Here is a 72,089-nt window from a genome sequence, read left to right as displayed (position 1 = left end):
TCGTGTGATTGTTTGTTTATGATTTCCATTTTCTTCTACATCATTTTTTTGTTAATGTTTTTCTAAAATACATTGATAGGATGCTAGTGCAGCTCTTAACTGCGACAGTAGGTGGAATAAAATGCTCATCGTCATTGATCCTTCTTTCACTTGCTTTTTTACCAGGTCTGATAGGTCGGTCGCCCAATAGCCGCTCCGCTATGGAGCTACATGTACACCGCCACGTCGAGACTCTCTTTTGAAAGTGAGATCACTACCGGCTTGTTGAAGAAGCCCTTCGGGCTCCCTAAATGCAGCCGTGATCTTATATACGATACCATCAGACGCACCTTGGTACATCCATCCGCCAATCAAGGCTAGTGGAGCGAAGGGAGCAAGAAAGAAGAAACTCCCTGAGCTCCTAGCGCGCCAGAACAACAAAGACAAGGCTTCTTATGCCCAATGGAGAGTCAGGTGTGCGCAACAACTTTCGCGCGAGGCACCATTGCTTGTAGGGGGCAAAATGGAAGACCAAATAAAATGCCATGGCTGTTGCGATATGTTTTTAATATGTTATCTACCTAAAGACAACCTGTGAGTCATGTTTTAGTATGAAAAGTTGAGAGTGAAGATGTATTAGTAATTGTTTACATTCTATAATTAAGGATAGTGGAAGAATATTATAAGTTGTACATAAAAAGTGGGGCATTCCATAAACGTGTAATTTCTTTAGGTTCGTCGGTGCTTTGTCGATTACCTGTTGTAATAGCCTAAAAATTGTTAGGGTTTAGGGTTTAAGCACAAGGTTGCTTAAAGCAATACACCATGCATATCAACCTTGGAATAAACATGTTGCTGCCTCCAGTTAGTATCTATAGGAAAGACTAGGGTTTTAGGTTAGATGGGTTCTATCCAGTGGGGCCCACCACAGCTTGATTCCTTATTCAAGTAAACTTATATTAAAACATATATTAGAGTTATAGAATATACCCAACAATCTCCTCCTATGTTCTACATATAGTCGGCACCAAGAATAGATAAACATTGTTCAAACGCAATATTGTACCAAATAAACAGAATGTTTAAAACTTTAACGGATCATAAAGTAAACTTCAAGAAATAGAACCTTTGAGTTTTAGATCGAATCTAAACCCAAACAACAAGAAATTCCACATGCAGGTGAAAAGTTAAAAGAAAAAAATCCTTGCAATCCTTAATGACTTTACTCATCAAGTAAGTCATCATCATCGAGTTCCATATTTAAACGTTCTCCTCCATCTTCGTCATCCTCTGTAATTTATCAAAAATGAATTTCATAAGAAAAATGAATTCAATTATTTGCATAAAATATAAGAGTATCTAGTTCAACCAGAAGAACTTAGTACAATTCATATAATGGCAAAAAATGAATCAAAATTCAACAATAAGCATTATCATCAAGTTTTTATACAAGAACAAGACCCTATATAATCTCTTTCAGAAGGACCATATCATGTTTCCTTCTGGAATATTATAATCATCATAGCAATCACATATGTTGTATCATTAAGTTTGGAATGACACATCATACTATGAAGGATTGAAAGATAAGCAAACTATCAACAAAACATATCAAAATGATTTTCATATTTCTTTGTGGAATAACAAAATAAGGAAACGTCATACAGAAATTTACTACACCATCAAATTTGGAATGGTTTCACAAACCTCCATACTTTGTAATCTTACCAGATTATCAGAAATATGTAAATTGTCACAAATGCTTATTATGGCTAGATGAGATTCGAATAATTCAAAATAACATAGGATTAGATTAAGACATGCCTGAAAGGTCTTTAATCCCATTTCCCCTGCAGTTTTGAATGTTCGATCTTTGTCCAGTCCCTTTGTAAGAGCATCTGCCATATTATCCTTCGATCGCACATTGATCAAAGTGATGATTCTGTATTCGGTCAGATAATTCAGCATGGCCTATTTCAGCCTGATATGCCTCCTCTTTCCATTAAAGAGTGAGTTATTAACTATCATTTTCGTAGCTTGATTATCACAGAATAAAGATAGAGAGTTTAACTTCAAACTTCTCAATGGAATATCCCTAACCAGATCTTTGATCCACTCTACTTCATCTCCTGCAGAAGCTAGAGCAACAAGTTCCGATTTCATAGATGACAGAACAATACAATTCCGTCTCTTGGATTTCCATGCAACAGTTGCTCCACCCATTGTAAATACATATCCACTGGTACATTTACTGTCTCCCAAATTTGAGCACCACAATGCATCAGAATATATTTCTAAAATTGGAGGATGTCCAGTATAGTGTAAGACATACCTTAGAGTACCCTTAAGGTATCTCATAAGCCTCGTCAGAGCATCCCAATGCTCTTTGTCAAGATTACTAGTGAATCGACTCAGTATGCCTACCGTAAAGGCTATGTCTGGTCTAGTATAACTCATTGCATACATGAGACTACCAATCAGTTTAGAATAATCTAACTGATTCACAGTTTCACCTGTATTAGGTTTCAGCCGTTGGTTATAGTCATAAGGTGTCTCAATTAATTTGCAACTGTATCCCCATTTAGAAAGTAGTTTCTCAATGTAATGAGTTTGGCTAAGACCGATCCCTTGCCAATCAAAACTTAATTTCATACCAATAATGGTGTCTACTACACCAAGATCTTTCATGTCGAATTCTTTAGACAAGGTTGCTACTATCGCAATAAAAGGTCAACAATCCCAAATGGCAACCACCACCCATTCTCCCTCACCTTCCACATACCTTACCATGCCCAACCCTCCTTACTACCCACACCCCAACCCCAACTATACTACCCTCAACCCCATTATACCCTCCAACCACCAATCTTCACGGCCTTTCCCATTGGCTTCCTGACACTAGGGCGACGAATCATGCGACACCTGATCTACAGTCGATCTCTTCATATGCATCGTACAATGGTAATTGTGGTTTGATAGTTGGTGATGGTAACTCTATCCCGATCTCACATAATGGTACCTCTTCTATTTCTTCTCCTACTCATTCTTTATCTCTTTCTGATGTTTTACATGTCCCTTCCCTCACTAGTTCTTTACTTTCCGTTCATAAGTTTGCTTTTGACAACAATGTATTTTTTGAATTTCATGCTTCCCATTTCAATGTGAAGGACCCGACGTCCAATTGAATTTTGCTTATGGGACCTAGCAAGGATGGTCTCTACTATCTACCCTTATTGCCGTTGCTCGGTCCCTCCACCAATCTTATGCAGATCTCCTCCTATGATCAATGGCACCAAAGACTTGGTCACCCTGATGACCGTTCACTTCGTCTCATGCTCCATGATGTCAAGCTTCCTCCAGCTCCTCACTTATGTTTTTCTTGTCAAATAGGTCAATCATGCTGTTTGACCCTTCGTGAATCAAGTAGTCATAGTAGTTCTTCTTTGTTTTTAATATTTTAGTGACATTTGGAGACCCTCTCCCACTATTTCTTTTCTTGGACATCGTTATTTCATTATTTTTGTGGATGATTTTACTAAGTATATTTGGTTTTATCCTCTTAAGGTTAAGTCTGATGCTTTTTCTATTTTTAAATAATTTCAAGCCCTTGTTGAGTGTCAATTTTCTACAAAAATAAAAAATATCCAAACTGATTGGAGAGGGGAGTACAGCTCTCTCCACTCTTATTTTGCATCTCTTGGCATTCACCATCGTATTTCATGCCCTCATACTCATGAGCAACAGGGCACCGTTGAAAGGCGTAATCACCATATTGCTGAGACCGGGCTCACTTTCTTGGCTCCAAGCTCTGTGCCTCATGCTTACTGGGATCATGCCTTTGAAACAACAATTGACCTAATCAATCGGATGCCTACTCCCATTATTGGCAACATCTCCCTCAACCAACTTCTCACATCCCAAACACCTTATTACAGCTTTCTTCAAGTTTTCGGGTGCCTTTGTTTTCTTTTTCTTCGACCATATAATAGTCATAAAATGGGTCCGCGGTCCACTCCCTGTGTCTTCCTTGGGTATAGTCCTCATCACCATGGTTATCGTTGCATGCATCTTGAGTCACCTCGCATTTATGTTGCTCGCCATGTCCGGTTTGATGAACTTCGCTTTTCATTTCAAGAATCCCCCTCCCCTACACCTCCCCTCCTTGGGTTTCCCTACTCTTGACCATTTTCCCTGATCCCCCACTACTCAACGCCCCTCCACCATTCCCACACTCACCCCAAACACCACCCACCCAAACCCCAATTTCTAGTATCAATCCCCTTTCCCACTCTCCAAGTTTGTCCCCCCCCCCTCCTTCTTTAACCCCTTAAACGACCCCCACTTCGGACGCACCTCCTCAGTGACCTCTATCATGACCCTTCCACAGCTCTTCATACCAATATAGCCCACCCCACACTTGACCCAACTACCCCCTCAAAACCTACATGTTAATTCCCACGCCGTGAAGGATCCCCAATGGCAGCTGGCCATGTCTGATGAATTTGTAGATGGCCATGTCGGATGAATTTGCAGCCTTACTATGCAATGGCACCTGGTCTTTATCTGTTCTTTCTATATTTGCTATTGCTTGAGTATCAAGCATGCAATCCCATGGCAACCTATAATCTCTCTTAATCTCTCTCAATATAGTAGATACAATATACTGTAATCTTTCTCATTATAGTAGGTGCACTATAGGTGATTAAGTTTCCAACATGTGTATTCCTCTCATCTATTTGTAGTCTCAATATTGTAATATATGTTAAGGCAATAATATCAATATCATAATCCCATAAGTAGTAAAAGAATGGGGGGCTAGATATCATTCTAGCACAAATGATCCCAAAATCCACAAGGTAGAAAATAGAGATGAAAACAGCTGTTTTTATAAATTTCAAGATGACGATTAATTTTTTTTTTGGTCTAAAGGTCAACAAAGTAGTGGTGTTACAAAAAAAGACTGGAAAGCTACCAAAAACCTTCTCCAAAGTCTGACCTTTCACCTTCGGCAATGCCATCAGCAAAAGGCCTAACCAAGAAAATCTAATCACATACATAGAATGAAAAAAATCCCAAAGCCCCAAAAGAGAGAATTATGTAAATCTGTAGCAAGGGCGGCCAAGCGCAACCCACGAGACAACTGAGAAATGAAGTTAGGAGTTGCTTGCCAATTGTTTGAAGTTTTTCCATTGGCTGCATGATTTGCTAAAGCATCTACTAGCATGTTAGCTTCCCTATAGCAATGGGTGATTCTCCATTGAATAGAATCAAGGTAAGGAGAAATTGACCACCAAATCTACATAAAACACCAAAGGATCTTGCGGGAGAGGATAGCAGTAACTGTAGCTGTAGAGTCACCTACAATCCAGAGCTTGGAAATGCATAACTCCCGAGCTTCCTTTATTCTCACCAAGAAAGCCGCCATTTCTGCCATGAAGTTTGTTCTTACCCCTTGAAAGGTAGCAAAACATCTAATAGGAGTGTCAAAGGGGATCCGAAAAATCCCACCAGCTCTTGCAGACCCTGGATTTCCCAACGAGGAACCATCAATGCTTAATTTCCACCACCCTGTAGATGGCTATTTCCACTTCACCTCTATAATATTTTTTGCTGGTGATTTGGTGATAGCAACTCGCATCTTCCAAGCAAGGATCAGGTTTTGGACAAATTTATCACTTGGGAATGGGTTCTTCTCCAATTTTCATATCTCCGGCTGTTACGCTCCAACCATATCTGGTGACAAATAATAATAATAAGAGACCCCCAAATTTTGGGCAGGGGAACGACCTTAGATTTTCTTCGCCACCTAGAAAAGAGAAGCTCAATAAATGGAAAACCGCACCAACTCTCATTGAAGTAATAAAGGATTTCCCTCCAAATATTACTCGAGAAAGCACAGTCGATAAAAATATGGTTTCCAGATTCACTATCATCACCACAAAGATCACACCTGGACACCAGTGCCCCTGCCCTACGACGCACTTTGTCATCAGTTGGAAGAGCACCATGCACCAAACACCACCCAAATACAGAGGTACGGGGTTGCAAATTTCTTTGCCAAATCGTCCAACCCCACGTAGAAGGAGCAGCCTTGACCCTCAAAGCCTCCCAGGCCGATGCCACCGAAAAAATCCCAGATTTAGTGTGAGCCCAGACACGACAATCACTCCTACTAGTAACAAAGATATCCATGCCTTGGATGATTGAAAAAATATTTTAAAGAGCAAGGACTGTTGTCGCCGAAAAATCCCAAGTTCCTTCCTCCAAAAAATCCGAGACCAACGTAGAGAGGGACTGGGGAATTGAGAAGACAGCATTAAATCCTCAACGTTGTGGTCTCCAATCCATTTATCATACCAGAATTTAATGGAGTTTCCATTTCCAACCACCCAACGTTCTGTCGAGTTTACAAACCCCCAAACCTTGCAAAGCCCTGGAAGGATCGTTGATCAACCTATTGATTTTGTAAGCGAACCATTGGCTTTAACAAATCTCCCCTGCATGAAGGCTGCAAAAACCGTATTATCTGCCAATTTTTTAAGATGATTGTTTGATAAGAAAAATAACTGCAAACGCACAGTATCAGCTGTAGCTAGGGGTCAAACTCAGGGAGGTCGGGTTGCTTAAATCTTTACTCTCAATATAGGCAAAGTGTACTCAACAAGCAATTTATATCTCTAAACTTAAACTAAGAAAAATTCCAAGATCAACTATCAAATTAAGAAACTAAGATAAACTAGGGTAAACAAAATTAAGACAAAAAGTAAGAGAATGAGATGGGTAGATTGAAATTGAGATGGGCTCTTGGGGATGGAATCCACCACAAGTTTAGGGTAAGTCAATGATCAACACATCAAAGCATTGTATATATCATAGTCTAGGTCTATAGGAGATGCGGCAAAAAGGGTTAACATATCCTATGAGTAGTACGTATTTAATACACAATTAGATCTTAAAATCATGAACATGAATAGTGTCACAATGGCTACGGCGGCAATATTGCATATAGTCCAATAGGATGACAGGCACAATGGAGCGGTCAACAATTGTAAGCCCAAACAATGAACATGTCCATTAATACACAAGCATGCAAATCATCAACTAATCCTTCCCTCATGGCTTCATCCCACCCCAAGACTTGAGGGTTAGTTGGCCATGGGAAAATCGATGGAAGGAGAGAGGGTTGATGAAGAGAACATTAAAACTAAATTATAAAAAATAAAATCAAAAGATTAAAGAACTTAGCTTAACTTGAACTTGAACCATTGAAGAAAAAATTTCAACCTTAAACTTGAATCAAAAACTTGAAGTACATCAATGGAAGAAGGGGATGGGCATTAAAAATCCTCAATTATATTAGACCTAGGAATTAAAAAGACAAAATTACATTGAAATTCTAAGCTTAGACAAAGAAACTAGAAAAGAGAGAGAAAGCTAAAAAGACTAAGAAGAATGAATCCCTTTTTTAAGAGGAAGAATAGAGAATGAGAGAATGAGAGAAGAATATTTATTAATGATGGGGCTGATCCTTTTATAGAGGAGGGAGAGGCCAAAATCATTGGAGGGAGGAGGTGAGGTGGCATGAGAAAAAAAAGGAAAAGAAATTGGAGAGAAAGAAAGAAGGAAGAGAAAACTTAAAAAAAAAAAAAAGGAAATATCTCCCCCCTCTCATGTTTTCTTTCATTCCTTTATTGTTTTTTTTTTTTTAAAGCAAGAGAGATGGGAGAGAGAGAAAACGTGGGAGGGAGGAGAGATTTTAGGAAAGAGATTTGGGAAAAGGGAGAGAAAATATGAAAGAAAGAAAAACAGATATTTTGAGAGAGAGAGAGAGAGAGAGATTCACTCCAAATTTCTTTCCATGATTCGATAGCTAGCTTTGACTTGGGCTTTACTCCAAAAATCTTGAATTTTAGATGTCACCAACAAATAGACCTTGGTCAAAAATACACTTTCTGAAAAATCGATGGAAATATGGACTGCACTTTGGTCTTCAAAACTTGGTTCAAGATGGGACTGGTTCTGGCTCATAATGGTCCAGCTCCCTCGATCTTGGCCTGAGATTGGTGTCTTTCATATTTTTAAGCTCGAATTCTCTAATTTCAGGCAAAATAAATCTAATACCTGAAAACTCAGAAAAATACCTCGGGCAGCACTGTTCTAATAATTAAAATACAATAAATAAAGGCAATAAATTCACATATAAATATGCTCATCAATGATCACAAGCTCCAAAGATATCTTATATAATAGGTCAAAGTATAAGTTGAAATTCAAAAAATGCATCAAAATTCAAAATTCAAAAAGTGCGCCGAATTTCAAGATTCAAAAGATGGTGCCAAAACTTTAGAACACCATATGGGGCCTTGAAAACAAAAGGAATTTCGGAGGAATGCCCATGCTCTACCTAGTTCACTTGTAAATCGAAAGAGTATGGGCAAAGTTATGCCTCTCGGAAGTTGGCCCTTGGAAATTTAGTACTTTCTATCAGACTGTATCACCTTTTTCCAGTCTAAGGTGTAGGAATTGTGCTGATATCTCCTCTACATAAGTAGAATATGAAATTTTGTCAAATAGAGGGCATGTTTAGGACTTTTTAGAAGAGGTGCTATAAAGTTTGGGGTGGGGGTGTGCAGTTTCGGTCTGGACACTGGCGTCTTAGGGACCTTTTCTGTATAAATAATTTACCAAAATACCCATATAATCCTAAAAGGCTATCCTTAGGGTTCGAATCCCCAATGGAATTATTATTCAATTCTGATGCATGCTTCGGTTTATTACTACCACAGGTCTAATAACACCACAAAATGTAGGGTACTTCCTAGGTATGGATTATCTTGATGAATACTATTGTCCTTTGCTTAAGGGCTTGGTACAACTAGCTCATTCAACTATAATCCATCATTGATACAACTACATAAGAAAATAATATTATTGCTTGAAGGAAAAATAATGAATCACAGAATCAAAATTCTTCAATTAAGTACATCAATTAAAAATCATCCAAGTAGGGATGGAGTCTCAACATCAAGCAATTAAGAATGCAAATCAGAATTTTAAACAACAACTACCATTGGTTTATCTACACCTAAAGATAAAAAATACTTAGCCGTTCATGGTGCTAAGAGACATGGGGCAGAAATGGTGACCTTCCATGGAGTCAAAACACAAGAGGCTGGACTGATGCAATGTTGATCGATGTTACTCAATGGGGGCGTTGGATGGAGGAGTGCTTGGCAATCTCTACGAGTTGCTATCCAAGAAGAAAAACATTGGAAGAAGATGATGATGGAGAAGATGCTGGTTCGGTAATGGTGCTGTTGTACCGTGAAAATCCCCCCTCCCTCCATCCAATTGTCCTCAGTAGATTTCAAAAATCTATCTCGAAGGAAGGGAAACCTAGAAAGATTAATTGAGGCGTAGAGACCGTGAGGGGTTTTTTTAAAAAGTATAAAAGATTTTGGGGTTGAAAGGGATTGGGTGAGAGAAACGTGAGGGATTAGACAGTTGGAAAGATACTAGAGGAAAGAGAGAAAAAAGTGGAATGGAATTAAGAAAGATGGACCCATGAGGGATTTGTGAGGGAGAGGAGAAAAAGAAGGAAAGAGGGAACATGTGTGAGGGTGATAGGGAAGAGAAATAGAATTAGAGTATTTAAATCTAAAACTCAACCTATATTTTAAATTTGATCAAAATCTTTTTTTTGAAAATATCTCTACATCCTGGTCATGGATGGACCCAATTCGATAATTAAAGTTGCCTCAATTAATGTTTCGGATCATAAAAGTTCAATATCGGATATTTTCTAAAAATTTCTTAATTTTCTGAAACTACGATTATGCCGATAAGTCTTCAGTGAAACTTCTTTCCATCTCACCCTTGATCACATGTGAGTCGATCCATGGGTAAACTAGTGCCTAGATTACATCAAATCCTTTCATTTAGCATCTTTTATGCACATGATCCTGTAATGCTTTTTTTACATTTTGCTCCTCCAAAACTTCTAAAATTACATATGGCCCACAAAATAAAGCTCGACTTTGCTTGCATCATCCTCATGCAAAATGATCAATATACCCCTGAGACCAAATTCGGTGGAGCTAGATGGGGATCACCCCCTGAACTTGAAAATACAAGAGTTCTTCATTGGGCTGGGCTTGTATAGTGTTAAACTCCTCCAAATTGGTTTTCTCAATTTAGATTCCAAAAATACACTTTTTTTCTCCAATACTTCCAATATGCTAAAAATACTCATGTATCCTAAAAATACAGAAAAATACTTGAATAACTCCATTCTAAGCAGATAAAAATACAGAATAAAATAGAATAATTTCACACATGAATATGCTTATCAGACCCATGTTTTCGTTAAACGCAACGTCAAACGCAACGGATCAAGATAACCGTTGATTTCAATCCAAAATCATGTGTGTCGTTCAACATGTGAACCCATAACCTGCTAACACTTTTCCCTTAACCGATCAGAGGAGCAGATGAGGAAGAAAAAAAAAACTCATCAAACGGTCTTCTTCTCGGCCGGTGGTGGGGAAAACCCTTTTTCCGACGTTGTTCTTCCTTCTTTTGTGAGAAATACCCCCATTTCGTCTATTCTCACCGGTGTCAGCGGAAATTCGAGAGCTCTAAACAGCAGGTAATCCCCATTTAAGTCATTTTCACAACTGGCATATGTGTTCTGCAGATCGGGTGGATTATTTTTTGGCAAAAATAGAGCAAAGAAAACTATTAAGATGGAAAATTCCGGGGAAATTTTTATAAAGAAAGTAATGGATTTGAATCTTACGCTATACTCCCTGCTTCCCAAGTCTTGAAATTTGATGTTCTGTATAGGTTTGTGGAGGTTTGTTTAATTATGGTCATGTTTCCAGGTCTGGGTTTTTCACTTACATCCCCAGATTTGATCATATGTGCTAGTTCACCTGATATCACTTGCATTGGATACGAAGACACCCCCAGAATATCTTAAGAACAGAAACCAAAGAAACGGGTTAGCATCCACAGAGATATCTCTAGGGGAAGGCATCACAGGGCTAGAAGCTACAAAAGAACCCTGAATCCCCAACAAGGAAGATTTCATCTTTCTCCGCAGACGGATCCGTCTCCAGCAGGTTTATCGCCAGAGACGGCATAGAGTCATGTGAGCGACCAAATGACGTTTAAGTCCTTTTTATAACCAGAGATAGGAGGTGATACTGGTAACCTTAGGATGTTCATTATAAATATCACCAACGGTTAAGATTTCATTCATAAGACATCAACGGTTAATCTTGATCTGCAGCGTTAGACGCTGCGTTTAACGAAAATATGGGTCGCACAGCGACCAGCCACTCTTCTTTAAAATATAAAATACTATAAGCTGGAACAAAACTCCACACCAAATCCAAAAAAATCTAAAAGCTGGAACGGTCCGTCCATTGTTGAAGGTGGGCCACCAATAAAAACTGACAATTAGATCACCAAACTTACATTAAGAATCCTTAGTTTTTAAAATATAACGGTTGCCAAATGCCTGCATGCAGGATCGAACTACAGACCTTCAGTTTACAAGACTGACGCTCAACCACTGAGCTATAGAGGCACAGGTACTTCAATTAGAAGATCTCAAATTAAACAAGAAAACATTTTTAAATGATTTAACCAAAGAAACTTATAATTAAACCAATTCATGTAGAGCCTACTAAGGGGGATCTTTATCGCCCCCAGTAATGGGGGGCGCTGTGCGCATCGTGCGGTTGGGCACCACCCATGTGTGCACGGTGGGACCCACTGTGCACACATGGGTGGCGCACAGGACCGCCCCTAGTACTGGGGGCGATAATAGATTTCAATGAGAGACCTCACACCCAAGAGAGGAGTGATCTTATAGGAGTAAATCCAGACTCCAAGAAAAGCTTCTCCCATTCTTTTGGGTCGTCAGTGCATTGTCGATTACCTAGAGAAAATTACTTGGATACCCCCTAGACTATGGCCATTTTGTTTATCAATTTTTTTTTTTTTTGGTAGAAAGCCATTTTGTTTATCATCACTAACATTTCAAAAATTACTTGACACCCCCTGAAACATGACAATGTTAGTCTGTTATTACTGTTTAAATGAAAATGTTCATTTTACTCTCACCCTTATCCTATAGTAAACCATCCTTTAGTAAACCATAAAAACGCAAGAACAAGGAAAAAGAGAATGAGGATAAATCACAAAATTAAAGGAAAAAGAAAAGGGAAAAAAAAACCCATTTGAGATTAATCCGTCCTCTTACCTGTAATCAATGCTTGCTTATCAATCTGAGCAGGCAAAGACTCAGAAAACGCCATTGAGGATTACTTTGAGACGAAGAAAAAGATGGAATCCCTAAAAGATACACTCCTTCACGTAACCAAAGAAGGAGAAAGATAGAGAGACGAAAGTCCGAGTTAGAGAAGACAGGCTGCTTACTCACGTATGGCTGCCTCTCTATCTCCATCTTCATATATTGAGGGAGGGAGCACCTAGTGGACCCCCGAACCCTAATGGGCCATGGCCCCACGTCAACTCCAAGTGGGCCTATGGATCGGGTTTTACCCGAATCTGGTAACAATATCTTTTGTTGTAGATGATAAAGCACATCATTATCCACGCCCTGAAATATAAAATTTTACAAGCCAACAAAATTCTCACCAAATCCAAAAAACAAAAGCTGGAACGGTGAGTCCATTATTGAAGGTGGCCACCACTAAAGACTGACCATATATCACCACACTTGCATTAAGAATCTCAAATTAAACGAGACAAACATCAAAAATAATTTGACCGATGAACCTTATAATTAACCACAAATTGCAATTCATGTAGCCCCTACTAAGGGTAGACTTCAATGAGAGACCTTAAACCCAAGAGAGGAGTGATCTTATAGTGAGTAAATCCTGACTCCAAGAAAAGCTTCTCCCATTCTTTCTCTGTCCTTTCTTTTCCAGTGACCAAAGTCATCATTAACATATCAAAGAAGAGCTGGGTTTCTGTTGACTTGTGATCTACCTTCCTATCCTCAACCACCATTTCTATGATGATCACCTTCCCCGAGTTTCCTTCCATGTCCCCTCCAGAGATCGCTTCTTTGCATCCCTTCAATATCTTTATGCATTGCTCATCATTCCAGTCATGCAGAATCCACTATCATTTCAAAGTCCATATGAAGTTAGGAACCAAACATCTTTGCCTTCAAAAGAAAAATAAAAAGAAGAGGGAATTCACTTGCCTTGAGCAGAACTGCATCTGCGTGAGGGATGGATTCAAACATGTCACCTTTAATATAATTTAGGTTCTCATTGCCTTCCAAAGTAGCAACCACATGTGGTAGGTCAAACACTGAACATTTCAAGCTTGGGAAGGTTTCAGCAATGGTCTTAGCCACAGTTCCTGTCCCACCTCCTACATCAATCAATGACTTTAACCCTTCAAACACAACTTTGCACTCTGTAACAACCACACTCATCACCAATCTAGCATCGCTTGCCATTGCTTCGTTGAAGAATTTGTTAAACTCATTGTCTTCACCTGCATAGTCCCACAAGTTCCTCCCATGTGCGGTCTCAAATGGATTAAGACCATCTCCCTGGAACCATGCACTAAGGAAATTCCAAGGAGTCAACAATATCGGATCAAGCATTGCTCGCAAGAAGGGTGACATACTCTTGGCATTATCCTTAAGGAGAATCCTAGAAGAAGGTGTGAGCACATATCCTTCTTCTTCTTCTTCCTGATATTTGCAGACTTCTCGAGTTGCAAAGAAACCAGAGTGCACCAATAAGCGCATGAGGCGAAACAGACAAGCAGTCTTGGTCTTTGGGATGGCAAGCTTCATGACCAGTTCAGAGAGGGTGATGGGTTGGGGATGGTTGTGAACAATGTCTGGTATACCTAGCTGAACTGCACATCCAAGGGACATAGAGTTTATGAAGCCAAATATATGGTTCCATATATGAGCTTGAGCATGGAACAACTCCTCCCCACTCTCTTTCTCAATGAGATCCATTTATTTTCTCACTATTTCAAGAAATCTCTCTGCTCTTACTCAAATCTAGGTTATGTTGAGAGGTGAGACTGATGCTATATACATCTATAGGAGTTCAAAGTGGAAAAAGGGTATGTGATTTTTTCTTTCCCATTATAGCTAAGTTTAATATTAAAATAATGACAATGGATGGGCAATGAGATATGTTCCTACTTTTCCACTAATGTAGGGAAACGGGGGTACAGCGTCATATGCTCATGGTCCACCTAATTTCAAATCTAATCCATCCCAACCTTGTGTTTAAAACTTTGAACTTATTTAATATATGTCATTCCCTAGAAATATTAAAACATAGTTCCAATAACAGGATTGGGATCAGGTTAGATAAGTTTAGCTATTAGGAAAAAAATCCTGTGTGGTATCCTAATCTGGCGGTGCATTGCAGTACGGGCTTAAGAGCTGGACACGTGGAAGATGCCACATCCAATTGTGCCGAGCTCAAGAAGAAAGCAAAGAAAGAAAAAACTACTTTGCATCAAGTTCGCACCGTTGGATGAAGCTTCTTCCATAAGTCGAGCTCTCAAGGTCGCACTGGAGTGCACCACCAAATACCCGCACTGCAGAGGATTTTAATCTGTTTAATTAAGCTTGGTATATATACATGTTGGGGTACAATGTCTTGTATTCTGGCGCTTGTATAACTAGATTGATTCCGAAGGGCCATTAAGAGACCCAGAGGAATAGGTGGGTCTCGCGTATTTATCTTCGTTACTATGGTTAACGAATTGGCAGGTCCATGGTTGGGGTTCGGGGCGGTAGGCCCCAAGAATAACTAATTTAGGGTTATATCGGTATTCCGGTAAATTACTTATGGGAAAGATCCCGATGACGCCAGTGTCTGGGCCGAAACTACATGGCCCCACTGTAGCACCACCTTCTAAAAAGTCCTAAATATATCCCACTATTTGACAAAATTTCCTATTCTGCCACCCTCCTTCATCCAAAACTGCACTCGGTGTCGAAAGGAACCCTCTCTCATTACTTATAGGGTTTCGCTATAAATTTATAGTGATGTTTCTTACTCTTTAATTAATCAGAGAGAGGCATGAAGTCAAGCGACTATAGCCCTATTCTTCATTGATGGTAAAGTGTGGACGTAGGTAATATTACTGAACCACAAAAATCCTTGTGATTGTTTGTTTATGATTTCCATTTTCTTCTACATCATTTTCTGTTAACATTTTTCTAAAAGTCATTAATAGGATACTAGTGCAGCTCTTAACTGTGACAACAGGTGGAATAAAATGCTCATGGCTGTTGCGATATGTTTTTACTATGTTATCTACCTAAAGACAGCCTGCGAGTCACGTTTTAGTATGAAAAGTTGAGAGTGAAGATGTATTAGTAATTGGTTACATTCTATAATTAAGGATAGTGGAAGAATATTATAAGTTCTAAATAAAAAGTGGGGCGTTCCATAAACGTGTAATTTCTTTCGGTTCGTCGGTGCTTTGTCGATTACCTATTGTAATAGCCTAAAAATTGTGAGGGTTTAGGGTTTAAGCACAAGGTTGCTTAAAGCAATACACCATGCATATCAAGTTTGGAATAAACAGGTTGCTGCCTCCAGTTAGTATTTATAGGAAAGACTAGGGTTTTAGGTTAGATGGGTTTTATCCAGTGGGGCCCACCATAGCCTGATTCCTTATTCAAGTAAACTTATATTAGAACATATATTAGAGTTATAGAATATAACCAACAATCTCCTCCTATGTTCTACATATAGTCAGCACCAAGAATAGATAAACATTGTTCAAACGCAATATTGTACCAAATAAACAGAATATTTAAAACTTTAACGGATCATAAAGTAAACTTCAAGAAATAGAACCTTTGAGTTTTAGATCGAATCTAAACCTAAACAACAAGAAGTTCCACACGCAGGTGAAAAATTAAAAAGAAAAAGATCCTTGCAATCCTTAATGACTTTATTCTTCAAGTATTTAATCATCATTGAGATCCAGATTTAAACGTTCTCCTCCATCTTCGTCATTCTCTGTAATTTATCAAATATGAATTTCATAAGACAAATGAATTCAATCATTTGCATAAAGATTTAAGAGTATGTAGTTTAACAAGAAGAACGTAGTGCAATTCATATAATGGCAGAAAATGAATCAAAATTCAACAATAAGCATTATCTTTGTCAAGTTTCTATACAAGAACAAGACCCTATATAGTCTCTTTCAGAAGGACCATATCATGTTACCTTTTGGAATATTATAATTGTCATAGCAATCATAGATGTTGTATCATTAAGTTTGGAATGACACATCATATTATGAAGGACTGAAAGACAAGCATAATATCAACAAAACATATCAAAATAATTTTCATATTTCTTTGTGGAATAACAAAATAAGGAAACGTCATATAGAAATTTACTACACCATCAGAATTGGAATGGTTTCACAAACCTCCATACTTAGTAATCTTACCAGATTATCAGAAATATGTAAATTGTCACAAATGCTTATTATGGCTAGATGATAGATGAGATTCGAATAATTCAAAATAACATAGGATTAGATTAAGACCTGCCTGAAAGGTCTTTAATCCCATTTCTCCCGCAGTTTTGAATGTTCGATCTTTGTTCAGTCCCTTTGTAGGAGCATCTTCCATATTATCCTTCGATTGCACATCGATCAAAATAATGATTTCATATTCAGTCAGATAATTCAGCATGGCCTGTTTCAGCCTGATATGCCTCCTCTTTCCATTAAAGAGTGAGTTATTAACTATCTCTTTCGTAGTTTGATTATCACAGAATATAGATAGAGAGTTTAACTTCAAACTTCTCAATGGAATATCCATAATCAGGTCTTTGATCCACTCTACTTCATCTCTTGCAGAAGCTAGAACAACAAGTTCCGATTCCATAGAAAATAAAGCAATACAAGTCTATCTCTTGGATTTTCATGCAACAGTTCCTCCACCCATTGTAAATACATATCCACCGGTAGATTTACTGTCTCCCAAATTTGAACATCACGATGCATCAGAATATCCTTCCAAAATTGAAGGATATCCAGTATAGTGTAAGGCATACGTTAGAGTACCCTTAAGATATCTCATGAGCCTCGTCAGAGCATCCCAATGCTCTTTGTCAAGATTACTAGTGAATCGACTCAGTATGCCTATTGTAAAGGCTATATCTGGTCTAGTACAGTTCATTGCATACATGAGACTACCAATCAGTTTAGAATAATCCAACTAATTCACAGTTTCAACTGTATTAGGTTTCAACCGTTGGTTATAGTCATAAGGTGTCTCAATCAGTTTGCAATCACTGTATCCCCATTTTTTTTTCAACAGTATAAATATAAGCCTACTGTATCCCCATTTAGAAAGTAGTTTCTCAATGTAATGAGTTTGGCTAAGAGCGATCCCTTGCCTATCAAAACTTATTTTCATACCAAGAATGGTGTCTACTACACCAAGATCTTTCATGTCGAATTCTTTAAACAATGTTGTTTTAATGTCACTCACTACAGAATGATCAAAACCAAGAATCAACATGTCATTTACATACAAGCAAATAATCGTAATCTTATTTGACACAAACTGAAAGTAAAGGCATTTATCCGAGATACTGGTATGAAAACCAAAGTTCTTTACTGTTTTGTCAAACTTTTCATGCCATAATTTAGGTGCTTGTTTTAGACCATATAGAGATTTGTTCAACTTATAAACTCTCCTTTCAAAACCTTCCATGACAAACCCTTCAGGTTGGTTTATATAGATTTCTCCATTAGGTATCCATTAAGGAAGTCATTTTCACATTCATTTGACACACAACATAGTGGTCAATAGATGCCAAAGCAAAATGAATCCTTATCGTAGCCAAGTGACAAACCGGTAAATAGATATCAAAATAATCTATCCCACTAACTTGAATATAGGTTTTAGCTACTAAGCGTGCTTTATACCGGGCTATAGATCCATCATGATAAATTTCTTCTTCAAACCCCATTTGCAGTCTATCATTTTAACCCTTTTAGGCAAATCAACAAACTGTCAGGTCTTATTATGTATTAAAGAGCTCATTTCTTCATCAATAGCTTCTTTCCATAATAGTGAGTCCCTAGATCTCATCATTTCCTTAAAGTTGGATGGATCAGCCTCTAAATGGTAAGTCACAAAGTCCTCACCAAAATTCTTGGGTACTCGATCCCTAGTAGAAACACGTCTAGACTCTGATTCAGGGAGCATTGTGGGATGAGTGTCAGAAACAATTGGTTCAGATTCCAAAGGTGATTCTATAACCATTCCTGTAAGACCTGGTAAGGTCATGCCTTTGTTTTTGAGAAATTTATCCTCAAAAAACACAGCATCCCTAGATTCTATCACAATATTGGTTGAGAGATCCAAAAATTGGTCTGCAGTACTGTCTTCTGCACATCCTAGATACACATAAGTGTTGGTTTTGGTTTCCACCTTAGGTCTCCTAAGGTCTTGTATCCTTACATAAGCTATACAGCCCCAAATTTTAATAGTGTCAAATCTAAAGGGATGGTTATGCCAAATTTCATAAGGAGTAGAAATCAACTTAGAGTGTAGTAACCTATTCAGAATGTGATTGGCAATCAACACTGCTTCTCCCTAATAACAAACAGGCATGCCAGCTGTCAATAACATGGAGTTTAACATTTCTATCAACGTCATGTTCTTATGTATAGCTATGTCGTTTGATTGAGGCGAGTAAGGAGTAGTAGTTTCAAGTATTATGCCCTGAGATGCACAAAATTCATTGAACTCTGACAATTTATATTCTCCTCCTCTATCACTTCTAAGTCTTTTAATGTTTAAGTTCAATTGATTTTCTACTAGGTTCTTGAAAATTTTAAATTTTTCAAAAGCTTCATCTTTCGATTTTAACAGATAAATATGCCAATACCTAGAGAAATCGTCTATAAAAGTGATTAAATACTTCCAACCACCTCTAGTAGTAAAACTTTTAAAATCACAAAGGTCAGAATATATTAATTCAAGAAGTTGTGTACTCCTAGAAATCAAACAGAAATGTTTTATAGTAATTTTGGTTTGAGCACATACTTCACATCTGTCAAATTTAATCGAAGTGTCTAATGGCAAATTATGAGTTTTAGCTAGTTTGAGAAATTTTTTATAATTCACATGTCCTAATCTGCAATGTAATATTTTAGGATCAAGCAAATTTGAACCAACTTAATTAATTACCTCATTTGCTAAACTTAATCTATACATGCCATTGACTAAATAAGCACAACCAAAATAATAAGAGCTAACAAACAAAGTTACTCTACCACCATGAAAAGAAACACACATGCCAGCATCACATAATAGGCTAAGTGAAATTAAAGTTTTTCCAAAATCGAAAACTACTTTAACATCTTTCAAAATTAAAGTCTTACCTGAAGACAACCAGATTTGCAGTTCTTTTTTTTTTTTTTTTTAATCAACCAAAGACAAAAGCTTTAATTAAAGCTTTGACTAAGAAAAAAAGACTTTTGACCAAAACCTAAACTTCCGCTTTTTTTTTTTTTTAATCAATCAAATACAAAAGCTTTGACTAAGAAAAAATAAAAAGCTTTCGGCCAAAACCGAAACCTGCAAACTTTCGTTTTTATTTTTTTTCAAACGTTCAAATCAAGATTTTGACAAAAAAAAATTGTTTTTCTTTCCACCAGAACCGTGAATGGAGATAAGAACCGAAGCCGATCTTTCAAAAGCCAAAACCGTGAACGACAGATCACCAAAGCCAATTATCCAAATCCGATCTCTCAAACAAAATTGTGAATGATGAACGCCAAAGTCGATCACCCAAAAAACCAAAGCAGTGATTCCAAAGGTTACGCACGTTCGAGGAAAGAAAAATAAAAAATTTATTGCTTTAAGATTGTTAGGGTTTAGGCTTTAAGCACAAGGTTTCTTAAAGCAATACACCCTACATATCAACTTTGGAATAAACAAGTTGCTGCCTCCAGCTAGTAGTTATAGGAAAGACTACGATTTTAGGTTAGATGGGTTCTATCCAGTGGGGCTCACCACAGCCTGATTCCTTATTCAAGTAAACTTATATTAGAACATATATTAGGTATATAGAATATACCCAACAAAAATATGATTAAAGATGCCTTTTCAATTTGCTAAATTTAATTATACTACAAGTCTTAGTCAATTGGATTTGCTAAATTAAATTTTACTGCATGTCTTAGTCAATTAGGTTTGCTAAATCTAACTATAGTAACTATACATTTTCAAGTCCATTATTTAAGGAATAAGGATCTGATTAGGTGAATCATCCAATTCGAATCAGAATCAGTGGCACCCGATCCAACTCCAGTCAATCTCTGCGACCATCTTTTTAATTTCTTGGTTACATGTTTGGCTTTCGTGTTTTAGTCAGTAATGGCAGAAAATCAATAATGTAGGAATAAATTCCTCATTCACTCAAATAACATTAAGATCTTGCCTATGCGTTCCTGAATCACAAACATAAAGTAGAAATTATGCATACCGTTCAACATTGTATGGAAAAAATCCACCGCTTGATTGGTACTCGCCATCATCTCTGAATCACAATAACGAATGGAGTTTCTAGGTTTTTCCCTCTTTTTTTACGTCAATGTTTCTTAATGATGGTGCTGATATGAAACCGTTAGAGACTATCAAATCACGTTGAATTGTTTCATTGATATTGTTCTTCTCTCAATAAGAGAGGCCATATATAGATTATAGTAGAAGAGGAGTCCTATCTAATTACAGAAAGTTTAGAGATAAGAAGAGATGGAGAGCAGTTACACAAAATAAAATTCCTCGTCATCTATTTGGTTAGGAATTAAGAAAATGTGGGCATTTGTTTCGGAGCATGAATCCTGGATCATAGGAGATGGATCTCAGATAGTATGATAATTGGCTTGGTGGAGGCTCTGTTGCAGTTGGATCTGGCCTCCACATCTCGTTCTTAAAGTCTTTTGACACCCGCCTTGCTAGCTTTATTATTTACTCAAACTGGTGTTTTCCTTCAGTTGCTTCACCCTTTTGCACAGATTTTTACTGAAGCGTCAGCCATAACTCTTCCATCGACCCAAGTGAATGATATAAGAGTTTGGAGATTTTAACTGAAGCGTCAGCCATAACTCTTCCATCGACCCAAGTGAATGATATAAGAGTTTGGACTTTATCTAAGCTGGGAAATTTCATGGTGAAATCAGCCTGGGAAGGCCTTAGAACGGCTGCAAACAGAATATCATGGCAGTCCATGATTTGGGCTAAATTTTAACAACCACGACAGTCTATGTTTGGTTGGCGTCTAATGCATGCAAAATTACCGACTGACGATATGGTTATTCAAAGAGGTGTACCCTTAGTCTCACATTGCTGCCTATGCCTGCATGCTTTAGAATCTCAATGGCATATTTTTCGCGACTGCCCTTTCTCTTTACAGTTGTGGCAAGGTTTTCTTTCTATGTTCCAGAAGGTGTGTCCAAACAAAGATTCGATTATAGATTTGCACACTTGGTGGAAGGATAAAGTTGCATTGATTGCTCTTTCAAATGTGTGGCTAGCAGGGTTCATCTTAGTTCCTTTCCATGTCTACCAAGAGCTGAACTTGAGGTGTTTTGAAGGTCAAGGTAACCTCTCTAGTACTATTATGCGGATCATCAAATCCGACCTCAAGGATGCTTCATCTTTCATGCATTGCAAAATTAGATCTTTTCAAGATTTGGTGATAGCACGTCAAATTGGAGCCTCTTTCCTGAAAGCACAACCCAACTGTATTATTGAAATCCTGTGGAGGAAGCTAGAAATTATTTGGACAAAACTCAACATTGATGGTTGTTCCTTGGGAAACCCTGATCACTCAAGTACTGCAGGGGTCCTTCGGAACTCCCAGGGTCATCCAACGGGTAGCTTTTCTCACTGTTTGGGGATCCCTACAAACTTTCTTGGTGAGTTTTCAGCTTTTTTTATTGGTGTTCAAATGGAAAGAGGAAAAAATCTACAATTTCTTTGGATTGAGTGTGATTCTAAAGCTGTGGTTACATCTATCAATAACGGTAATATTCCATGGAAGTTCAAACAAAATTGGTATGGTGTAGCTAGATACTTCAGGTTATAACATGGAAAATTACCCATAGTTACAGAGAGGCTAACACAGTTGTAGACCTTCTGGCCAAGAGGATTGCTATTACTCAGGTTTCTTAGTGCTGGGTAGAATCTCCTACTTTTGTTCATCATGAGATTGAATGGGACCTGCAGGAAAAGAGTCGCTTCTGATTTGTTCAGAGTTGATCTTCTCTTTTATGGTTTGGATTAGTTAGTTGCTTTAGGGTTCTTACTGATGGCCATGCCGAAGGTGGGGCCCTAGGGTATTTTTTCTAATCATTGTTCTACTCCTCGAAGGCTCCATACCGAAGAGGAGATGGTGTTTTTTTTTTTTGGCTTTTGATTTCCCATGTTGGGGATTTACTGATCTTGTACATATTTTTCCCTTATTAATACATACCTTGCTGATCTTTAGCAAAAAAACAAAGAGTGAGAGAAGAAGACTTGTGGATACCGTATGTGATGATATGTGTATCCCACTTTGAGTGGTATAATGATATCGTCTAATACACCCCCTTAAGTGGAAGGACGTTGGAAATAGACCTTCAACTTATCACGCATAAACTGGAACTAGGCAGTAGGTAGGGCCTCCATTAGGACGTTGACAAGCTGATCATGTACTGCAAACTCTTAATAGTTGCTTCTTGGAGACCTTATCACAGACAAAGTGAAATTTAATCTCCACATGCTTGGCCCCATTGTTATCACACCATATTATAGAAGGGGCACGCATAGGGAACCCAAGCTCGTGAAAAAGAGACTCAAGCCAAATACTTTTGGCAGCAGGATTGGCTAAAGCTTTATACTCAGTTTCGGTGGAGAATGGGCTACTGTCTTCTATTTCTTGAAGGCCCAAGAGATAAGATTGGTTCCCAAAAACATTGCATAACCCCCAATGGACTTTTTATCAGTAGTATCCCCAGCCAAGTCGACATCTGAAAAGGCTTGAACCATGAGAGTGGAAGACCGCCCAATAAGGAGCCCATAAAAGCAATATGCTTAAGATATCGTAGAATCCACTTGATAAGGGCCCAATGGGCTTTAGTGAGGGACTGCATAAATTGACATATCTGATCCACAGCAAATGACACATCAGGGCGTGTGAGGGTAATGTATTGAAGAGCCCCAACGATGGAACGGTATTTAGTGGGGTCGGCCATTGGAGCAACCCCTGAATCAGAAGTAGGGATCGTAGTGGCCATTGGTGTAAGAACACTCTTGCAGTCTATCATACCAGATCGGTCCAATAAGTCATGTGTATAACATGATTGAGAGAGTAAGAGGCCCTTGGAGTGTGGGAGAGCCTCAACCCCTAAGAAGAAGTGCAAAGGACCCGAGTCCTTAATGGAGCATTATACTGCAAGGTTGGATAACGATGAGAGAGCACAAGGTCTCTTGAGTTGGAGTTGATAGAATTATCAGGCACAGTTTCATTCGATTTATTTCAAGCAACAAAAAAACAAGTGAAACTTGTTTCTTCAAACCTGTTTCTTGGCCCATTAATTTATTTTCTATTTCAAGAAACAGTAGAAATGAAACAAGTTTATCAAAAACTATTTGGGGTGTTTTTCCGTTCCTTAGAGCAGAAAAATGCCAAAAAATTAGTTTATTGGAGTGTTATCAAACGGGCACTAAGGCCACATATGATATAGAGTCTGAATCCCAATAGGAATCCTACATTCAATACTGCCAAGCGAAGATATGACCTCTTTGTGAGTTGTTGGTTTTTTCCCAATTACATGTGAAATACAAAATCAAACTAAGTGGTAGAGGGAAGGCTAGTGGTAGGAGCGCCTTAGATTTGGTTTTGAAGGAGCACTCTCCATATTTAGTGTGCTTGGCGGAGCCAAAATTTGATTTGAATAAATTCCCGGGATTTTCTTCAATTGAAGGAGATATGCTGTTGATTTCATTCCCAACTTGAGATCTGATTCGGTTCCTAATTTATGGGTTATTTGGAAGCTTCAAATTCAGCGACCTATGATTGTTGTTCAGTCTGATCAACATATCACGATTTCAGTTATTTGGAAGGGGCAGAACTTGTGGGTTTCATTTGTGCATGCTAGTTGCTTTCAAGCAAGGAGATGGGAGCTTTGGCTTGATCTTGCTGCAGTTTCTCTTAGCCTAAATGCTTGGTTAGTTGTTGGTGACTTCAGTGTGACTTTAACTTCCAAAGAAAAAAGAAGTCCTGGTAGGTTTAATTTGGGCTCCGCGGCGGATTTTCAAGCTTTGGTTGACTCTTGTTCTTTGATCGCCGTGCCTTTTCAAGGGCAGTTGATATGGATCACAATGGGTCCCTCGATGCCACCTCAGCAGCCAATGTGCCATCAGATCCCATGCGTTGTTCACTGGGAGCTCCTGTGCGTCGATCCGTTAGGCAAACTCAACGCCCTGTAGCTTTATGTGATTATGTGTAATAAAATAAGACATGTACCACTCAACCAGTTGAGATGTGAAGTGTTAGGGGACCACAGTTTGTTAGTAAACGTAGTTTCAGTTTTTTCCTCTCACAAGGTATATAAGTGTAATGATTACCTTTGATATGAAAAAAAAAAATAATTAACTCCACTCCTCTCTGCTCTCTTCTCTTTCTCTTCTTCTTCTGCTTCTTCGTCTCCTTCTCCTTCCTCTTCTTCTTCTCCCTATCTTCATCCTCAATTCTCTCTTCCTTCGCTATTAGTTGCTATCATTGGTCTGACCTGTTCCCGGTCTTTCCAATATGGCTGAAGGGACATACTACGTCAACTGGATGAATCTGTCAGGGCACTCTAGGAGCGCGCCACCACTCATGATGAAGTTCTTCAAGAATTGCGCACGACCTTTGCTGGCCAGTAGACGACGATCACTGATATCTCCACTCAGCTGGTTCTTCTTACCGGTCAGTTGGACTAGGTCTTTCACCTCGCTCCAGCTACACCTGATCTCCGTCTTGGTATTCTTCCCATTCCCGGTGCACCAGTCATTACCGATCCAGCTCCTGCTCCTCAGATCCAAGGACGTACCGTTCGCTTGGAGTTTCCACGTTTTGCAGGTATAGATCCAATAGGATGGATATTTAAGGCCGAGCGCTTTGATTATCATCGTACTCCAGATGACCAGCGTTTGCTGATCTCTTCCTTTCACATGGACGATGAAGCTTTACAATGGTTTCAATGGATATATCGATCAGCTCAATTCACTACTTGGACGCAGTTCACCAGAGCTTTGGAGATTCGTTTTGGTCCCACTGAATTCGATGATCCCCAGGCTTCTTTGGTGAAATTGCCTCAGATTACCACCGTCTCAGAATACCAATCTCGCTTTGAGACTTTGGCCAACCGCACGACGGCAATTCCTGCATCCTTATTGGTGAGCTGCTTTATCTCTGGTTTACGGCCAGATATTCGCAAAGAGGTCATGGCCTTCCGGCCTACTACCATGTCCCACACCGTGAGTCTCGCTCGCCTGTAGGAGGCCAAACTACTCAAGCTTCGCCGTCCTCTATTTCGTTTGTCGTCTGACCATCGCCCTCAGGCTGCTCGTGGCTCTGCTGCACTTCCAGTACCGGCTGTTCCTCTCGCTTTGGCTCTTGCCGCTCCCCTGGCTCTTCCCCCCGGTAACCTTGCGCTTTCCAATTAAGTGCTTATCGCCCGGCCGAGATGCAGCAACGACGTGATAGAGGACTCTGCTACAATTACGACGAGTGATTCACGATCGGCCATCGTTGCAAAAATCGTATGCTGTTTCTTCTTGAACCAGATGAGGGACCCCCCTCCGCTGATCCTACAGAAGACTTTGTGGCCATCGAAATACATGACACTGCTGTGCAGGAAGTTGCGCCTTCTCCGGAGCTCTCATACAACTCCCTTATTGGCGGCAATAGCCCCTCTACTCTCCGGTTTACAGGGTATTTGGTTGGTTCTCCTATCCAAATCTTGGTGGACTGCAGTAGTACGCATAATTTTATACAGAGTCGTGTAGCACGTCACCTGAACCTGCCAATTGAAGCGGCCCCGCGCGTCAACGTCATGGTTGGTAACGGCACTCGCCTGTAGTGCGAAGGCATGATCAAGCAATTACAGGTATCAGTTCCCCCTCGCTCCTTTGAGATTGGCACCTATGTGCTGCCTCTATTTGGAGCTGATTTAGTACTTGGAGTGCAATGGTTAGCCACGTTGGGTCTTGCGGTCTTTGACTATAGTATCCCTGCACTGGAGTTCCATAATGGCTCTGAGCAGGTTTGCTTGACGGGGGACACCACCTTAGCTCCACCCCCACTTCAATATCATAATATGCGCAGAGTATTCGATACTAACTCCTTAGCTGCTATTTTTTGTTTGGAAACTCAACCCTTATCACTTCCACCAGCCGTTTGTGATAATGCCGCACTCAACTCTCTGTTACAACACCACGCCACTGTCTTCGACATTCCCCACTCCCTACCACCACCACGTCCACAGGACCATGCTATCCTCCTACTCCCCGACACCCAACTAGTAAATGTGCACCCTTATCGGTATCCTCACTTCCAAAAAAGTGAGATTGAGAAATTAGTGGCCGAAATGCTTGCAGATGGTGTGATCAGGCCCAGTACTAGTCCCTTCTCTTCACCCGTGTTCTTGGTCAAGAAGAAAGATGGCACGTGGCAGTTTTGTGTTGATTATCGGGCACTTAATGCAGTGACGGTTAAGGACCATTTTCCTATACCTACAGTGGATGAATTATTGGATGAGCTCCATGGAGCAACCTATTTTTCAAAGCTGGATTTTTTATCAGGGTATCACCAGATTCACATCTGAGCAGGGGATAAACATAAGACCGCTTTTCGCACCCATGACGGTCACTTTGAATTTTTGGTGATGCCCTTTGGCCTCACCAATGCTCCACCCACATTCCAGGCCATGATGAACAACATTTTTAAACCATTTTTGTGCCGCTTCGTATTGGTTTTCTTTGATGATTTGTTAGTTTACAGCTCTTCTTGGGACAGTCATCTCCAACATTTACATGCTGTCTTATCCACACTAGCTGCTCACAATCTATACGCTATGCAATCCAAATGTGCATTTGGGCAGCGGCAAATTGAATACCTTGGGCATATTGTTTCGGAACAGGGAGTCCAAATGGACCCATCAAAGATTGATGTTGTGATGCATTGGACTCCCCCTACGTCCCTTAAAGAGCTCAGAGGCTTCTTAGGACTCACGGGGTACTATCGACGCTTTGTGCGTGGTTATGCTCAAATAGCGGCGCCGATGACTGATCTGCTGAAATGCGACGCCTTTGTATGGGGTAATACAGCTCAACAGGCCTTTGAAGCTCTGTGGTTTGCCATGACTACTGCACTAGTTTTGCGTCTTCCTGATTTTAGCTTACCCTTTATGGTTGAACTTCTGGTGTGGGTATTGGTGCCATTCTCAGTCAAGAACACCACCCTGTGGCATTTTTTAGTAAGAAGTTATCACCCCAAATGCAATCGGCCTCGACATATGTTCGCGAAATGTACGCCATCACCCAGGTTGTAATGAAGTGGCAGCAATATCTCTTGGGACGGCGATTCACCATTAAAACCGATCAGCGTAGCTTGAATGAGCTCTCCAGCCAAGTGATTCAGACTCCGAAGCAACAACATTGGTTGTCCAAGCTCCTGGGTTTCATTTTTGACATTGTCTATTAGTCGGGCAAAGAAAATACGGTGGCGGATGCATTGTCTCGAGCCCCTGCTGTGCCAGCCACTCTGTTGGCTTTTACTTATCCCAAGCTGGGATTTTTAGATCAACTGCGTATGGAGGTGGCCACTCACCCAAAGCTCCGTGCTGCCACCGAGGCACTTGCCCAAGACCCAGCTACATTTCCCCATTATTCCCATCGTCAAGGGCTTTTATACTACAAGCAGCGCCTTGTCCTCCCTTCGGATTCCAGCCTTTGTCAATTATTTTTACAGGAACTTCACTCATCTCCTATTGGGGGGCATGCTGGGTTCCATCGCACCTATAGCCGAGTAGCAGGGAGTTTATACTGGAAAAGAATGAGGACTTATATCAAGCACTACATTGCTTCTTGTGCCATCTGTCAACAAATGAAGGTGCTTACCACGTCACCTGCAGGCCTACTACAGCCCTTGCCAATACCCGAGCAGATCTGGGAGGATTTGTCCATGGATTTTATCACTGGATTACCATCTTCGATAGGGAAGACAGCGATACTCATAGTGGTTGATCGTCTTTCCCAATTCGCACATTTCTGTGCCCTTCCCCCTAATTTCACAAGCACCAAAGTGGCTAAGCTGTTCACTATCCACATTACTAAGCTTCATGGCATCCCACGTTCCATTATAAGTGATCGGGATCCTCTATTTTTGAGCAACTTTTGGAAGGAACTATTCAGACTTCAGGGTACTACTTTAGCCATGAGCATGGCCTATCACCCTCAATCCGGCCAGACGGAGGTGGTCAATCGTTGTTTGGAGATGTATCTTCGGTGTTTTGTATCGGATACTCCAAATCAGTGGGTTAAATTCCTTCATTGGGCCGAGTTCTGGTACAACACGGCCTTCCACTCGACGACAGGTTTGACACCTTTTGAAGCAGTTTATGGTCTCCCACCTCCAACATTACACCACTACCTTCCCGATGGTTCTGTGAATGAGGCTGTCGATCACGAGTTACGCTCCAGGGATAAAACACTGCGTACTCTGCAACTGAACTTGGCCCGCGCACAGGCTCGCATGAAAGCCCAAGTTGATAAAGGACGAACATATCGTGAGTTCTTGGTTGGTGATTGGGTATTGGTCAAGCTCCGCCCTTATCGGCAACAATCCCTTGCCCACAGATCTCATCAGAAGTTGGGGCATCGATATTTTGGACCTTTCAAGATTCTGGCGAGGGTTGGTAAGGTAGCATATAAGCTGGAGTTACCATCAACAGCTCACCTGTACCCAGTCTTCCATGTTTCGCTTCTTAAAAATTACATGGGCCCTCCTCCGGTGTTGCCCGCTACCATTCCAGCATTGTTCACTCAGCCAGATGCTCAGCCCACCCCTAAGGCCATCCTGAATTTTCACACCTTGCTGCGCCGTGGTCGATCCGTACGTCAAGCACTAGTCCAGTTGGAGGACTTGCCTTTAGAGGACACTTCATGGGAGGATATCTCTCTACTTCATAGATTGTTTCCCTAGTTGAACCTTGAGGAAAAGGTTCTTGCCGGAGAGGATAGCAATGATATGGATCACAATGGGCCCCTCGATGCCACCTCAGCAGCCAACGTGACATCAGATCCCATATGTTCTTCACTGGGAGCTCCTGTGCGTCGATCCGTTAGGCAAACTCAGCACCCTACAGCTTTACATGATTATGTGTAATAAAATAAGACCTGTACCACTCAACCAGTTGAGATGTGAAGTGTTAGGGGACCACAGTTTGTTAGTAAACGTAGTTTCAGTTTTTTCCTCTCACAGGGTATATAAGTGTAATGATCACCTTTGATATGAAAAAAAAAGAATTAACTCCACTCCTCTCTGCTCTCTTCTCTTTCTCTTCTTCTTCTGTTTCTTCGTCTCCTTCTCCTTCCTCTTCTTCTTCTCCCTATCTTCTTCCTCAATTCTCTCTTCCTTCGCTATTAGTTGCTATCAGCGGTCGTTTACCTAGACAAACAATAGGAGAGTGGGTAATGTGGCTGCCAAACTTGATAGAAGTTTTTGCTCTGAAAGTTGGCTTTCTTTCTTTCATGGTTGCTCTCAAATAGTCCTCCAGCGAATAGGTTCAGATCATGAACCTTTGTTGATCCAATCTGATGCTATTCCTAAACCATCTAACTGCCCTTTTCGTTTCCACAAATTCTGGATGGAGCATGTGGATTTTCTTAATGTAGTTTCCAGCTCTTGGGAAGAAGTGGTGAGAGGTAACCCTATTGCCTGCTTAAACCAAAAGCTTAAACGACTTAAACTGATTATTCGGTTGTGGGTAAGATCGGCTTTTTCAAACTTCGAGATAGCTCTAGCGGAGGCCAAGAAGAATTTAGATGACATTCATATTTGTATTGAACAAGAGGGTATGGATGATCGGTTATTAGGTTTAGAAGCGGATGCCAAATCAGTCTATTTAAAGGCCTTAGATGATCATGAGAAGCTTTGTACAGGGAAGCCTCGAATCAGGTAGATGAAGCTTGGAGATAGAAACTCAAAAATTTTTCACCTCTATACCAAGATTAAGAGGGGAAAATGCTCTATCAGATCTCTTAAAAAAACACGATGGCTCATTGCTTACAAACCAATCTCAGATTGCTTCCCATGTGGTGAGTTTTTATGAAAATTTCCATAATGCTATTCCTTTAATGGCTCATAATGAGATTCTTGGTTTTATTCCAACAGTGATTGATGATGTGGACATTTTGGGGTTGGATGCTATTCCTTCTAATGAGGAGATCAAGGGTGTTGTCTGGGATTTAGACCTTGGTAGTTCCCCCGGCCCTGATGGGTTTTCTAGAGCTTTCTTCAGGCATTGTTGGGATGTTGTCTCTCATGATTTTTGCAGGGCCATCAGATTTTTCTTTTATTCCGGTTCCCTCCCTAGAAGAGTGAACAGTTGTTTTATTACTCTGATTCCTAAAGTGGAGGGTGCTCAGTATCTAGATAAATATAGACTGATTTATATGGGCAAACTTTTTTGTAAAACTATCTCTAAGGTTCTTGCATCGAGATTGGTGGTCAAACTTCCTAGATCGGTGTCTGATGAGGAAGGTGCTTTTCAGAAAGGCAAGATTATTACTGAAATTATTAGTCTTGCTTCGGAGCTTGCTAATCTTATGTTCTCAGCAACAAAGGGTGGTGGTATGGGCATTAAGTTGGATATCCAGAAGGCTTATGATACGCTTTCCTGGGATTTTCTTTTTGCGGTTCTCTAGTACTTCGGTTTCTCTGACCGATGGATTGGTTGGATCCATCAACTTCTGTGCTCCTCAGGAATCTCAAATTTTCTTAATGGTGGTCCAGTTGGTTATTTTAGTGTTGAAAGGGAGTTGTGCCAAGGAGATCCAATCTCCCCTATGCTTTTCGTCCTTGCAGAAGAAGTGTTGTGTAGAGGTCTAAACTCTCTTCTGGCTTGGAATTTGTTCAAAGCTCTTCCTGGTGCAAGAGGTGTAAATGTTCCCAGTCATCTTCTTTTTGCTGATGATGTGTTTATCTTTATGAATGCATTAGTCAGGTGCATTTCAAATTTGAAGTCATTTCTTACAAAGTATCAAGAGTTCACGGGCTAGCGGGTTAACCTAAAAAAGAGCAAGATATTCATCGGCAATGTTCTTGTTAGTAGAAGGCAAAGCATTTCTGATCTTTCGGGAATTGCTCAATGCTTCTTTCCTAATCGCTATTTGGGTGTAGAAATTTTCAAAGGTCGTGTAAAGCGGGATCACCTTCTTCCAATATTGGACAAGGTTAGAAGTAGACTCATGGACTGGAAAGGAAAACTTCTTTCAACAGCAGGGGGTGTGGAACTGGCGAAGTCTGTCATATCCGTCATTCCAGTTCATAACTGCTCAGTTTACTAGTGGCCTGATTCGACTATGAAGACTTTGGAGCATTAGTTTCAGAATTTTATTTGGGTGGGTGATCTTGAGGCTTCAAAGAAGGTTATAGTGAAGTGGGACTTAGTATCTTGTCCTAAGAATGAAGGAGGGCTGGGGATTCAAAGGTTAAGGGATATTAATAAGGCTTTGATCTGCAAACTTACCTGGCAGATAAAGCATGGAGATTTGGTGATGGAGTGCTTTTTCTGAGCAAGGTTTATTAACCCTGATGGGTCTTTAAAATCCAACTATAAAGCCTCTTCTATCTAGCCAGGGGTCAAAAGGGTGTGGGATTTTGTTTATACTCATGAAAGATGGATTGTCGGAAATGGTCCAAAAATTCAGTTTTGGTCTGATATTTGGCTTGGATCTTTGTCAATTTTGCAGCAATCTAACTTGAATCCCTCTTTTTTTAAGGGGTTTAAGAGCTATGTTTCTGATTTTATTTCCCATTCGGGTTGGTCTTTTCCAGAGGTGGAGTCAATATTTTGTATTGAAATCTTTGTTACTCCCCAAGATGTGATTCTCCCCTCTCCACCGAGGGAGGACTCCTATTTTTGGTCCCGTTCCCCATTTGGTATATTTTCTGTCAAATCTGCTTGGGATGCATCAAGAAAAGTCATCCTCATGTAGTTTGGTCCTCGGTTATTTGGCAAAAAGGCCTTCAACCTCGACAATCGGTGTTTGGCTAGAAACTCCTCCATGGTAAGATTCCAATTGATGATAAAATCTTGGCCAAGGGTGTTTCTTTTCCTTCCAGATGTGATCTTTGTTTCTCGGCTGAAGAATCATTATTCCATGTTTTTATTGGCCGTGATTTTCCTCGGTCAATTTGGTCTCATTTTTCTTCAGCCTTTGGCTTGGGGTGGATTCAACATAGTTCTTTTTGGATATTTTTCGTTGGTGGAAGCGGAAAGCTACTATTATTTCCTTAAAGGAGGCATGGATAGCAGGGTTGATCTTGATCCCTTATTTTATTTGGCTGGAGAGGAATCGTAGGTGCTTTGATTCAAAGTATAGATCCCAAGCTCAGATTTCAGATTTGGTGTTTAAAGAGTTCAGTGCTCTCTCCTCTTTTTATGCTCTGTATTTCTTCACATACTGACCTTTCTCAGGCGAGACATTTGAACCTCCATTATCTCCCCCGAAAGTCACAAAGATTACTGGAGGTTTTTTGGGTTGCGCCTCCATCTCAATGGATGAAGCTCAACATTGATGGCTGTTCGCTTGGTAATCCAGGTAGCGCAGGTGCTGGAGGAGTTCTTCGAGACGACCAGGCTACTGTGGTTTTTTCCTTTAGACAATTCTTGGGTATCAAAAATAACTTTGAGGCTGAGTTTTATGGTCTTATTTTAGGCATGGATCATGCTCGTAGGATGAATATTTCTTCCCTTTGGATCGAGTGTGATTCAAATGTTGTGGCTATCTCTGTTTCTCAAGGAAGCATCCCCTAGTTCCTGCGACAATGTTGGTTGGGTTTACAATCTTATCTTCAATCTATTGATTGGAAGATTTCCCATTGTTTCAGAGAAAGTAACCCTCTGGTGGATTTCTTAGCAAAGTTAACAAAATGAAGCAGGGTGTCTCTTCTATGATGGTGTCTTTTCCATCTTTTATTAAAGATGAACTTCTTATGGATGCGCAATGTAGGCCGAGATATCGGTTTCATTAGTTTTTTCTGGTTGTAGTGTTTGTTTGATTGTGCCTTTTAGTCCCTCATGTTGATGGCCATGCCAAAGGTGGGAGGGTCTATTCTGGCTTCTTGTTTGAGTTCTGGGCTGTAGTCCTTCTCTTTCTTGTAATTATTTTCTTTCTTTAATACAAATTCATCCTTTTAGTGAAGAAAAAAAATCAAACTAAGTGTTTTGGCTTTCTCCCAATTATAATATTTAAAAGGGCTCATGTTCTCTGTGCTGCAACGCAGACTGCACCCAGACACATGGACCTGACACTCAGAAGGGCAGGGTGGTCATTGCACCCACCCTCATGTGTCTGGGGGTAGCCTGCGCCCTCGGCACAGAGAACATTCTCCCTATTTTTTTTTGCTAAAGATTAGTAGGATTATATTAAAAAATAAGAAAGAATACAAGAAGAAAACATCTAGGCAGACCCAGACGAGTACAAAAACACCTCACTAACACCAAGGCTAGCGACAGCAAGCAAAACAGCCTAGGAAACTAAGCAAATCTGAACCCGGGCCTACTCAAAGCATCGTCTGACAGTAATGCCTGGATCGAAGGGGGAAACTCCAAAAACCAAGGCGAGGAAGATGCCCTTTTCGCAGCCAACTTCACCAGAAAGTCCACCACTAGATTCACTTCTCTGAAACAATGGGTTACCTTCCAAGAAATGGAGCGGAGAAATGGTAGCAGACCCATCCACTGTTGAATGATGAACCAAGGGATAGACCTGGCGCGAAGCGCTTCCACCACAGCCATAGAGTCACACTCCACCCAAAGCTGAGTGACCCCAAGCTCTTTAGCTCTCATCAAACCAAGGAAAATGACCCTGAACTCAGCCTCATAGTTGGTCAAGGTCCCAAGAAAAATGTTAAACGTAGAAATAGGGATGGCCCGATCATCTCTAAGAACTCCACCCGCTCCAGCCCTTCCCGGGTTCCCTAACAAACATCCGTCCACATTGAGTTTCACCCAGCCAGGGGAAGGGCAGCGCCACCTTACTTCAACCATCACCCTAGGAGGATTGGGGAGGGCGGGAATGCTCAGTCTTCTAGCACAGCATAGGTCAAGAATCGAGGAGACCGGATTGGTAAAGGACCAAGAGAGCTCCTGCAGGGAAACAAGGAAACCAAACCAAACCTTCTCCACGTCCGAGGCAAACCCATCAAACCTTCTGTTATTTTGTTCCAGCCAAATACTATACACCAATATGATCAGGCCCACTACCCAGGCGTCCTTCATAGGAACCACTCTAGCTTTTCTTTTCCCCCAAAGCAGAAACTCTTCCATTGAAACCGGGCTTGGCCATTGAACATTGAAAATATCCATGAACCTCTGCCATAAACAAAGAGAGTAAGGGCATTCCAAAAACAAATGTGTATCCGACTCCTCATGTGATGCACACATCTCACAGTGGGACACCAGACTCACCCCTCTTCTAGCCAATGCCACATCAGTAAGCGTTTTACCAAGAACTAGCCGCCAAGCAAAGCAAGAGTGTCTTGGAAGGAGGGATTTGTTCCACACTATGGCCGCCCAATGGGTGGTGGGGGATTTCCTTCTAAGCACCTCCCACACTGACTTCACAGAGACCCTACTAGAAGGGGTGTAGCCCCAGAAGCAAGAGTCCAAAGATGGCGAGTTGGGAAGAGTAATAGACTTAATAGACTCAAAGATGTCACCAAGGAACCGAGACCGAACCTGAGGGAGGGACCAAGAACTACTTTCAATGAAATCAGACACACTAGCTATTTTGTCCATAAATAAGCCCGATCCAAGCCTCAAAGCACTGGCAATTGACTCATTACCCAGCCAGGAATCAATCCAAAACCGAACCGACTTGCCATTACCAATAACCCATCTTTTATTTTGCTCGATTAGGTCCCACACCTTGCGGATACCTGGCAGGATCGAAGAGGAAGGCGAGGGGAACTTTAAAGACCCATCAGAGTGAATCAATCTGGCTCTCAAGAAGTTGCACAACACCGAGTTCTCATATTTAATGGACCAAGCCAACTTACACAAAAGAGCCTTATTAATGTCATGAAGCCTGCGAATGCCCAAACCGCCTTCCCCCTTAGGCTTGCAAACCACATCCCACTAACAGTCATGACCTTTTGAGCCTCAATGTCTCTTTCCCAAATGAAGTTTCTCATCCATCTCTCCATCAATGTCACAAGGGAAGAGGGCCACTAATAGATGGGGAAGTTATGAACAGGCACACTTAACATCACTGATCGCACCATCCCTACATGACCTGCAAAGGAGAGGAGCTTGCCTTTCCAGCCTGAAAGCTGACTTTTGAACTTATCTACCAAGGGCATTAGTTTGTCTCTAGTGATTCTTCCTTTAAAAATTTCAATCCCCAGGTACCTCGTAGGGAGCTTGCACAAAGGGATGTTAAGCAAGTCCAAAATCCACCGTCTTCTCAAAGGAATGATCGCACCACAAAATAACTTACTTTTCTCCAGGTTGAATTTTTGCCCCGAGAAACTTTGATATTTTTCCAGGAAGGCCTTCAACTCACGAACATAACTGATAGAACCATTTAGAAAGATAAACACATCATCAGCAAAAAGTAAGTGTCCAGGGGTGGGGACACCTCTAGGACCACTAAAGGGAAGGATCTTGTTCTCCTCCACAAGCCTTTTCAGACCCCTATAGAAAACTTCCTCCGTAATAATAAACAGTAAGGGAGAGAGAGGGTTTCCTTTCCGCAGCCCCCTTTCCACCCCAAAAAACCCAACAGGTACCCCATTCACCATCACTGAAATTCTTGTAGAGGTCAGCATAGTATGCAGCCACTATAGCCATCTATCACTAAAACCAAACCTCTGCAACACCAGGAAGAGAAAGTCCCAAGAGAGAGAGTCATAAGCCTTCTATACATCTAACTTGAGCCCTATACCACCACCCCTCATCGCCTTATGCATCAAATTACTCATCTCCGAAGCTAAGTAGATATTTGAAAACATAACCTTGCCTTTCTGGAATGCCCCCTGTTCCTCAAAAACCAGAAGGGGAAGAAGCGCCCCCAACCTGTTAGCCAGAATCTTTGAAATAATTTTGCAGAAGAGGTTACCTATACAGATAAGGCAAAATTTGCCCAACGAGATCGCACCCTCCACCTTGGGAATCAAGGAGATGAAGAAATTATTCGTCCCTTTAGGCATGATCCCTTCCCTGAAAAAGTTAGCCACAGCCCTCCCCACATCAGTCCCCACGATCTCCCAACATCGCCTAAAAAACAACCCTGGAACCCATCCGGCCTAGGTGAACTGTCGAGGTCGAGGTCCCACACAGCACCCTTAACTTCATCAATCCCAGGGACCAGCTCCAAAGCCTTCCTATCTTCCGCCCCCAAGACATTGGGGATCAAATCAAGAAGGTCCAGGTGCTCGGCCAAGGGGACCGCCTTGTGGAAATCTTCAAAAAAACTGCATATATACTCTGCCAAATCAGCCGGATTAACCACCACCGTTGTATCACCTTTTTTAAGGCATTTAATCTGATTTTATTTTTTTCCCTCCTTATCACCGTAGAAAGATGGAAAAACTTAGAGTTGCAACCACCCTCTTTGAGCCATTTATTTCTGGATTTTTCCCTCCAGAGCTTCTCACATTCTTTCAAAGCAAGCAGGTATCTAGTTTTTGCATCTGCTTCCTGCCCAAATAAGAACTCATTGACCCGACATGCCTCCATAGTTTCCCACACCTCCTCAACCTTAAACTTAGCCTCCTTCACCGCCTGAATCAAATTCGGGAAAGCCTCTTGGGACTGCTATCTTAGAACCAACTTCAACCTCTTGAGTTTCTACCTCAAAATGAAGATTGGGGAGCCCATGACCGGCTGCCTCCAAGACTGTTGCACCTCCTCCAAAAAATTAGGATTCTCCATCCAAAACAAATGGAATCTAAATGGGGCATTGGTCGACTTACTCCAAGACTCATGGCCAATAAGGAGGGGGGAATGATCCGAAGCCACCCGGGCCAAGGCATGTTGAGAGCAACCTTGAAACATTTCAATCCACTTAGAGTTACCAAAACTTCGATCCAAAATTGCCTCCACACGACCCCTCACCCTATTTTTCGACCAAGTAATTTTTTTACCAAAGGAGGGCACTGAGATGAGGTTGCAAGAGTCGACCCAAGGACCAAACTCTAAGGCCGAGCCTACAGAGAAAACCCGTGGGCCTCTCTTCTCTTTTGACAGCAGCGTTATTAAAATCCCCTGTCACAAGCCAAGGAACCGAACCCAAATTAAGGTTGATCAAATCTAACAACAACTTCTGCCTATCCACGCGCAAACATCTAGCATGACTGGCTGAGATATATAGTAAATTACCTCTCCACAACACTGACATAGAGATGTGCTGGTCCGAACTGGCGATCACAAAAGGCCTAGCCATCTCCATTTTCCAGATGATCCACAAATTTGGGGTGGCTCCCGAACGCAAGTTGTGAATAAAGTCTACCGAGTAACCCAGTTTATTGAAAAATAAAGCTGGAATTTATTAATCTCTACCTTAGGTTCAGCCAAACAAATTAAATCCGGTCTCGAGTCTGAGATAATAGACGACAGCGCCAAGCGAGCTGCATTTTTCCTACTACCTCTTATATTCCAGAAGAGGACTTTCATTGAGCACTGAAACATTTTGCCCCCAAACGCTCTGGGCATTTGTGACCCTGCAGATCCACTTGTGAACCCAGTCTTCCTTTGTGCAGCTTCGACTGTAGCGCACCCGTCATCTCTACATGCAGGGCTGCATTGTCAATGGCAGCTACTTCCTTCGCATGCACCACCACTATTTCGTTAACAATGGACGTCTCTGCCAATTCCCCCACCACATGCAACGTATCCACGGGGAGAACCACCACCAATTCCCCTCCACTATGGTGCCACGGTTCTGCTCCTAGGGGGAGGAGGTTTTTGAACTACTAGCATTCCTTCCACCACAAGCTGAAACAGCACCAGGCCCCCCGACCCTCGCCCCGGCCCCACCAAATTGGCTATTGTTCACTGTAAAATGATCTGCATGGCCCGATCCGTGACCCGGACTAGAGACCACCACGTCACGGTGCATAATATCCACTCTACCCGAATTGCGTGGATGTGTTTCCATTCTTGCATCGCCCTAATCAGAGGCAGCCATCTTATGGTCACTACTCCTTTGATCTCTTCTATCTTCATTAACCATATAGGCAGCTCCACCAATGGAAAGGCGTGGATTCCCTTCCAAAATAACACCAACAAGTTGAGCCAAATCTGGCAACGTATCACCCTCCTAGTTTCTTTCCATAAACAGGTCACCACTGTTTCCAGCTGAAGCATCACCACCGTTCCCCAGAGGGCTCCCTCCGACCACCTCCACACACGAACCAACGGTTTCAGGAATCCTAGAAGGAATGGAGGAGGGAGACCTAGAACTCTCCTTGCTAGCTGAGCGAGGCCTGTTCGACGAGCCCAAATTTCTGTTCTCCAGAGCAATAGTAACATTTGAATCCTTCGCCACTATTTTCTTTCTCGCCTCCACCGCTAAATGCTCGTTGCAGTTACTGAAGGCATACCCTACTCTCCTACAAAAACCACAGTGTAGACACTGATTTTTGGTCACCCCTAATTGGCGATGATGACAACGGGACATGGACGATGGACGACGCACTCTCCCTCTTTTTAGACCCAAGATACCTGACCCATAAGACCAAAAACCACGCTGAACATAAAATGGCCCATTTTAACCCCAAAAATAAGGAAAAATGGCACTGCGCTCCCACGGCGCCGTGGACTCTTCCCACGACGCCGTGGACGCCTTCCCACGGCACCGTGGGCGCCTTCACATGGCACTGTGGGGGTGTGTACCGGATTTCCACGGTGCCATGAGGGGGTGTGACATCAGCCTGCTGACGTCACCCACGGCGCCGTGGAGGACTTATCCGGCCAGGAGAGAGAAGGGGTCCCTCCCTATAAATAGGAGGGTCCCCTCCCACATTTCCCAAGGAGGATTGGGTGGAGAGACCCTCCCCAAGTGATTCCTAGCCTATTTTCCTCCCTTTTCACCCTCATGTCTCCTCCTTCTCTCATGAGAGTGTGAGTGCTTGAAATTTTCTTATGGCGGACAGATCCTTCGATTGTCCCTCTGAGTATAGAGCACTTTGGTTCCTTGGCGTTGTTATCCCGTTTGTGCACGGATAACCATCAAAACTCCTTTATTACAGACGTTATTATGTCTGTTTACCCCTCTCCAAATCACTTGAAAGAGCCGTTACTCTGCCGAGAAAGAATCGGCGTCAGTCCATTCGTCTATCTCCCCTGAGCCAGGGGAATACAACCATACAGGTATAATTACTGCATTTTTGTTGATTCAATGTAGTCCTTTCATATTTCATCATTTTAGTCCATATTTTGCACATATGTAATGTAGTTTATTATGCTTTAGTTCAATTCATAGCATCTGAATGTAGTTCATAATATCCCCCATCCTCGCAATAAAAGAGAGAGAACATTCGTCCTTATGTAGCATCTAACACAGAGAGACCGGCAGCGGTCGGGCGAGGTGGCTGTCTAACACCTTTCCACACTCGTAACCTAACCCCTTACCCGAACCTTTGGTTGGACCATATGGAGTCACGTAGCCCGATTCCGCTCACCACGGGTAGGGCTACACTTAATGGGTCCTAGGCCCTAACCCTAGGTGGCGACTTCTCATTATATTAGCATATTTTAATGCATGATCCCAATCCCCTATTTATCAATATTATACAGTGACAATATTATCCATATCCATATACACACACACATATATCTCCCAAAACCCTATGTCGCCATATACAATAAGGGCTGAGGAACCCTCGTCTCGAGGGACCACGGTACTTACACACAGTGAAGGAGATTATCCTCATACACCATAATCTGTTTGAACCAAAACAACTCCAAAGAGCCGACATGTTCACATCCCACCATGATCTCATCCAGCCTGTCGGCAAATTCATCCATGTCTATAAGGACCAGAGCAAACATCCCTACAATGTCCTCACTGGTTCGCTTGTCAAGCGCCACCGGCGTGCCCAACACTTTGGACAGAGAAAGAAGGATGTCTGGGTGCCAATACTCAAACAGAAGGTCTGGGAAGCAAACCCAAACAAGCTTTCTAGCTTGATGAGCTCCATTGACATTGAAATCCAGACGCCATCTCTGGAACCTAATCAATTGATTCTCCACTCTAACAAGACTTCGCCTCCATGTCAGGCTCATGTCAGCCTCCAGTTCAAACCGAAAAATAACGTACCCCTTACCAATCGAAATCAAGTCCACAGACCCTTTCAACCTCTAAAAGTCCCTGATTGCTTTTCGCAAAGTAGCGAAGGGAACCTGTTGCAGGTTTAAACGCCCAATCAACGCATACCTGAAACGCTGGACTTGAGACTCGTAAGTACCCTGAGGGATTTTTACCCTTGCAAATCCACCCTCATGGATCGGCACAGGGAGAGTTTCTACATCTGGTAGGATGCTCTTACCCACCGCCTCCATAAAGGACTTCCCCCTGGTGGGGCTGAGGTGCCTCGACCCAAATCCTTCAAAGCCTCCATCTCCTTTGGGACCCCTCCACCATCCCCCGAGTGGGGAGGGTCATCATCCTCTTCAACATCTGCGAATGAGTCCTTCTCGGCCTAAAAGACAGCAGCAATCCTTCCACTCCCCATCCTCTATCGCACTCTGACATTCTCCCTATTTAAAATAGGAGAAATATTTTTTAAATGATCGTGCATGGTACACGACCATGCATATAGTTGTCGGATGGGGTGATGGGGTGCATTGTAGGGAACATGGATCATCTACACGTAGGGTCCAAGTGAATGTACATCTCAGAGTCAATTACATGTTTATTTTGTTTCCATAAATACTCCTCCTCCCCTTGTAAACGGCAAAAATAGGATAGGTGGTTGGCTTTCACATATACATGCGCCTGCACGTACGTGCAGAGGAACCAAACTCCATCGTATATCCTTATCTCCCATCCAACAGTTGTGTGACTTCCCCACCAAACCTTTTGCCTTTAAAGCATATATAGCTAGCAAAAGAAACTTCTAGCAATGTTTTTCTTTACCTTCGCCAAAAAAAAAAAAAAAAAAAGAGTGCTACTGCTATTGCAATCTTTTGTTGTAAATGTTAAAGCACACTATTAAACAGAAGCAAAAACAACTAATAGCTTCTATCACCGATTGTAATCGTATCCATGCCATCAAACAAGTAACAGCTTCAAAGATATTTTAGCTATCAAAAAAACTAACAGCACTAAATGTAATGTTTTCACCATATGTGGGCTAGCATCCAGTCATTGTACGGGTATGGACTAGTGGATGGGTGTTGGCTGATGGGCATGGTAGGATGAAATCCTATGCGGGGGTTAGTCTCCCTAGCGGGAAAAGGCTTCAGTGTGCTTATTCTATTAAGTGCAAAGAATGATTTTGTGTGTGAGCCTACTTGCAGTTATGTCTTATTATGGGAGAGACATAATTTTTTTAAATTATAGGGTTGGTCCCTGCTCCCAGTCTATATAATGGTAGCAATTCCCATTAGTTGTTAACCCTAACAATTATATAGAGAAGGGAGTAGACAAGACTTTCAAGAAATTCTTCAACAAGCAATATGGATCCGGGTATGATTCCTATCAAATCTTCATTACTATAGATTGTTTGTGTTTAATGATTCATCATGTTCATCCTGTAAAATATTAGAACACTAAAATCATATCCATTTATTCAAATATAAAATACTACAAGCCAACAGAACTCCCCACAAATCCAACAACAAAAGTTGGACCAACAATTCATGTGGCTCACTAAGGATAGACTTCAATGAGAGACCTTAAACCTACGAGAGGAGTGATCTTATAGTGAGTCCGTAAATCCAGACTCCAAGAAAAGCTTCTCCCATTCTTTCTCTGTCCTTTCTTTTCCAGTGACCAAAATCATCATTAACATATCAAATAAGAGCTGGGTTTCTGTTGACTTGTGTTCTACCTTCCTATCCCCCACCACCATGGCTATGATGATCACCTTCCCCGAGTTTCCTTTCATGTCCCCTCTAGAGATCGCTTCTTTGCATCCCTTCAATATCTTTATGCATTGCTCATCATTCCAGTCATGTAGAATCCACTGTGGTCATGTCAAAGCCCATATGAAGTTAGGAACCAAACATCTTTGCTTTGCCTTCAAAAGAAAAATAATAATAATGAAAAGAAGAGGGAATTCACTTGCCTTGAGCAGAACTGCATCTGCACTAGGGATGGACCCAAACATGTCACCTGCAATATACTTTAGGTTCTCATTGCCTTTCAAAGTAGCAACCACATGCGGTAGGTCAAACACTATACATTTCAAGCTTGGGAATGTTTCAGCAATGGTCTTAGCCACAGTTCCAGTCCCACCTCCAACATCAATCAATGACTTTAACCCTTCAAACACAACCTTACACTCTGTAACAACCACACTCATCACCAATCTAGCATCGCTTGCCATAACTTCATTGAAGAATTTGTTGAACTCATTGTCTTCGCCTGCATTGTCCCACATGTTCCTCCCATGTGCGGTCTCAAATGCAGTATTTAGACCACCTCCCTGGAACCATGCACTGAGGAAATTCCAAGGTGTCAACCATCTCGGATCAAGCATTAGTCGCAAGAAGGGTGAGACACTCTTGGAATTATCCTTAAGGAGAAGCCTAGACGAGGGTGTGAGCAGATATCCTTCTTCTTCTTCTTCCTGATATTTGCAAACTTGTCGACATGCAAAGAAGCCAGAGTGCACCAATAAGCGCATGAGGCGAAACAGACAATCAGTCTTGGTCTTTGGGATGGCAAGCTTCATGACCAGTTCAGAGAGGGTGATGGGTTGGTGATGGTTGTGAACAATGTCTGGTATACCCAGCTGAACTGCACATCCAAGTGAATAAGAGTTTACGAAGCCAAATATATGGTTCCATATATGAGCTTGAGCATGGAACAACTCCTCCCCACTCTCTTTCTCAATGAGAGGGGTTCAGGCGCTCAGCAGCACAACTAACGGAAATCCAATCCATCCCAACCTTGTGCTTAAGAGGCTGTAGGCCTCAAGCTCTGGAGGAATAGGTGGGCCTCGTGCATTTTTTTTTTTTTTAATCTTCGTTACTGGAGGCGATGAATTGGCAATGTCCATGGCGGGGGGTCGGAGTGGCAAGCTCTGAGGAATTTTTTGTTTTTTAAGACGATATGGGTATTTTGATAAATTATTTGTAGGAAAAAATTCCCAGGACGCCAATGCCCAGGCCTAAACTACACGCCCCCCCCCCCCCCCCCTCCCTCCCCACACCCCACCCGAAACACTATAGCACCTCTTCTAAAAAGTCCTAAACATCCCCCTATTTGACACAGTTCCCTATTCTACACCCTCCTTCTCCCAAAACCGCACAAGGGTTTCGGAGGGAACCCTCGATCTCGTATTACTTATATAGCTGTTTACTATAAATTTGTAGTGAATCTTCTTTCTCTATAATCAATCTTAGAGAGGTATGAGGACGAGCAACTGTAGCTCTATTCTCTATTGATAGTAAAGCAAATCTCGTCTCACTGTGGATATAGACAATCTTATCGAACCACGTAAATTTTTGTATTCATTATGTGATTGTTTGTTTGGGATTTTCATTTTTTTCTGTATCGTTTTATTTTTACATTTTTCTACAATATACTTGTAATATAGCAGTACAATTCTTAGATCATTTTTATTGTACATTATTCTTTCATTATTAATATACTCTTTTGCCGACCTTTAACACAAAAAAGCAGTACAGCTCTTAGATGTATCAGAAGGTGGTAGACACTCACCATATTTAGTGCATTACGTACTAAGGTCATTGTAGCCAATGGAATAAAATGCTCATGGTTGTTGCAAATGCCAATATATTTCACCCCGCATATAAGTTGCATGAGTCTCCAAGAATTAACCAGATATCTTTTTTTTTTTTAATGAAAGTGTAATCACACAAACCACACATCAATCCCAAAAGGTTAACCGATTTTTAGGACCGCAAAATTGTGGATATACCCAATATTAATATGTTATCTACCTAATGGCAACCTGCGAGTCATGTTTTGGTATGACAAGTTGAGGGTGAAGACGAATTAATAATTGTTTACATTAAAAGGATAGTGGAAGGGTTATAAATAAAAAGAGGGGCATTCCATAAACGTGCAAATTCTTTTGGGTCATTAGTCATTAGTGCATTGTCGATTACCTAGTACAGCCTAAAAATATAATTAAAGGTGTTTTTCTAGGTTTGCTAAATTTAATTATACTACAGGTCTTTGTCAATTGGATATGGTAAATTCGGTTATACTGCATGTCTTAGTCAAGATTTGCTAAATCTAACTATACTATAGTAACTGTAAATTCTTATCAAAAAAAAAATGGTAACTGTACATTGGCATGTCCATGATTTGAGGAATCAGAATCCGATCAGGTGATGACACGTGGCAGCACAAGACCGTCTTAAACTTAGACTACCTCAATAACTAAGCCTACTCTACGGATCTGAACAACCTCGGTAGAAAAACAGACAGGGATGACCCGACCTTGAGGGTTGGAAAATTATCGTATCCATTTATCTGTCCTTTCATTTCCTCCATTTCATCTAATAGGGGGAGTGGACCCCACCCGGGCAGTGTGTTCATGCAGGGGGTAGGATGGTCATTTCTCCCCCCCCCATGAGAAGAAATGGAGAGGCAGATAAATGGAGACGATAAAGATCCCTTGAGGGTCGGCCCACAACACACATAGTTCTTCATAAAATAGATAAGAACAAGGCAGGACAGGCCAAGACTAGCAAGGAAGCAGTAAAGTACGATCCGACCTTACAAGTCGGTCATCAAGCAGGGATCCCAGGATTCACAGAGGCCGATCCCTAAGGTCAGTCCAAGGAATCATTCAAGATGCCAACTCACCAAGTATGAGAGTTGAGGCATCAAGCTGACCAGAGAGAATTTGGATCGTCTACGGCCTGTCTGCCAGTAGCAGCCGTAGCAGCCTCCTAATGAGGCGCGGTGTAGTGACCGCCTTGCCCGAGCAGGGGTAAGGTGGTCATTGCGCCACGCCTCATTAGTAGGCTGCTACGGCCAGTAGGCCATAGACGATCCTTCAAACCATTCAAGTCGACCCACACAGGTCGGCAGTAGAGCCATTCAGTCCAAGTCATCGATAGACCAACTTGACTATCGACTTAACTACTACCTAATCTCGCACTGGGATATTCGAGCCGCCAACGCAGAAAATCTAATCACTTGTCTGACAAGTAAGCAGCCCAGCACCATGTTCTAACTAAAGAAGGACTCTTTCTTAAAAGGAAGTCTTTTCCAAAAGGCTAAAAGGTCGTAGAACGTACGCACAAATATTTTGACGGTACGTTCTTCAACTGAAAACAGTTTATTTAGTCCCATTCAATCTCAGTCATTGAACTGCTAATCTAACATCGGCTGCAACCATTAACTCTCTCTCCTCTGCGTCTCTCCATCCCCCAATCCACCCTCTTCCTCTCCCCTCCACCGCGAACCAACAGCCCCCTTCCCCTACCTTCTCTCTCCCTCTCCTCACCTCATCAATCGAGTTTTTTCCCTATTTCTATCGGTTTTGATTGAATCTACTTTATTATTATTATTTTTTTGGCTTCCTCTAGCTGCGAGTTTCTTCGCTGTTATGAGATTTTGGTTTTCTCTTATTCTGTGAAGGGATATGATTTCTGAGTGAGAGCTCTGTGCTCTATGATCTATGTTTGGGTCTTAAGGAGATGATTACAGATGGAATAGATCATATTCGAAAATTATGGCTAGCTACTTTTGTGAAGCCTATTTCAGGAGATTCTTACTCAATCCGAGATGCAGTCTTTGTGATTATTGTAGTTCGGTCACATTTGCAATAGTTTCTAAAAGAACATTAACACTGAACCCAAATACCCTTTCTCTACCCCAACGTCTTTCCTCCAAGTAGAGGATATTTCTGCATAGTTGAGTGAGTTGGTAAAGACTTCTACATGATTTGTGACTTCTGGATTTTCCAGCGAAGAGGCGAGCTTCATCGATGACTCCATTGATGATGAAAACGATGAGATGGAAAATTTACTGCCAGACTCATTCAATCTTGGCATTGATGAGGAGTCTAGTCTGGAGGCGCAAATGCAAGAGTGGGTCAGATTCATGGATGATCAAAATGAATCAACGTTATCAGTATGCACTTGCAAAACGGAGTCCATGGAATGGCTTAGGCACTGATCGTGAGGCACTGATGATGAACCTCAACTTGTCCAAGACCCAAGTAATGGTTGGAGCCTGCAACCAAAAAGCATCCCTCGTCGCATCCAATAGCCACATTAAAACTTACTTTAATGGAGCTGTGAGGAGTGGGGGGTGACAGAGCGGGAGGAATTGGGATGGACTGGAGAGAGAGAGAGAGAGGGCCGGGAAAGATTGAATCGTAGCAGCGGCAAAAGTGGCCATGAACCCTTCATCGTAAAAACCAGGAACCGATGACCAAAGAAAATCAATTGATGGCTCAGATTAATTTTATGCCAAATGTATGGTTAATATGATAAAGACGAGAAAATAAGTTCGGAAGACGTCCGTCCTGATACCACACACCCTTTCCAAAAAGGAATCCACACCCAATCTCGTACCTAAATTGGAACACCTGCCAAATTGAGATTCTCCATAACTGCCTCAACCTCCACTCCAGCCTATAAATATCCAGGTTTGACCTAGGTAAAGGGATGGGATCGCTCTTTGCTCTAGAAATTCATTTGCTGTGAAGGAAACTGACCTAGGCATTGGAGAGTCCCCATCTGTCGAAACCGGCACTCCCTTGTCTGTTTGTTCTTTCATGCAAGTCATCCTCGGAAGAGTCGTCGGACGATTTCTTGCGCAACATGCTTTTTATTTATTTAGTCAATAAAATGACATAAAATCAATAAAACTTACCTCAGCCAATCCTCCCCAAGTTTATTGAAGCAATACCTCCTAAAAAATATAGATTATGGAAAATTTTTGTTTCTTCTTCCCGATTTTAGTTTATAGGCTTTCAATCGATTCTAGACAAGTTCAACCGATACCAACGATCAGAATTGTGGCAGTACATATGGAGAAATGGTGCCCATTGTCGCCTCACACGTTTTCAATAGTTGTAACTAGTTTTAAAGGTTTAACACACATCATCCATCTTGTAAGCTAGGAAGCTTATTTGGATATAAAATGGAAACTTTGCGCCAATTTCTTTAGGATGTGTCTGGTCGCAAATAAAGGGAAGTGAAATCAGTTTTGAAACGATGAAAGAGAAGTCTGTAATCAAGATTGTATAACCCACCCCCATGTTTAGTAATTATGCTTTTTAGATATAATATTTATGGGGTGCTGTTCTCCGTGTCGCAGCGTAAGCTACATCCAGGCACATGGGGGTGGGTGCAATGACCACCCTGCCCCCCTGAGTGGCTGGCCCATGTGCCTGGGCGAAGCCTGCGGCACAGGGAACATTCTCCCAATATTTATTTTACTTTTCAAATCAAAGGGATTTGATTGCAAAGTAAAGTTAATAATGATATATAGAATATTTTGGAGTTAGTTATATAGTCACATGAGATAATGATTATAACAAATTTCACGTTAATATTGATTTGATTTCTCTTCCCTTGCAACTGAATGAAGCCTTTTGGATAATCCAATGCTACTACATTCAATTTCTGTCTCAAATACAAAATACCCTTAGTTCAAGGCTCTTGGTATCAGCCCTCAAGATTGATCAAACTTGTAACTTTGGAATCCTATATCATTTTTTTTGGGGTAAAACTATAATCATTGGATCATGAACCATTTCTAGTAGAGTTCATGCAACAATGACATCTTTGTTACTTGTAAAATGAAAAAAGTAAAGTCTTAGGCTGTGTTTGGTAATGCTTTTGTTTCAGAACTATTGGTTTTTATTTTTATCATTTTTTTTCCTATTCTGAAAACACGTCTTTTTACCACTAAAATGGTATTTGGTAAACTTGTTCCAAAAACATTTTCAGAACAGAAAAACATCTGTTGAACCGTTTGGTAAAACCTGATCTGGAAAGATGATCCCATGCCCAAGCCCATCTTACCTGGTAATTTCGTTGTGACAAATTATTGTATGCCCAATTCAATGATAGAATTTCAGCCTCAAGTAAGCATGGGAAATTATTGAAAAGTGAATTCAAACTTCAAATTTTCATCAATTACAAAATTGTCATTTCAGTCTTAAGGAATCTTACATTTTAGTAATTTTTATTTTGAACTTAATTTTAACCTATTTTCCTTGTCAGTTTTAAGCTGAAATTTGGCCAATGAAATAGGCATGAGATCTTCTATAACATAGACCATCCATGTTTTTTAATTTCATAATTTTTTAATTGGATTTCAAAATTGTAGTCATATTGTTCACCTCACTCGCACCAGACACACCGCCCTTGCGCCTTGACATAGGGGCATGCAAAGTGACCGCTAGTCATTTCTAGGGTTTCAGGGGGTGCAACGGTCATTTTGCATATCCCTGTGTCAGAGCACAGGGGCGGCATGCGCTACCACAATATTGATTTCGTGATTTTATTGACAAGGTGCTATGACTATCTAATTACGGACTTCAGGTTTGCACATGCAAATGCATGTGTGGACAAGAATATATGTGTGTGTTTGTGAAAAAGATATAGTGTATGTATGATATGAGAGAGAGAGGAATAGGCGTAAGAGAAAATGGAGGGAGGTGAGAAATGTGTAAAACACATGATCAAAACCTCCATTTTAAACCAAAGTTCTATAATTTTAATAAGGAATTTGTTAAAAACCATACATCTTTCCCAATGTATTTAATGATCACTGCTAGACAATGTCTGTTTTTATAGTTTAGGAGGCTTGGAACCTCCCCTTTTTTTGGTAAATATCATAAACGTATATATTAAAATTGTAATGAAAATGTTACAATAAGAAGGAGTACAAAATCAGTATGTTTGGCCCTTAACTTCCCACAATGGGAGAATAATCAGGGCATTAAACGCCTTCCACTGCAAAAGCAGGCTAAAATCTATAGTGAGGCCTGCCCAACACTTCCCATTCGACTGCCTAGGCTATGAATGAGGGGGCAGCAGTCCAGGAGAAGGACTCTTGAAGCGTTGTTGCTTTCTTGTGTAGTGCATCCACTGCTGTATTTACCTCCCAATAACAATGAGTTATGCGCCATTGAATGGAGCCAAGGTAGTGTGAGACTGACCACCAATTCTGCAGGAAGTACCATGGGAATGTCTTTGAGAGAACAATCGAGACCACTGAAGTAGAGTCGCATTCTACCCACAGGCTGCTGATTTGTAATTCTTTCGGTACCTTGATACCATCAAAAAAGGCCGACAATTCTGCTTTAAAGTTTGATCCCACGCCTTGGAAAGTGGTGAAGCATCTGAGGGGAGAGCCAAGATGACATCGGAAAATACCCCCTGCACCGGCAGCACCCGGATTTCCCAGTAAAGAGCCAATCTATATTCAGCTCTGCCCAGCTAGGGGGTGGATGCTGCCATTTCACCTCTATTACTGAATTTGGTTTCGGTCTAGTAATAGCTACTTGGAATTTTCTGGCCATTACTAGATCAACAACCGATTTCACTTGTATTCCACCAAGGCGAGAGCAATCAGAGACCTCTTTTAGGCACCGCCTCACCACTTGCATCGGGGTTCCTCTAAGATTGTTAAATCTTCTTTTGTTGCACTCTAACCATATTTGTTGATAGTCAATGATCAGAAGGACCCCCAAACTCTACTTAAAGGGACAATCTTCGCTTTCCTTCGCCTCCAGGAGAAGAGAAGCTCCATCGATGGAAACCCATTCCAACCCTCATTAAAGTAATATAGAATTTCTCTCCATACTTGGCGCGCGAAATGGCAATCTATGAAGATGTGGGAGCACGTTTCACATTCAGCTTGGCAGAGTTCGCATCGAGAGACAACAGGAACAGCTCGATGCCTCACTTTCTCGTCTGTTGGTAGTGCTCCATGCATCAAATGCCACCCGAACAAAGAACTACGAGGATGGAGGTCTCGCTGCCATACCGCCCAGAGCCACTCTGGAGGTGTAACCTTTAGTCTAAGACCTTCCCAAGTTGTCTTCACTGAAAAGGCTCCTGAGGTTGAGAGGGTCCAAACCTCAACATCCTCCCTATCAGTTGCCGAGATGCCAAGACCCTGAATTGTTGTGACTACAGCCTGAAGCACCGGGGATGAAATCAAAGGGAAATCCCAATGCTCACCCTCTAAAAAATCCAAAACGGTGGCAGACAGGTTATGTGGGATTCGACTTGACTTCAGTAGATCTTCAACACTCTGCTCTCCTACCCATCTGTCTTACCAAAATCGAATAGAGGTTCCATCTCCAATGACCCATCGTTCTGCAGACTGAACAAAGTCCCATACTCTTCGAATGCCTGGAAGAACAAAAAAGGTTCCAACAAATCACTTTGGGGTACCATCTTTTTTCAAAAACCTCCCTCGCAAAAAATTAGCAAAGGTTGATTTCCCAGTTTTAATTGACCATGCTAACTTGGCAATCAACGCCAAGTTTAGATCCCGCAGTCGTCGTATCCCTAGGCCCCCTTCCTTCTTAGGTTTGCAGAGTTTGTCCCAACGGACCATTATGGCCTTAGAATTATATGCTTCCCCCATCCAGATGAAATTGCGAATCCATCATTTCATGAGGTCTATAGAAGATGCTGGCCACAGATAAACAGAAAAATTATGAATAGGGATACTGCACATCACTGATCTTACCAGCTCTACTCGACCTGCCATAGATAGAAGACGCCCTTTCCAAGCCGACAATTTTTTCTTGAATTTATCTATCAATGGCAGTAACACATCTCTTTTCACCCTCCCATTCATTTGCTCCACTCCCAAATAACGGGTAGACAGCTTGCAGAAAGGAATTTGAAGGGCTACAGTCAGGCGTTGCTTTTGGGCTACTGTAATTTTACCCAAAAACACTTTGCTTTTTGCGAGGTTGATCACCTGGCCTGAATAGGCCCCATAGTCATCTAGGAATTGTTTAACCCGCTTCACACTTTTCAAACCTGCCTTCATAAAAATAAACAGATCATCCGCATAAAGTAGATGAGTAGGGGTGTCTACCTAACGTGGGCCTAGAAGGGCTGAAATCCCTCCCCCTCTGTGCAGCAATGTAAGTCCTCTACAAAAAACCTCTTCAGCAAGGATGAACAAGATGGGTGAAAGTGGGTCTCCTTGCCTCAACCCCCTTTTCACCCCAAAAAGACTCACAGACCCTCCATTGATTAAGACTGAGATCTTAGTTGTGCACAAATCTGTTGCACCCATGAAATCCACAACTGAGAGAAGCCAAAAGCCCCTAGCACATCGAATAAGAAACCCCAATCAAGGGAGTCGAAGGCCTTTTGGATGTCTAGCTTCATGCCCAAACCTCCCCCCAGCATTTCATCGACATGACATTGGTTAACTCCGACGCCATCCCAATGCTTTCAAAAATGACTTTCCCCTTTTGGAATGCCCCTTGCTCAGGGGAGATCAATTTATGCAAAATTGTAGCCAATCGAGTTGCCATAATTTTTGGGATCAGTTTAAAGAAGAAATTCCCCAAACAGATTGGGCAAAATTGCCTAACTTTATTTCAGAACCAGACTTAGAAAATTGTTGTTTAGGCCCTTCGTGACTACTCCTTCCCTAAAAGAAATTTGGATTCTTCTACAAACATCCGAACCAACAGTATCCCAGCATACCCTGAAGAAAGTACCTGGGTACCCATCCGGCTTCGAGGCACTCGAGGGGTCTAAGTCAAAAACCGCGGCTTTAATCTCTTCATGAGATGGGATCCTTGCAAGCATCGCATTGTCATCATTAGTCACCAACCTCGGTACTACAGATAGCAAACTTGCATGCCTGGTAGACATCCTTTGCTTGAAAAAAGTTTCAAAGTACGAAGCCATACAGTCTCCAATAGCACCTGGATCAGAAAGTACCTCTCCATCGTCCGTTTTTAGTTCCCGGATAGTATTTTTGGCCCTTCTGATCTTGGTGAGCATGTTGAAATATTTGGAGCATCTGTCCCACTGCTTAACCCACTTATCTCTGGCCTTTTCACCCCATAACTTCTCTTGCAGAAGAACAGCCTGGTCATAATCTCTTCTAGCTTGCAGTTCATTTTCAAATAATTCTTCTGTGAAACCTTCAGAGTCCAATAAAATTTGAACAGACATCAGATTTGCCCGCGTGCGAGAAACTTCCCGCTCTATATGCGGGAACTCCCTACGTGCCCAATTTTGAAGCGGGCTTTTTAGGAGTTTGAGCTTTGCAGCAACCACAAACCTAGGGGTACCCCGAATAGGCTCAGCCCATGAATCAAGCACAATATTTCTAAAGCTCTCATGTTCAGCCCAAAAGCATTGCATTCGGAAAGGAGCATTAGTAAGGCGTACCTCTTTCTCACATGAAATAACTAATGGGGAGTGATCTGACGACCCCTTAACAAGCACCCACTGCACACAACCATCATACCGATACCACCACTCATCATTGCAGAAACTACGGTCAAGCATAGCCCGCACATTTCCCACTCTTCTCTTATTCGACCAAGTAAACTTGACGCCAGTGGAGGGAATCGGCAGAAGTGAAGCCGAGTCTACCATTGCTACAAAATCCTCTGCCGAGCCCAAATTAAAACGACCCAGGCCCCATTTCTCAGAAGCATACATGTACGCATTAAAGTCGCCAATAACCAGCTAAGGACAAGAAACTCCCGCAAGGGATGCCAAATCACACCAGAGCTGGCGACTGGCTGCACAGAAGCAATTGGCATGAACCACCGAGATGATGCTTTTAATTCCTTGAATCTCCACCTGTAGTGAGATGTGCTGATCTGAGTCCAAAATTATTGTGGGCCGTGACAAGCCAAGCCTCCATAAAAACCAGATATTAGGTGCCCCCGCATCGCGACTATTGCTAATAACTTCTGCATCCAGCCCATGGCCTTGAAAAAAATTGTAGTGGGCAGTGATCCACTCCAATTTCGGGTTCAGCTAAGCATAAGAAGTCTGGGTTATGCTCCTTCATGAGAAACCGCAGGTGGGCACGCGCGGGTTGGTTTCCAATTCCTCTGACGTTCCAGAATATACACTTCATGGTAACCGATCAGAAGGGGAGTCGAGGCGCGCTTCAACTGCGCCCTCGCGTTGTGCGCTGAGCATATCATGATCGACCAAGTTGACCTCTGTGATGCCTTGCCCATGGCGATGCGAACCCAATATGATATTAGATTTTTGGATGTGTTTCTCGCGCCCTTGCCGATGTCGTGTCACCTTAACAAACGGAGCATCACTATCGTGACAATTACCCAGTGCTAAGTAACCCTCATGATGGACTACCGCTGCTCTACCATTGTCTTTGCTGGTCACAGAGATTGGGGAAAGAACTACTTCAAGAACCCCTTCAGACTCAGGATTTCAGTTAGGCTGAGGCATGGCCGAAGAGACAAATTGAAGTTCGCCTACCTCCCTAGTTCCATGGCCGTTGCCAGCTGTAGCAAGATCTCCCATCTGTGAAGAGTCCTCATGAGCCACGGCTTCAACCCCCCCTCAAGCATCGCGCCACCTTCAGTCCCTGCTAAGGAACCGTGAGGGAGTGAATCACATACACATGAGATAGAATTTGAGTGGGACTTATCAGCACCCACGTGTACCTGATCTCCCAGAACCGCCTCCTCCAAACCAGGCTGGTTTGGGAGTGTGATTGGCCCTGGGCCCACAGAATGATCACCATCCAAATTTGAAAAGCCCACGTCTCTTCCAGCCATCGTCGCCCCTGCCGGAGGATCTCACCGCCAGTGCCACTCCCTTGCTTTTGGTGACTGGTTATCGACATAGTTGGCCTCTAGGATTGGAGCTTCAGTGGTCTCAACCCTCTCTTTCCAGGGGCAGGCATGAATCCTATGCCCATATCCGCGGCAGCCAGCACATCGAGATGGAGGGTCTTCGAACACCACTTCTTGTTTGAACACAAAGAGTTCCTGCAAATCCTCCTGCTCTCTTTCAACATAAACTTCCTCCACCCACGGAATCGAATCGTCGATGTCGACACACACCCTCACATAGTGCCATATTACGTGTCCTTGGTCCGTCTATCAATGGCAATCGGCTGCCCCACCGCCTTTGCAATTGACAAAATTATTTCATCGTGCCAGTACTCTTGAGGCAAATTAGGGAAACGTATCCAGGTTAGCCTGTGAGTGATCGATTGTTCTTGGACCCTGAAATCCTTTCTCCACTGCTGAAACCGCAAGGTTTGTACATCCACTCGTAGCGGCCCACGCCTCCAAACAATAGTCATGTCCTCCGTGTTGCTGAAGCGAAAAAGCACAAACCCTTGCCAATGGACTTTAGATGAACCTTCTCCTTCAGCACTCAAGCCATAGTGGCCTCACGAAGCTTAATCATCGAAGTATACTTGAAGTTTACCCTCCCCAATAAAGAGAATTTCATCTTCTCCAATTGTGCTACGTACGCCGCCTGCGGGATCTTGATTCTCGTTAGATTGCCGTCCCTTACTGGCGATGGCAGACTAGCAACCTCCGGCAACCTAGGTTTTACAACCGCCGCAAAAGTCCTCCGAGGCACCACCACATGAGGCTGTTGAACCAAAGCCGGGAACCCCAGAAATCATCCCAGATCATCCACTTCATGAGAAACCCTAGTTGCCGTTGCAATCATTCTTAACAACTGTCTAACCCAAAAATCTGAATTTCATGGTAAAGAGGCCTTTCCCAAGATCATTAGTCTCCACGTGGAACCTCCCCAAGTTACAAACAAAGCAATTGAAGCATTTTGTAGATATTTTACCAGTCATTAAAAGAAAAAAGAATGAAGTAGCAACTAAGGCCTAAACCTAATGGACCCTGTTTTAATTTGTGACACAATAACAGAAGTCTATAGTCTATACAAGTAAGGATGGATGTTTGGTATTTTGTATCATGGATCTTTTCTTTTGGTAGAGTAAAACAATATTTTGACAAAAAATTGTATAGAAGCAGAAGTCCGTGGGCTTCTAAAAGGATTAATTAAAGCTATTAATATTTTTAGATGGACTAACATATAGATTTGAAATGTGTCTCAGAAGCTACAGGACACAATCAAGGAACCTCTCCCTATGGCCATCACATTCTCATTATATTTTTGAACAGCTGAATGTGTACTCTCAAACAATTTCTTTTTGTAATGATGAGGATTTTTGGGTTTGTTCATTGTTTAAGAAGCTTGCCTTAAAAGAAAGCGAACTTCAAAGGGGGCTTACTACTCATGGATCTATAAACGATATTTTATCTTGTTTTAATGTTATATTTGTCTTTTATCATTAAAAAAAAAAAAAAACACAGGCCTAAACCAGAATAATTACTTCTACTTACACTTGCAGATTTCTCTTCAGATATATGAGCAAAGCAATCACACGCAACGCTTGAGCTACATTACAAATCAGTCCGAACAGGAAATTAAGAAAACACTACCTAGATAGTGGTGCATGGCAAGCACCGGTGCACTTGTGATGATTTGATCAAGTGACCAAACCTCAGGCATGCCTTCAAGCAGACAATACCAAACCGCTAGACCAAAGCCCAGGTGTGCAGGAAGTATCTCCCTTAAACACTCCTTCATGCTTCTCTGTGGCCTAACTTGGTCAGTAAATCAAGCAGATGAACCAATTAACATAGCTTTTGTTTGATAAGTTAATTATGTTTTTTCCAATCTGAATGGCAAGTTAATCTGGACATTGTCCAATGATGGAAATTTTACAACCAAATCTGCCCGGAATGAAGTTCGACAACAGGCACCAGTGGTTCTTTATGCAAAGTTGATTTGGAACTGTTTCCTGTCTACTAAGATAGCTTTTTTCACCTGGCAAATCCTCAAGGGCAGAATTTTCACTGATGATTCTTTAATGTTGTTAGGTATTCCTCTGGCTTCCTGATGCTTTTATTATAGGAGTCCAAGGATGGATACGACAAATCACTGCTTGGTAGAGGGAGGTACAGCATCCAAGGTATGGCTTTATTTTTCGAAGTTGTATGATATAGATTTCATTCACTCACAGGAGATTAGAGCCCGTATGTTAGCTTGACAGAGTTCAGCTAGTTTTAAATGTGGGAATTTTTATTACTGGCATTCTTCCTTCTCTAATTATTTGGGAGCTTTGGCGGGAAAGGAACAATAGAAGACATGATGAAGCTTATTGTAATGCAAGTACGATAATAGAGAAGATAAAAGATTGGGTGAGAGGTATTCCTCACCTGGCCAAATTTAAAGTTTACCCCACACAGAGAAAGGTTAATTCTTGATTGCTTTGGTTTACAGCTTTCTCCTCGAAGTGGAAACCCCCCATTCCAGTTTTTTGGTGCCCTCCTTTTGGCACGATCAAGCTTAATGTTGATGATGCTTGCAAAGGTAACCCCAGATTGGGGGTGGAGGTGGTACAATTAGAGGATGGACTGAAAATATGTGTTGATCTTGGGTTGTGAGATTTGGTAGTTAACTCAGATTAGGCGATGATAGTTAGAATGGTCAATCAGAGTAATTGCAATCTCTAGAAAGAGTGGTAATGGTTTCAGGAGATCATGAAGTTATGTGATTCTACTAGGTCTTGTGTCACATTTGCTTTCAAGGAAAGTAACAGAACAACCCTATGAAACAAATGCCAACAAGATTTTCCAATTTGAAGAAGAGCCACCAAAGGAGCTTTGATAGATTCTTTGAGAGGATAAAACCTATCTTCCGATTCTTAGAAAGTAGTTTGTTTGGTTTTGCACTCTTTTCTTTTGCCTCTTCTCTTGTAGGGGTTGGCTTTTTTGGAGTGTTTTTGAGATATGTTTCTCCGTTGGGTTGGAGTAAGGTGGCTATGTCCCCCCCCCCCCTACCTTTTTAAGTTTGATTCCTTTTCAATTAATAAAATTCTAGAGGCTTCCCCAAGTCCCAGATAATATTCAGGGTAATATAAAAATAAAAAAAATAAAAAAACATATCTTCTATTTATGACCTCCTAAACACTCTAGTTAGTAATGTGTTATTAATCCCAGATCCCTAATTTTTTAGGACCAAACGGTTTAAGATTTCAATTTCCATGTCACCATATTAATTTGCTTTGGCACCTCAAGGTAGCCCTTCTTTCCTATTTTCTTTCCTATTTTATCATCTGAAAACTTCACTCACACAACTTCGTTTGTTATATTTTTTGTGGCAACAAAGAAATGCAAAATTGAAATAAAAGGGATAAAATACACTGACTTTTACTTGAGATGCCAACAAAAAATAATACAATGACCAAATGTTCTCTATGCCGGGGGCACAGCCTACACCCAAAAACATGGGGGTGGGCAAAATGACCACCCTACCCCCCTAAATGGCAAGCCCATGTGTTTGAGCGCAACTACACTGCAGCACAAAGAACATCAGCCCAATACAAATATATGGAACAGGAATCCTATGTTAGGCAACCAGAATGTCCCAAAAGGCTGCAAACTTTGCTCATTGATCTCTTTGCCATGCTTTCTAAGTTGTAAGCTCCATACCAAGAGTCTAGCTATTGGTCCAGTTCCAATTATATTCACTTGATAGTTGGTTTTCAACAAATTAAAAGGGGAAAGAAGGGGAGGATTTAGCTGAAAATTCATCCAGTTTAACCTCTACAACCAGCTAGCATGACAAAAGTTTTCTATACCATGGTTCAGCCTAAATAGATGTACAATATAAAAGATCTACCTCATTTGACAAAATATTATCTTCCAAATCCAATTTAACAATGGAGCAACATCTTCAGATTAGTATTTAACTATTGTGGATGATCAAATTTTTATATTTAAGAATTCATTATATACAATGATCTTGGTAAATGAAATTAGTATCTTGAACTTGAAAATTGAAATATGAATGTGTATTTCATATTTTGATTTCATTTATTGGTGAACATGGTTTGTGGCCTTAAGAATAATGCATAATTATGAAAATCAATATTGTTTTTCCTATATAAGTTCTTTTAGTGGCAATAATCAAAACAAGATAAGAAGTTATGGAAGATAAGAAATCAAAGTAACCCACTCACTGATCATTGAGCTCATTGATCAAGCTCAGGGACTAAAAACTAAGATCAGATTTGGCACAGGTAGATTCCGATTCCAGCTAATCCAGATCAGACTGATCTAAAGAACTATTCCATACCGATCCAGACCAATTCTGATTCAGAAAACTACTGAAAATACCAAAATTTCCATTCTGCACTTACAACCATCAAGATTGCTATTAACCACATACGCCAACCACTAAAAGAAGGGAAAGTTCTAGAGAATAAAGCCCTAAACCCAAAAACGGTTCACTATACAATATTAGAAAGTAATTCACTAAGGAAACAACAGAGAGAGCAGCATTTCATGCACGCTCACCCCTAATCCGACGAGCAAGCTGGATATCTTTGGGCATAATCGTAACCCTTTTCGCATGAATCGCACAGAGGTTGGTATCTTCAAAGAGCCCGACCAGATAAGCCTCCGCAGCTTCTTGAAGCGCTGAAACAGCAGAGCTTTGGAAACGAAGATCAGTCTTGAAATCCTGAGCAATCTCCCGAACCAAACGTTGGAATGGGAGCTTTCGGATGAGAAGCTCGGTACTCTTCTGGTACTTCCTAATCTCTCTCAAAGCCACCGTTCCTGGCCTGAATCGATGAGGTTTCTTCACGCCTCCAGTCGCCGGAGCAGATTTCCGAGCCGCCTTTGTAGCCAATTGCTTCCTCGGAGCCTTTCCTCCGGTAGATTTCCTGGCAGTCTGTTTCGTACGCGCCATTAGAGATTGCAGAAGCTCAGAGTTATCGAAATGAGAGGGAAATTTTTTGAAAAGCTTGGACGAATTTTGGAAACCACGATTTGGACGGCTATTTATAGGAGTTCAAAATTGTGGCGGGATGTACGAAGGAATCTTGATCGTTGGTGTTTTTTATTCTTTACGGTTCAGATTTGTTTCGAAAATTAAACACGGATCGCCAGCTCGGATTACCAAAGTTCATTTTTATTACAGGGGAAAATATTATAATATAACTTTCCACCCCTACCGGCTACTGGTGCTCCTCCTCGGAAAAAATTTTGCTGCTATGGCTGTAGCAGGAATGTTTCTACTACAAGGCTAGCAGTCAAGGAAATGGAATAATTCACTTTTCCTTTGGATTTATAAATATCTTTAGTATTTTCAAAAATATCCCTTAAGATTCTTTTTTTATTGCTACTAGCGGCAAAATTTTCTACCAAAAAATAAAACAGCAAGATTTCGTCCCTCCTCCTGGTGAAGGAGGAAAATACTTTTTTTTTGTTTTTTGATAGAAATGAAAGAGGAGAACCAATCCTTTAACCTATGGAACCGTATTCTCTAATCTCTACAATGGTTTCAAAAGTCAGAATCAGATTTTTTTCGGAACGGAATTGGCTCTACAATTTACAGTGATTCTCGCTAATTTCATCAATTTTAAGTCGATTTTGATTGATCGCAGCCTATTCTGGCCGATTCATATATGGGGAGAAGACTCAGAATTATCAAATTTTTTTTTCCTTTTGATAATAAGAAGCAATAGTATAGTTAATTGATCAGAAGTACGTCATCATCTTGAGATAGAAAATCACACTGATCTATCACGGTTATAAAAGCAAAATATTGCAAAACAAGAAAAATGTTGATGATATCAATTTAGGACCCATTCTTAAATGGATGCATATAAAAAAAATGAATAAATAATTCCAACATGGTTTTTTGCCCATTTATTTTATAAGGTTGATCGAGGTTTTGTGGTCTATGCATTCCACATAATGAGACATCATACATGGTTCTACATTCAATACATGGTCTAATGCAAGTCTCAAGATCCCTTGATTATAAATAGAGTTTGTCAAATGAAAAAACAAAGCATTGAAAAATCTGAGACTACCAAAAGATGCATGGGTATCCTCCTACATGAAAAGGTAAATAATTAAAACTAAGATTGAAATTCAATAAATGGTTGATCCAAATCATTTCTTAGATACCCACGAAAATAATCATTTTCTGCCCTTGTTTTTTTTTTAGCCATTGGAGTGCCTTAAAGCTGGATTTTTCTTAAGGATGATTTGTGCTTATAAATAGAGGATTTGAGAACCCTTTAGGGGTATTTTGGGGACTTAACGGTGCACCCTCTTGGATGATTTTTGAAAGACAATAAGAGTCAACCTTAGAGGATCTCAAGAACACCCATGAGCCAAACTTGAAAAATCGTCAATAGGGGCTTCAGAAGAGGAACCAAGCCATGCACACTATAAATGGAAAATCTATCTTTGAAAGCTATTAAGTATATGTTTTTAATTTGTTTGTCTTCCCTATAAGAAGGATTCATTATGAACTTGTATTTGTATATCTCTAATCAAGTGTAGACGTTTGCCTAAAGTTGTTTTAAACAAAACATGATATTTCTTTTCAACTCTCATGGGATATTTAAGGGGACTTTTGAACCATCAAAGACATCACTCACTACTCTTCATTGCATTTAAAACTGAGTATTCTTTCTGTTTGCACCCAATCACAAATTGGGATTCCGTTATACGTGCCATAAGGCCGTGCATTGCACGTTGCCATCAAAGAGATCCCATTTTAAATTTGATTTAACCAAGTGGAAAGGTGGGACCCGTCATGACTATAGATGGTGGGAGGTTACAAACCCCACATAGTCACATGGCACAAGAGATTAGCACTTTGGAGTGAAAGTGGCCCCAATACAAGGAAGCAGGTGGAAGTGGTGGTTATGGGAGTTACCAAGTGAATATCTTCTATTTAAGACCAAGCCAAGCAAAAAAAAAGGACATCATCCAACGGATCAACAAAAACACTCTAGTTTTTATCTTAACTTTATCCTTTCCTTTTTATCTTTCAAGATGTAATCTTTCATCCTGCTCTGTAATTTTTGCTGGAGTTGGGTTCCAACCACCAATGCCTCATTGGCTTATGTTTCGAAGGGCATTCATGTAGGTCTTGCTTGGAGAATAACTCCAGCACCCATGTCTTTTGGCCCGTGTTTCAGAAGACAACCATCATCATTGAGTTGCGAACTTCATCAGTCCGTGGCTGGCAGAGTTGTGGAAGCTTCATCAAGACCCGTTTTTGGGAGATGCTTGGAGAACAACTCCAACAATCTTGTCTTTTGGCCCGTGTTTCAGAAGGCGACCATTAACATCAAGTTGCAAGCTCCATCAATCCATGGCTAACAGAGTTGTGATGCTTCATCAAATCCATTTCTGTGAGATTATGTGATTTGATCGTAGAGTAGTTCTACTGTAAACGGGCTGTTTCATCTTAGAACAGGCCGTTAAAGTAGTTGTACTGTAAACGTCAAGTTGTAAATCTCATCAATGTCGGATTCGTAAGTTGTAATGACTCCAATCAGATATTGACTGCAAGTAACCAATTTGATCTTCAATCTTCTTCCTTTGCTTTGTCCATCGCGATTTGCTTTAATCCAAAAGACCTTAGAGCTACTCAGGCACGGAATGATCCCCTTCTCGTCCTGGTTAGAAGTCAGAACGGGCCGTTTCTGTTGAGAAAAAGTCCTCATACATAAACTCCAATCATCTATCATGATGATATATATATTTTGATGACAACAAATAAATCGAATTGTACTAACTCTTGTTTAAGATGTTTAGATAAGAGCATAGCACCAAGTGAGGGGGAGCACTCAATTCAAGAGATTGATGCTCAAAGTAAATTGAACCTTGTCCAATCCTTCAAGACATCAAAGAATCATGAAGAATGAAGAACAAGTTTTAAAGACAAAGATCAAGACAAGTTAGAGGAACTCATTTTGAAGACATTCATGTAAAAAAGTGAAGTTCAAAACTTGAAGAAGATTGAAGACTTAGAATTGTGCTATGTTGTTAAATCATGTGTTAAAGTCACAATCAATGTATCGCACACACTCACGCATACATACATGTAGTGTGACCCTAGGAGGTTATTTTAGACTCTTCCCAGATGAACTTAAACCAAAGAAATTGGCGGACTTGTCCAATGGAATCAACCCAAGTCAGTCCAACCAAGGACTTACACTTGTTCAGCAAAACAGCTGATTCGACATATCGAATCCAGATCCGACATACCGAATCCAGATCCAGCATGCTGAATTCCATTTTTCCTACAAAACACAATCTCAGGGTTTTGCTCACAAAGAGTAAACAGAATGCTCTAAATCATGATCCGACATACCGAATCACAATCCAGCATACCGAATCATGATCCTGCATACCGAATTGGCTTTTGACCATTATGAATTAGCCGTTGGTCAACGGATAGATTCCTTGATCCGGCATACCGAATTGGAAAATGGCATACCAGATCAGGACATATTTGTATCCGAAATTAGCAATGATTCTTGGATGCTTTAAGCACCTTTACCTATAAATAGGTAAGCTTAATTAAACTAAACACAATTAATAAAAGCTAATCAAAGGCATCAAAAGACATTACTACTTAATCATCCAAAGCATTGAAGTGTGCATTCTTCATCAAGCATTCAAGCACATTCCCTCACTAGCTCCTTCATCACACTTGGCATTAAGCTTCAAGTTGAAAGGTAGCAAACACTACTAAAGTTGAGGTAACTCTAATCTTTAGTACCGTTTATTTTAAATAGTAGTTTGAGTCCTCTTGCTCGGAATCAAGATTGGTTGTGTGAGTCCTCTTGCTCTCAATCAAGAGTAGTTGAGTCCTCTTGCTCTTAATCAAGATTAGTTGAGTTCTTTTACTCTTAATCAAGATTTATACGAGTTCTCTTGCTCATACTCAAGATTTGTTTTTAGTGGAATTCTCTCTGAGGTGAGAGGAGTGGACGTAGGCAAGTATTGACCGAACCACTATAAAACTATTGTGTTACTTTCGCATTTTATTTGCTTTGTTTTATCAATTGTTTTATTTTCGCACTATTTCCACTAGCTTCACCTATTCACCCCCCCTCTAGGTGAATTTACATTTGGTATCAGAGCAGGAGCTCAAGACCGTGATTGTTTTTCAATCCAATTAAAAGTTAAAGACCATGGGATCCTTTAGCAATCGAAAGATTGAGGGAGACACCATTACTAGACCTCCCTTCTTTGAAGGTGAAGAATTCTCCTATTAAAAAAAATGCTTCAAGAACTTCGTGTGTGCCAATAACATTGACACATGGAAAGTTATAAAGAATGGACCTAATACCATAGACAAGCCCAAAGAAGAATGGACCCCTGCTGAAAAAAGAAAGATACAACTCAATTTTGTAGCTATAAGCTATATTCAATGTGCTCTAGGAGAAAAAAAGTATAATAGAACTTGTATGTATGACTCCGCAAAGGAGATGTTTGACAAGTTAGTTGTTACCTATGAAGGTACGTCTGAAGTTAAACAATCTAAAATTGATATGCTTGTAAACGAGTATGAACTGTTTGAAATGAAAAATGATGAAGATATCTATACAATGTTTACTCGTTTTACTAATATTGTGAACAAGCTGAAGGGTTTAGAAAAAGTCTACTCTAATGGAGAAAATGTTCGAAAAATATTGAGATCCCTTTCAAAAGAGTGGAGACCCAAGACTACGACAATTAAAGAGTACAAAGACATAGACAAGCTAAGCCTAGATGAGCTTTTGGGATCACTGCAGACTCATGAAATGGAGCTCAAATTAGACACCAAGGAAGATGAGCCAAAGGAACCAAAGAAGAAAGTCGTGGCTTTCAAGTCCTATGAAATAAGTGATGATGAAGAAGAACTTTCGGAGGACGAGATCGAATATCTCACAAAGAAGTTCTCAAAGTTCTTGAAGAACAAAGGCAAAACCTCAGTCAACAAGAGGAAACTCTCAAGAGACCAAAAAGGTAAGAATATTTTTAAAGAAAATAATTCTTCTTCAAAAAACATTGTTTGCTATGAGTGTAAGAAACCAAGACACTATAGGGAAGATTGTCCACACAAAAAAGTATACAAAACTGAACACACTCTTGATTCAAGCGATGAAGAAGAGGATGATGAAATATCTCAAGATGAAGAAGAACAAATCAATCTTGCTTTTATGTCTATTGAAGATGAAGACACTCAAAATGAGGTAAGTCCCACTTCTCCATCTCATAAGGATAAGGATTTTCTAGAATTAGAAGAAGCCTTTGAAGACCTCTACCAAAGTAGCATGAAATTAGCTACTACTAAAAAGAATCTCTTAAAAGAGATAAATACCTTCAAAGACCAAAACACAACTCTAACTTCTCAAGTTAACAACTTAGAAGAAGAAAAAGAGAAGTTGTGTAAAGACTTAGAATCTTTTACTAATGGTAAAAATAATCTTGATATTTTACTTGGATTTTCATCCAAAACACCTTTCAACAAGGAAGGGCTAGGCTATGATGTGAACAAGAGTTCAAATCAAACTCAAAAGTCAAATTCAAGTAAGATAGCAAGTAAGGGAGCTAAGAAAAATAAATAGTAACTACTGCAGAAAGAAGGGACATTCTCTTAAGGAATGCTATTCCAAGAAGAAAAGTCCTCAAGCTAAGAAACCCAATCCCAAAGGGGAGACTCAAAGTCCAAATACCCCTCAAATTGTTATATGCAATAATTGCAACAAAAAGGGACATTCAATTTGGGATTGTCATGATACTCGATGGAGAAATCAGTACATGGGATCAAAGAATACGAATCAAGCGTATTACAAACCTAAAAGACCTTATTATGGTGAATATCGGAGAGACCCTCCCAAAATTCAAAGACTATATAAGGTACCCCAATACCAAAGACCTTGGAACCCCCAATCATACCCAAATTGGTATGGTAACCAAAAGGTTTGAAAATCAAAAGAAATGTATGATACTAACATTGATGGACCCAACACACAATGGGGATCAAAATTTTGTTAAGTTTTTTTTTTCTTTCTATCCCCGCTTTTTGATAATGCCAAAGGGAGAGAGAAATGGGGAGAAAAAATTGTAGTTTTCTCTTTGAACTTATTATACAATTAATGTTATACATTTCTTAAATATTGCATTATTTTCGGTCAATATTTGTCATCATAAAAAATGGGGAGATTATTGAGGAAAAGTCCTCATACATAAACTCCAATCATCTATCATGATGATATATATGTTTTGATGATAACAAATAAAATGAATTGTACTAACTCTTGTTTAAGATGTTTAGATAAGAGCATAGCACCAAGTGAGGGGGAACACTCAATTCAAGAGATTGATGTTCAAAGTAAATTGAACCTTGTCCAATCTTTCAAGACATCAAAGAATCATGAAGAATGAAGAACAAGTTTTAAAGACAAAGATCAAGACAAGTTAAAGGAACTCACTTTGAAGACATTCATGTAAAGAAGTGAAGTTCAAGACTTGAAGAAGATTGAAGACTTAGAATTGTGCTATGTTGTTAAATCATGTGTTAAAGTCACAACCAATGTATCGCACACACTCACGCATACATACATGTAGTGTGACCCTAGGAGGTTGTTTTAGACTCTTCCCACATGGACTAAAACCAAAGAAATTGGCCCAGACTTGTCCAATGGAATCGACCCAAGTCAGTCCAACCAAAAACTTACACTTGTTCAGCAAAACAGCTGATTCGGCATACCGAATCCAGATCCGGCATGCTGAATTCCATTTTTCCTGCAAAACACAATCTCAGGGTTTTGCTTACAGAGAACAAACGGAATGCTCTGAATCATGATCCGGCATACCGAATCATGATCCTGCATACCGAATTGGAAAACGGCATACCGGATTAGGACAAATTTGTATCCGAAATTAGCAATGATTCTTGGATGCTTTAAGCACCTTTGCCTATAAATAGGTAAGTTTAATTAAGCTAAACACAATTAATAAAAGCTAATCAAAGGCATCAAAAGGCATTACTACTTGATCATCCAAAGCATTGAAGTGTGCATTCTTCATCAAGCATTCAAGCACATTCCCTCACTAGCTCCTTTATTACACTTAGCATTAAGCTTCAAGTTGAAAGGTAACAAACACTACTAAAGTTGAGGTAACTCTAATCTTTAGTACCTTTTATTTTAAATGGTAGTTTGAGTCCTCTTGCTCGGAATCAAGATTAGTTGAGTCATCTTACTCTTAATCAAGATTAGTTGAGTTCTCTTGCTCTTAATCAAGATTTGTACGAGTTCTCTTACTCATACTTAAGATTTATTTTTAGTGGAATTCTCTCTAAGGTGAGAGGAGTGGACGTAGGCAAGTATTGGCCGAACCACTATAAAATGATTGTGTTACTTTCATAATTTATTTGCTTTATTTTATCAATTGTTTTATTTCCGCACTATTTCCACTAGCTTCACCTATTCACCCCGCCTCTAGGTAAATTTACAGTTTTTGGCCTCTCAAAATAGGCCGTTTCGGCCTGGCTGGAAGTTAGAACAGGTCGTTTCGTCATTTAGAATAGGCTGTTTTGTCCCGATCAGAAGGTAGAATGGATCGTTTCATCTTGGTTGGAAGCCCGAACAGGCCGTTTCCAGTTCCGTTGGGGCCTGCGTCAAAGGCTCTGGCACGCGCGCACTACCTCCACCACGGGCGTTGTGCCCCTATGTGTAGGTGTTGGATTTTCCACCAACACATTTTGGCACTCCCGGTGGCACTCCAGAAAGCAAAATCGCGATGGTTCAAGGAAGAAGAAAGTATGCCGACAATGCAGATGCTCAACAAGGGGCAAATTTTGCAAATTGTGCATCGCAGGTGCTCAACAAGGGGCAAATCCCTTCGTAAACGAGCATTGAGAAGTTGTCACTCATCGGATATGGGTCAATATTGACTAACCAAGGGCACGGTTTATTTACTAGTCCTGTCGTTGGTGTTTTGAATGGCCAACAGTTTATTCTTCGGCCATTACTCGACACCAAGCAAGGGGCAAGGGCGGCAAAAATCTACTGCATAGCCACTTTCTTCTGCAAGAGAGTGGGCTGTAAAAGAAAAGAAAAAAAAAAAAAAAGGGGGACCGATCATGGATTATTATTTTCGGTCAAGCTGACCGATCAAGATAACAATGAACCGAACCCTACCTTGGGTTAAGTCTTGTTTTGGCCAGCCCAAACACTTTTGATCGATCAAGAGCAAAGGTAAATAGAGTCGTTTAAGGAGACTATGTGTGACACGTGCCGTACAATTGAATTTGTTTTCGATGACGGAACATGGATTCATTGTGCCTACAGCTATAACGGCACCGACCTCGGAGCTGTGCAAAGGCCGTTTCCTCCATTTTTACTGCCGTAACAATAAATCAATATTCAATTTGCCATTGGTTGGGCAGCTTAAGTGGGAAAGTGGTTATTTCAATATCCCATACATGAAACGTGTGCTTGCATGCTTCAAATGTTTGGTATAAACCACCATGATTGCATCCCACTCTCCTAAGCCCTACTCACTTACTCCTTAACCGCCACCATTATCTCCATTTTTTCTTAAACCACCAACTTTCCTACGTTTCTCTCTCCCATCTCTCTCCCTAAATTATCTCCTTCTAATTCCCTCCACATGCCACCCACAACTCCCATTGTTCCTAAACTCCCTCACCCCTAAAATCTCTCTCTCTTTTGTAGGAGCCTATTAGCTTTTTTTTAATGGGCATACGTGGAGTGATAAATATATCTTTATTTTCTCTCTTAAGAGAAGAGGCATGGCTCCTCACAATGTCTTTTAAGTGTGCTTTACGTGGCATGCCATATCACACTCCAGTCATCTATGACAAAATCTCATTCATTGGATCTGGAGATTTCGACGTCTTCTACGTGAGACAGTTATTTTCTTGTGAAACGATGATCATGAGAGGGACTCAAAGACCGCCATTTCAGGGACTGCAGGAAAGAATCATGGAGGAGATCACCCATTTGGAACATGGTTGAAAAGTCATTTTTTATAGAATTAAAAGGTAGCGGCCACAGATACCATGGAGAAGAAATCGAAGAAAAACGATGGGAGAGAGAAGCAAGCGAGCCGCTGCAAGCGTGAGTTGCGCCTGAGTGTGGTTGCTGCCCCTGGTTGGCAACGGTTGCTATACCTTATGCCAAGGTATTATATCTCATTCAAGCGAGGGCAAGTTATTTAAACTGTTCTTGAAGAAGGGGCAAATGTTGATAATCTGTTGAAGGAACCCAGCCCTGAATCACTTACGTTACCATTCATGGTGGACTCTGTGACGTACAAGGCTAGTTTGTTTCTTGAAAAGGACCTTGAGGATTATAAAGTGAATGCATTTATTAGTGGGACTTCAAGTGGGACCGCCTCGAGGCTGGTTCATTCTCATCTCCATTGAGAGTTTGAGACCGAAAATGATTATTCAAGTGGGACTTCGAGTGGGACCACCTCAAGGCTGGTTCACCCTCATCTCCATTGAGACCGAACGCAAGGCTATAAAGGCATATCCACAATCCCACTCGAACTCGTGTGGCCTCGTTCAAATGGGATTGTGAGGGGCATTATTGGTTCCCACTTTCAGCCAAGGGTAGGCCAAGAAACATGGCCACGTGGCTGAAACATGAGAAGGGCGGCTGAGATAAAAGTGCATAGTAGTTGGTTATTGGAAAGGGGCCCACCCGACTAGGAAAGCAATCTGAAAAGTAGGAGATCCAATAGTGGGAATTACTTCACGAATGGGCCATGTGCAAAATTAGGGACATGTGGCACTGGAACAAGGGGATTGTAAATACATGGGTGCGGCGGTTATGACAACTACCAAATGGGAGCCTTTATGGGATCCATCTATAAAAGGTAGAAGTCTCCATTGCAGAAAGGACACCCAATCAACAACACAACACTCTATTATCTTTATTTTTTTTTTTTTTATCTTTCAAGATGTAGTCTTTTATCTTTCCTTGTACTTTTTGCTGGAGTTGGCTTCTAGCCACCGATGTCTCATTAGCTCGTATTTCAAGGAGCATTCAAGTAGGTCTTGCTTGGAGAATAACTCCAGCAATCTTGTCTTTTGGCTCATGTTTCAGAAAGCAATCATCATCATCAAGTTGCAAACTTCATCAGTCCGTGGCTGGCAGAATTGCGGAGGCTTCATCAAATCCGTTTTTGGGAAATGCTTGGAGAATAACTCCAGCAATCTTGTCTTTTGGCTCGTGTTTCAGAAGACGACCATTAACATCAAGTTGCAAGCTCCATCAATCCATGGCTGGCAGAGTTGTGGAAGCTTCATCAAATCCATTTTTGGGGAGATTATGCGATTTGGTTGTAGAATAGTTGTAGTGTAAATACCAAGTTGTAAACCTCATCAATGTCGGATTTCGCAAGTTGTACTGACTCCAATCGGATACAGACTGCAAGTAAGCAACTTTGATTTTCAATCTCCTTCCTTTGCTTCGTCCATCACAATTTCCTTTCACTCAGAAGACCTTAGAGCTACTCAGGCACAGAAAGATCCCCTTTTCGTCCTGGTTAGAAGTCAGAACAGGCCATTTTCGGCCTCTTAGAACAGGCCGTTTCGGCCTGGCTAGCAGTTGGAACAGGCTGTTTCGTCCTGGCTGAGCAGGCTGTTTCATCTTAGAACAGGTCGTTTAGTCATTTAGAACATACCGTTTCATCCTGGTCGAAAGTTGGAATAGGCCATTTCATCCTGGTTGGAAGCCCAAACAGGCCGTTTCCAGTTCCGTTTGGGCCTGCGTTAAAGGCTCTAGCACGCCTGCACTACCTTCACCACGTGCGTTGTGCCCCTGTGTGTAGATGTTGGATTTTTCACCAACAGTAACCGAGCTCCTGCCCTGTTTGTTAAAAATTTTCATGCAAATGATATTTTAAATAAAAAAATTTCTTTATCTAAAATATTTTTGTTATTGCGAGATATATTGGTAGTTGCGGATTTTATATTGGAATGAAATTTCGAATGGGTACACTTGATGATATGAATCTCTTGAAAAATAAACGTATTCATTTTATAGCGGATCTCTTACAAGATCAATTGGAATTGCCTTTGGTTTGTTTCGAAAATGCAGTTTAAGGAACTATATGTGGAGCAATTTGACTAAATTTTTCCTTCAATTTCAAGGACCTAGTTTACGAAACCATAAGATCTGACCAGATTAAATTGAGGAATGGTATTTTTGACCTCATATAATAGAGGGTGAAAGTCAATGATGAGCCCAGAGTCGAGTCCAATTAGAGCATAACATCACCAATGGTGACCATAAGTGAAGGAAAACGTTATCCTACTTTCAATACCTTTTTTTTTATTTATACATTAAAACAAACAGTAAAAAATCTTTACAGGAAGATTTTCCTTTCCCACCTTTTTACATGAAAACAAACAGAGCACAGTTCAACACAATTAAGGATGCGGTATGCCTTGGAGGACCCTTAGTCATCAGAAAAACAAAATGGAAGATAAAATGAGAAAAAAACACTAAAAGAAGAGATAACTACATCCATCAACCAGGTAGAGGAATAGTACCAACCGAAAAGAAAAGAAACAACCCCCCCCCCACCACCACATAGACACTTTTCCCCAACCAATGGTAATAAAATGAAGGGAGAATGTTTCCTGTGCCACAGCACAGGCTGCGCCCAGGCACATGGGCCTGCCACTCAGGGGGGCAGGGTGGTCATTGCACCCACCCCATGTGCGGCTGCGGCACAGAGAACAGCGCCCCTAAAATGAGTTTGATGATTGCAGACCCATTTTGGGACTTCTTTATTTTTATTTTTCTTTTCTGTACAGGGAGACCAAGGTTGTGTTTGGAATGCATTCTAGGTCAATTTTGCATTCTTGGATGATAAAGATTCCAAATTAATTTATAATAATGATTTTTGTTGCACCCTCACTGTCAGGAATGATGAAGATTTGATTTCCTTATTAAATGACAGTATCACCCTTATAAAATGATATGGACGCAGCCGTAGAGAAAATGATACGATCTGAGACTCCCCCATATATCCAGAAGACCTTTCTGGCTGCAAGGTCTTCTGCTACAAATGTGGATTGAAACCCAACAAATTCCAAACAGAGCATAACAGAACCCCCGAATATGAAGTACATAACTGGTGTACCTGGGAAGCTTTCAGCCAATCTATCTATGCGACTCATATATACCTGCTGGTCCTGCGGGAGGCGACCTTAGGCCTAGTTAACTCCCAATGTAACTGTCTTATATAGCATCGGGCCTGGTTAGGTCTTAAGTGTTAACTAATCTTTCTCTCTGTTCAAGAAGCCCCAGCCCCCAGGTAATTTGCTCTTCTGGCTATTCTCTAGAGTCAACAGTGAAAATGAAATCAAAGGTGACATCCACAACCAAGGCTGGCTGTGTTCATAGTCGAGCCATTCCATGCAATTCTAAGGACACTTGTGGAATCATATCAACAGCTAAAAGCTTGGAATTTAAATCAAAATCAGGGAAGGAAGATCAGGTAGATAAACGAAATGGCCATATGTGCAAAGAAGCTAACTGATAGACTTTCAGCCCTCATGAACCTGGAATTTCACGAGGAAATCAAATTCATACACAGCCGCAGTAACAATGCGCCTGAATATAACAACTACAACTAAGCCTTATCCCAACTAAATGAGGTCAGCTACATGGATCCTTGCCCTCCAATCAGTTCTATATGAGGTCATATTTGATACAGCCCAAGCTATGC

General features: G+C 41.0%; 2 protein-coding genes, 1 non-coding gene and 1 pseudogene across 3 annotated transcripts; all 4 read right to left on the bottom strand.

Annotated features, from left to right (window-relative positions):
- Window positions 1–11,500: 11,500 nt before the first annotated feature.
- TRNAT-UGU lies at window positions 11,501–11,572 on the bottom strand. The gene has a single exon. It is a non-coding gene; the product is annotated as a tRNA-Thr (tRNA).
- A 1,234-nt stretch (window positions 11,573–12,806) lies between these two features.
- Window positions 12,807–14,074, bottom strand: LOC122641086 (trans-resveratrol di-O-methyltransferase-like). The gene is made up of 2 exons (XM_043834404.1): window positions 13,226–14,074; window positions 12,807–13,140 (listed from the first exon to the last, which is right to left on the bottom strand). Exons 1-2 carry the CDS (start codon window positions 14,000–14,002, stop codon window positions 12,829–12,831), a joined length of 1,089 nt encoding a protein of 362 aa, XP_043690339.1. The 5' UTR covers window positions 14,003–14,074; the 3' UTR covers window positions 12,807–12,828.
- Window positions 14,075–36,317: 22,243 nt separating this feature from the next.
- Window positions 36,318–59,279, bottom strand: LOC122641087 (histone H3.2). Its single transcript, XM_043834405.1, has 5 exons — window positions 58,856–59,279; window positions 45,525–45,531; window positions 38,036–38,047; window positions 37,635–37,636; window positions 36,318–36,329 (listed from the first exon to the last, which is right to left on the bottom strand). The coding sequence occupies exons 1-2, from the start codon at window positions 59,260–59,262 to the stop codon at window positions 45,528–45,530; spliced, it is 411 nt and encodes a 136-aa protein (XP_043690340.1). The 5' UTR covers window positions 59,263–59,279; the 3' UTR covers window positions 36,318–36,329; window positions 37,635–37,636; window positions 38,036–38,047; window positions 45,525–45,527.
- On the bottom strand, window positions 42,191–43,382 carry LOC122638721 (annotated as a pseudogene).
- Window positions 59,280–72,089: the final 12,810 nt, after the last annotated feature.

The sequence above is a fragment of the Telopea speciosissima genome, chromosome 9 (assembly GCF_018873765.1).
Source record: "Telopea speciosissima isolate NSW1024214 ecotype Mountain lineage chromosome 9, Tspe_v1, whole genome shotgun sequence".
Classification (NCBI taxonomy): domain Eukaryota; kingdom Viridiplantae; phylum Streptophyta; class Magnoliopsida; order Proteales; family Proteaceae; genus Telopea; species Telopea speciosissima.
Note: the sequence above shows the minus strand (reverse complement) of the source record. Positions and strands in the feature narration are given on the sequence as shown.

What these genes read in the sequence shown, in the direction of transcription:
- LOC122641086 (XM_043834404.1), bottom strand. Translation starts at nt 14,002, where the DNA reads ATGGATCTCATTGAGAAAGAGAGTGGGGAGGAGTTGTTCCATGCTCAA. An exon ending in CAGATGCAGTTCTGCTCAAG is followed by an intron (nt 13,141 to 13,225) that starts GCAAGTGAATTC and finishes TTGAAATGATAG; the next exon opens with TGGATTCTGCATGACTGGAA.
- LOC122641087 (XM_043834405.1), bottom strand. Translation starts at nt 59,262, where the DNA reads ATGGCGCGTACGAAACAGACTGCCAGGAAATCTACCGGAGGAAAGGCT.